The sequence below is a fragment of the Mus caroli genome, unplaced genomic scaffold (assembly GCF_978045245.1).
Source record: "Mus caroli unplaced genomic scaffold, Mus_caroli_1 scaffold_9, whole genome shotgun sequence".
Taxonomy (NCBI): Eukaryota; Metazoa; Chordata; class Mammalia; order Rodentia; family Muridae; genus Mus; species Mus caroli.
This window is the reverse complement of record NW_028227264.1, coordinates 49,722,841-49,794,564: the sequence shown is the minus strand read 5'-3', so window position 1 is coordinate 49,794,564 and position 71,724 is coordinate 49,722,841. Positions and strand designations below refer to the sequence as shown.

General features: G+C 40.7%; 2 protein-coding genes and 3 pseudogenes across 3 annotated transcripts; all 5 read right to left on the bottom strand.

Moving 5' to 3' along the window:
• Positions 1-1,583: 1,583 nt before the first annotated feature.
• On the bottom strand, positions 1,584-6,695 carry LOC110302678 (leukocyte immunoglobulin-like receptor subfamily B member 4A). The gene is made up of 8 exons (XM_085842808.1): positions 6,592-6,695; positions 6,411-6,446; positions 5,928-6,212; positions 5,483-5,785; positions 4,044-4,160; positions 3,352-3,404; positions 2,112-2,177; positions 1,584-2,004 (listed from the first exon to the last, which is right to left on the bottom strand). The coding sequence occupies exons 1-8, from the start codon at positions 6,614-6,616 to the stop codon at positions 1,927-1,929; spliced, it is 963 nt and encodes a 320-aa protein (XP_085698934.1). The 5' UTR covers positions 6,617-6,695; the 3' UTR covers positions 1,584-1,926.
• Positions 6,696-24,035: 17,340 nt separating this feature from the next.
• On the bottom strand, positions 24,036-29,946 carry LOC115032167 (leukocyte immunoglobulin-like receptor subfamily B member 4A). 2 transcript variants are annotated; one of them, XM_029482941.2, is made up of 9 exons: positions 29,888-29,946; positions 29,708-29,743; positions 29,225-29,509; positions 28,780-29,082; positions 27,750-27,785; positions 26,776-26,892; positions 26,086-26,137; positions 24,867-24,933; positions 24,036-24,759 (listed from the first exon to the last, which is right to left on the bottom strand). In XM_029482941.2, exons 1-9 carry the CDS (start codon positions 29,910-29,912, stop codon positions 24,682-24,684), a joined length of 999 nt encoding a protein of 332 aa, XP_029338801.2. In that variant the 5' UTR covers positions 29,913-29,946; the 3' UTR covers positions 24,036-24,681. The 2 variants fall into 2 exon arrangements, 1 of the variants encoding a protein (XP_029338801.2); XR_015048416.1 differs by lacking the exon at positions 26,086-26,137 and having other exon boundaries at positions 24,867-24,932.
• Positions 29,947-45,696: 15,750 nt separating this feature from the next.
• Positions 45,697-46,967, bottom strand: LOC147002639 (leukocyte immunoglobulin-like receptor subfamily A member 4; annotated as a pseudogene).
• A 76-nt stretch (positions 46,968-47,043) lies between these two features.
• LOC147002638 (leukocyte immunoglobulin-like receptor subfamily A member 6) lies at positions 47,044-47,986 on the bottom strand (annotated as a pseudogene).
• A 269-nt stretch (positions 47,987-48,255) lies between these two features.
• LOC147002637 (paired immunoglobulin-like receptor B) lies at positions 48,256-52,052 on the bottom strand (annotated as a pseudogene).
• Between the last annotated feature and the right edge of the window lie 19,672 nt (positions 52,053-71,724).

The window sequence follows — 71,724 nt, the reverse complement described above, 5'->3', positions numbered from 1 at the left end:
TGCAAGTGATAAATAAGAACTTTACCATTAAGCTGTATCTGCATCCTTACTTTATTTATTTATTTCGGTTTTCCCAATAATTTATTACTTTTTTAAAAATATTTTTTATTACATATTTTCCTCAATTACATTTCCAATGCTATCCCAAAAGTCCCCCATAACCCCCCTTCCCTACCCACCCATTCCCATTCTTTTGGCCCTGGCATTCTCCTATATTGGGGCATATAAAGTTTGCAAGTCCAATGGGCCTCTCTTTCCAGTGATGGCCAACTAGGTCATGTTTTGATACATATGCAGCTAGAGACAAGAGCTCCGGGGAATTTATTACTTTTTATTCACCTTACATCCTGATCAGAGTCTTTCTCCCTCCCCTTCTCCCTGTCACACCCTTACAAATCCCTCCCCACCATTATCCCATTCCTTCTCCTCAAAGAATGTGAGGGCCCTTGGATATCACCCTACCCTGGGACATCTAGTCCCAGCAGGACTAGGTACCTCCTTTTCCACTGAGGTCCAATGACAGGGAACAGTGATTGAGCCAGCACCAGCTAAAATTGTTAAAGGACCCACATGAAGACCAAGCTGCACATTGGCTGCCAATATGTAGTGGGTGTAAGTCCAGCTACTGCATGCTCCCTGGTTGGTGTTCAAGGCTCTATGAACCACAATGGTCCCAGGTCACTTGATTCTGTATGTATTGTGGTGTACTTGACCCCTGAGGCTTGCTCACTTATAACCCACACTCTTCCATAAGACTCCTAAAGCTCCACCTTGTGTTTTGCTGTGGGTCTCTACATCTGCCTCCATCTGCTACTGAACGAATCCTCTCAGGAGACAGTTATGCCAGGTTCCTGTCTACAAGCATAGCAGAGTATCATTAATAGTGTTAGGAGTGGCTCTTACCCATGGGATGGAACTCAAATCGGGGCAGTCATTGGTTGGCTGTGCTCCATCTTTATCCCTTACATGTTTGGAGGCAAGACAAATTTTGGGTTGAAGGTCCTGTGGGTGGGTTGATGTCCCCCTGCCTCCTCTGTAAGTCCTGCCTTGCTTTAGGAGGAAGCCACTTAAGTCTCTATATCCTCTTCTGGTAGGAATCTCAGCTAAGGTCTCCTCCATAGATTCCTTATATCCTCCTCTATCCCAAGCCTCCCCTAGTCACTAGAGATGCCCATGTAATGTTTTTCCTTTATTCTTGAGAAGTTCATACATTTATACAATAAATTATGATTATATTTAACCCTTAGCTCCCCTGCAGCACTGCCTAAATATACCTTAACAGCTTCTTCTCCCAACTTCTTGCCTTAAAAAAAAAATAAGTCTAATTAGTCCTGGCCATATGTGGTGGCTGTGGGTCAATTTAATTTGAGACAGGATCTTTCTCATATGTCCGGTAGGGTGTTGATTCCAGGTCTTCTACTTGTCTGGGATGACTTGCCATCATGCAGGGCCAGTGACTTCTCTTATATCACCCTTTCCTCCCCTGTGCCTTCATCTGGGATAGTTTTTTTTTTTTTAAACATTCTATATTCTCATTATAATAGATGAGGCCATTGATTTTGGAGACAATTTCTTTGCTCATACATTTATTCATGGTTCTAAAAATTCGAGTTTCATTGATTAGTGTGCCCTGGTTACATTGTCATTCAATTCACAATATCTCATTTTATTTGTTTCTCATTAGAGGAATTGTTGATTGAGGAGGATTTGGCTTTATTTACAAAATGTAAGGACATTTGTTATCTCTGAACAAAGAATAAAGTATATTCCCAAAATTCTGAGAAGCTTCTGATGACACATGAGGTATTCATGATGGCTCAAATTAATTAAACAGAGTCCACTGGGATCAAATATCAGAAAATCCCTAGTTTTCATTCATGGAATGTGGGGTCTGGGTCTTCTTTCTGTGTTGGCTGCTTCCTGGATTCAGCTGTTGTTCTGTTCCTGTGTCCTGATGCACAACTGGGCATAGGTTACACCCTGGGTCTCTTTGGATGCAGTATCCTGGGGTTGGATAGGGTTGGAAGAAGGTGTTTAGTGTTAGTAACTTATGGGGCTGGAATGAACCTGAGGGGAAAGGTTCCTGACAGTGGGGAAAAATTAATTCCTACCTTCTGAAGCCTGGAGGGTTTTACCTGGGCATACACAATTCCCTGGGGGTCTTCATTTTGTGGGTTCTGCAGCAAGGAGACAATGAGGTGGATAAAGTGACTCCTGGTTCCATCCAGTATCTCCTTCAGCCAGAGAGATCCTTTCGGAAATTTATCACATTACATCATTTCTGCTGGGGCTTGCAGAACTTGGGGAGTCTGGAAGCTTCCTTCTCATAGTTCCAGCCTGTTATTGTCACACTGATTCCCATTTTCATGTCTGAGGACTGTATCTGCTGTATTTTCTGCCTATGTGCACTGGTTCATTAAATGTCTGTGTGGACCTCTCCATTTATGGTTATCCTCAGAATGAACTTACTCAGAGTCTTCTCTTATGATTAATAACAGCCCTGTGTGCCTCAAACACTATGTATTTTCTGTTTCATTTTCCACACCACTTTCTTCAGTTATACACATCTCATTTTCTAGCCTTGAGGTGAGCTTGGAGTGGGTGAGGAGTTCTGTTCTTTGCTTTGTTCACAGTCCTATGAAGAGCCACAAGGAAGAGATGATCTCAGCTGTCACTTGTAGGGCTGCAGCCATACAGCTTTATGAATATGCCTACTATTCTGAGTTATTTTGTAACTTTAGTTATTTTTAGTTAGTTATATCTGTTTAAAACACACTTTTCCTCAATACTTTGTGATTCCTCACTCTTTCTTTAAATATCATCTCCCTGCTTTGTTGGTTCTTCCTATCACATAGTTTCTCTTCATCCTAGCTCTACGCAAACAATGTGATTTCCCCCCAATTTTGTTTCTTCATTTTCTCTTTCTCCACTTGGCAGCTGCTAAGATTAACTGATTGACTGTGCTATATTTTTCTTTAAACCCTAATAAAATCATCCTCAAACTTATACAAAAGGAATTATCTTTGGATAACAGGGAGAATGAGTACAGGTGGATTGGGGAGTGGTGGTGGTGGTGTTGGTGGTGGTGTTGGTGGTGGTGGTGGTGGTGGTGGTGGTGGTGTTAGGGCTCATTGACTCATGTGTCCTTTCTGAGACATTAGGCACCTGATGCTAAGCAACAAACAGATAACAAACATCCAGAAAAGAGGATGGAGAGAAGGTTCACACAGTCATAAGGAAGGCAAGAAGGAGCAATCACAGAGTCAAACTCTTCCAGATGGAGGGGCCATGTGTGGTTCTTACTGGCACAAAGTACTGCTCTTATCAGTGTGAATGGGGCAGGAGTCTCACCCAACTGTTCAGCTCTGCATTGTCCTCAGATTGTGTGTTCTTCACAGAAGCATCTGTCATGTTAGAAGAACAGAGTCAGTTCTTGGCCAGAAGCTCTGGGATCTCTTCGACTCATAACCACTTCCTTGTCCCGTAAGGAGAAAGAGGATCAGAGAATGTGGTCACATCTCCAGATCCATCATAAGGGTTCTTTTCCTCCAAGAGCTGACCCACCACACTCCCCATCAGACCTCTGATACTGAGGTCTAGTGCATATAGTCCCTGGGGCCCTCTTATTCTCACACAGGTGTTTTTCATTGATGGTAGCCTCTGGGCTAGAGCTGTGAGGACAGGGATAATCAGATGGAAGTGAGGTCTATGGCAGCTGAGAGGCTGTGTCTATTGACAAGAATTATCTCTCCTGGTGGTGTCTATCTCTGTGTGTTGGGTCTGGTGCTGCTGAAAGCACTTGTAAGTTGGCCTCTCTTTGAGCTGCATGAATTGAAAAAGCATCAGCAAGGAGGATGGGAAAGCTCCAACAATAGAAACTTTAAGAGGAAGAAAGGGACTGTTAAATTCCTTCTTATGACTGTTACAAATACTCTAGGACATGGAAAATATTGCACTATCTCTGAAATTTATACATGTCTTGAGACTACATGTTTTCTCTGCCCAACACCTCCAGACATGCAAGGCACTCATGCTCTACTTACTAGCCTTCTTTTTGTGATGACACTGGTATCCGATGAGGATGAGAAAAAGCAGGAGGAAGAAAAGCAGAAGGAATGACACCAGGACTCCAATCAAAATCTTTTGGTATGTTTCCAGTCCTTAGGCACAGTTGACATCAGGCATGAGAGAAAGATAATGTTTACCTAGCACCTATTTTATGCTTAGCTCATTCATGGCCTCCAATGTCACAATCATTCAATGTGTAATTGTATGTTTTACCCAGTCAGTTATAGGTGAGAATATTAAGGCTCACAGAGACAAGTTCATTTGGCCCAGGTCATTTAGAATGAATATAAAAAGCCAGATGAGATGCTGAACTTAGTAGCCTCTAAACCAGTTTGAACTTAATATTTGCCTTCCAGACTTGTCCTTACTACATACAGTTCATAAGCTATTTGAGCATGGAAGTAGGTGACTTTCTAGCATTGGCTTTGAGTCTGTGCCAGTCAGTATACTCTGTACCCTGTGTCCCCATCCTTGTGGCAAAGGAGATATGGTTATTTCAGAACTGGAATTCAACGGATGGGCCTCCTTCGTCACCTAGCCAAGAGACTCCGAGTTCTTGGATCTCTGTGAAGATCACAACTCATACCATCAATCCTATACAAAGTTTATCATTGAACATTTGGAAAGGATAGAGACTCTGAGGGACTCAGAACTGCCACACTTAGTCTGGGCAACACATGTACTAAAAGTCTCCAGTGTCCAGTTATTAACATGAGCCTGGGCACATGATTTGAGGAAATAAAAATAAGAGGAAAATAGGCAGTGTCTGCCACTGAAGATGGTTCTCATTAGATTTTTGCTAACTTGATACAAGCTAGAATAACCTGGAAAGAGGCAGCTGCAACAGAGAAAATACATCTATGTCTATGGAAATATTTTCCTGATTGATTGATTTACAAGATCCCAGACCCCTGTGGCTTATTCTAACCCTAAGTGGTTAGATCTTGATGGTGTAATAAAGCAATACTGCAAGGCACTGTCAAGAAAACTTGTGAGCAGTGCTCCTTTAAGATCCCTACTTCAATTCTTGCTTGCATGCCTACATTTAATTACTTTCTTGATGCTCCATGCAAAATTAGATGAAATCAATCCTTTTATCACTGTTACTTTATTTATATCATGGTTTTGTTACAACAAAAATAGGAATATAACTAGTACAGAGAAATTATCTGATCACTTCATCAACTGTGTGTCTCTCTCAACGGCCTTTGCTAAATTACAATGAGTCAAGGAAAAAGGCATTTGGACCAGGGAATCTGACTGCAACTCCTGTATCAAAGGGTGAATGTCTTTTGAATTGAACAGTATTTTTAACCACAGTGCTCCCTCCCTCTTATTCTAAGCCATAGATCATCTTAGGAAAAAGACCCAAGTGACCCAACACACTAAGTGATTATGGGTGGAAGGTGCTTACCTGAGATGATGAGGTCTAGGGAGTTACTTGGTTTTGACCACACCTGTGGTTCATTTCTAAAAAAGCCATAGCATCTGAATGTTCCATTGTGTTTGGGAGTAACAGCATCCAGAACAAAAGTAGCATGGGTTGGCTGATTGGCCTGATGCTGTGAGTCCAGGGTCCACGAGAGGCCATGCTTTCCTTCCTGGATCAGAATGAATCTGCCAAATACTATGGATGAGCTGCACTTAAAGGATATGGAAACTCCAGAGGTCACATTAGGGCTGGGATAGACTGAAAGGCTGGGATTTTCATATACTCCTAGAATACAAGGGGCAGTGTGTGAAATGAACATGAGTTACACACATTGTCCTCCAGGATTGGACTCTGAGAGAAGAGCTCCTGGAAAATAGACCTCCTTCTGAGGAGAGAGCCCGTACATGGTTCCCTGATGTCCTCTCACCTGTCATCACCAGCTCCATTGCATCACTGTGCTCTGAGAAGCCAACAACACTCTGATAGTAACACTTATATATGCCTGCATACCAAGTTGTCATGCTTGGAATGTTGAACTTGGCCTTATTCCTGGTTTCCAGAGGGACTTGAGTGTCCCAAGGAGTTACACTTTGCTCTTTATACAGATGATAATACTGGGCCTCCCAGGAACCCTGACACCAGATAATCACAGATGTATGTGCAGCAATCACAGAGCCTGGCTCAGCCAAGATGATGGGCTTTGGGAGGTGTCCTGTGAAGAAATCAAAGGCCCAGAACATCTTCCTTCAGACACTAGATCTTAGCAAAGAACACACCCATGGAACAAGACATTAGCCCATAAATGTCAATCCCCCATCACCATTTTGAGGAATTGACACACTAGAAAGTAGATTAGAGGTTGTATCATCAGAGTGAAGAATCAAATCCTGGGATGGCTGGAGACACTCACCTGCCTGTACTCTAGTCCTGGGTTCCAGAATAAGACCTGGAAAAAAAACCCCTTTTTATGAGAGCTTTTTCACATTGAGAACCTGAGTTGATCCCCTAGGATGTCCATGTGGAATTAAACCTGGCTGTTGAATAGGTTCCCTTACAAATGCAAGCATCTACTCCCCCTCATTATATCTCACCAAGGAATAGCAGCACTGTGAGCATGGCGATCCGGTGAGTCCTGGCAATGTTCGTAGCTGTTCTCTTGGGCCAGTCTGACAAATGTCCGGTAACATCAGATATGCAGTTGTCATCTTGAGGGCAGGTCCTTCCTGTCATGGGTTTTCTACATCATAGCTATTATGAGAAGGGAAACTTCTGTAATTTCCTAAGAGCAGATGACTGGGTAAACACTCATGTCTCTCAAGTTGCCTCAGAGAAAAGACACATCCTTTAGAACACATATCCTGGAGTTAAAGATCTTTATATTTTAAACATTTATTTTACTTTTTACTCTCCTGTATCATATTCTCTGTCTCTCTGTCTCTGTCTCTGTCTCTGTCTCTGTCTCTGTCTCTGTCTCTGTCTCTGTCTCTGTCTCTCTCTCTCTCTCTCTCTTTCTCTCTCTCTGTGTGTCTGTGTGTGTGTGTGTGTATGTGTGTGTGGGTTATGTGTGCTGCACCATGCTGCACCTCTGACATTCTGATTCTTCACAGAGGAGTTTTACTCTCAGACCCAATTTCTGTTTCATTCCTCAGCATAAAAAGAGAAAGTATGACACATGTGATATGTGGGATTGTAGTGCAGAGTAATGTGAAAACAAAGTAAAAGTGACTATATATTTTAAGTCTTATTGTACATTTTTATGCTGCTGGTTGGATTTTTCTGCACACAGAAGAGGAGAATGTTTCCAAAAGCATAAAAATGGCAAGAAGATATATAATTAAGAGGATAAATATTTTGTCAAAGAAAGTTTTTACATACTCACAAACTAGTAATTGACACATGATGAGTTTTTCTGTTCATGAATATGTATATATATATGTATGAATTTGATATGATGATTATATGAAGCTAATGAAGTAAATAAGAACCCTAACAAACAAAATAATAGTATATGTAAAATAATTAGAATTATGATAGAAGACAGTGAAAACCTAAAACACTCAGTAAAACTGAGTCTGTTGTTTTGACATACAGGTGGTAATGCCTGAAATAAATGAAACAAAAAAATCTCAATAATAAAATATCTTTATTCCTAAAACATGACTTCAGGATAATTATTTGAAGAGTTGAATGGAAAATAGGACTTCTGCAGAGAAAATCTTTTGTGTGGACCCTAAAGATGCCAAACACTTAGAAGCAGGGAAAAGATGACAGATGTGAGGGCTGTGAGCTGAGGAAGGAATTGCACCGAGACGATAAAGTTTCACTCTTCAGGAAGAACTTTCTTCTGAGATGTATTGTTCAATGTGCCACATGTTATGTACAGTAACACCTATTGTATTAGTCAGGGTTCTCTAGAGTCACAGAACTTATGGATAGTCTCTATATAGTAAAAGAATTTATTGATGACTTACAGTCGGCAGCCCAATTCCCAACAATGGTTCAGTCGCAGCTGTGAATGGAAGTCCAAGGATCTAGCAGTTACTCAGTCTCACACAGCAAGCAGGCGAAGGAGCAAGAGCTAGACTCCCTTTTTCCAATGTCCTTATATTGTCTCCAGCAGAAGGTGTAGCCCAGATTAAAGGTGTGTTCCACCACACCTTTAATCCCAGATGAAAGGTGTAGCCCAGATTAAATCTCCTTAAACTCGGAGATTTAATCTTCTGGAATCCATAGCCACTATGTCTCAAGATCTCCATACCAAGATCCAGATAAGGATCTCCAAGCCTCCAGATAAGGGTCACTGGTGAGCCTTCCAATTCTGGATTGTAGTTCATTCCAAATATAGTCAAGTTGACAACCAAGAATAGCCACTACAATCCACCCCTTGTCAACTTGACACAAATAATATCCCATGTTTACATGAAACAATAACAAGGTTGTGAATACGCCTAACATGATATAACTATCCCTCGTACAATCGCAAACGCATTTGTAAATTTACAATGGGGCATTCATATTAATGACATTATGCTGATTGGACCAAGTGAGCAGGAAGTAGCAACCACTTTGGACTCATTGGTAACACATATGCGTATCAGAGGATGGGAAATAAATCCAACCAAAATTCAAGGACCATCTACCTCAGTGAAATTCTTAGGAGTCCAGTGGTGTGGGGCATGCAGAGATATTCCTTCTAAGGTGAAAGATAAGTTATTGCACCTGGCCCCTCCTACAACCAAGAAAGAAGCACAACGTTTAGTGGGGCTATTTGGATTCTGGAGACAACACATCCCTCACTTGGGTGTGTTACTTAGGCCTATTTACCAAGTGACTCGGAAAGCTGCTAGCTTTGTGTGGGGCCTGGAACAGGAGAAGGCCCTTCAACAGGTCCAGGCTGCTGTGCAGGCTGCTCTACCACTTGGACCATATGACTCAGCAGACCCGATGGTACTTGAGGTGTCTGTGGCTGATAGAGATGCTGTTTGGAGCCTCTGGCAGGCCCCTGTAGGTGAATCACAGAAAAGACCTTTGGGATTTTGGAGCAAAGCTCTACCATCATCTGCAGACAACTATTCTCCCTTTGAAAAACAGCTCTTGGCCTGCTATTGGGCCTTAGTGGAAACTGAACGTTTGACAATAGGACACCAAGTTACTATGCGACCTGAATTACCCATTATGAGCTGGGTACTATCAGACCCTGCAAGTCATAAAGTGGGACACGCACAGCAGCAGTCTATTATCAAATGGAAGTGGTATATACGTGATCGGGCCAGAGCAGGTCCTGAAGGCACAAGCAAGTTACATGAAGAAGTTGCTCAAATGCCTATGGTTTCTACTCCTGTTACAATGCCATCTGCTGCCAAGCATGCGCCTATAGCCTCATGGGGTGTTCCCTATGATCAACTGACCGAAGAGGAAAAGACTAGGGCCTGGTTTACTGATGGCTCTGCACGTTATGCAGGCACCACCCAGAAGTGGACAGCTGCAGCATTACAACCCCACTTCTGGTACCAACTTTCTGTATTAGTCAGGGTTCTCTAGAGTCACAGAACTTATGGATAGTCTCTATATAGTAAAAGAATTTATTGATGACTTACAGTCGGCAGCCCAATTCCCAACAATGGTTCAGTCGCAGCTGTGAATGGAAGTCCAAGGATCTAGCAGTTACTCAGTCTCACACAGCAAGCAGGCGAAGGAGCAAGAGCTAGACTCCCTTTTTCCAATGTCCTTATATTGTCTCCAGCAGAAGGTGTAGCCCAGATTAAAGGTGTGTTCCACCACACCTTTAATCCCAGATGAAAGGTGTAGCCCAGATTAAATCTCCTTAAACTCGGAGATTTAATCTTCTGGAATCCATAGCCACTATGTCTCAAGATCTCCATACCAAGATCCAGATAAGGATCTCCAAGCCTCCAGATAAGGGTCACTGGTGAGCCTTCCAATTCTGGATTGTAGTTCATTCCAAATATAGTCAAGTTGACAACCAAGAATAGCCACTACACCTATAAAGCAATTAAGTGTTCAATTCACAAACCTAATGTTTTGTATATGTGTTGGGAGATATATCATCTTGAATTATTCCTTATTCCTTACAATGTATATCTGTAATATACCCACTCTGTATCCCAGAAAATATTCATGTTGTAACTTAAAAAACAAGTGAAATGTATAAATAATGTTAAAATATAAGAATAGTTAATAAAAGTGTAGAGCAACACAAGAACTAGAATAAATGAATCCTTGGAGAGATATTTTGTTGAATCTACTGACTGCATGTCTACCACATGATCAGTTAGTATGGGTGTGCTCCAGGGGGTAAGTGTAGACAATGAACTCTCATTGTCTCTTTCCTCTTAACCATAAAAGGATTAATAAAACATCTAATTCCAAAACTGTAACATGGGTGGGAGGGAAAACTGCAAACTGAGACAGCAGGAAATATAGAATGAATTTCATCTTCAGTCATAGATGTCAATAGAGTAAATGTTTACACAGGAGCTCCAGGGTAACCTCCCAGACAGAAATGAGCATTAGATCTGAGAGAGAAGCACAATATTTTAGTCCTGCACAGAGTACTGCTTTTGGCCCCACGTGCCTTAACGTTGGATCTTATGAATGGCTGTGCTAGCCACACACACCAAAACTTGCCTTCATGATGCCCACAGGCTAGAAATTTACTTATAGTACTTTTAGCTTCAAATTGAGAAGAACCAAATATTCTCTAGTAAAATCTGGAAACCATGAGCATTTTTCCATCTATACCTTCCATCTTCCCTTGGAGGAAACCTACCAGTATGGCCCTTTTTCTTTTTCAGTCATGTGGTATAGCATGACCACATTACCTATAGCAGAGGACTCAGAGAGGTATCTGGGACACACACCTTTCTTTTTCCATTTTGCCTATGACTCTTTAGCTTCTTCTTTCTACCATAAAGACACATTCATTCATGCCTACCAACAAGCTTGTAGAGATGCCCTTCTTAAGGGTCTATTGTAACAAACATTCTTGAAACTATGGTGCACTGTTTTACTAAGGATAGTGTTAAATGTTTGCTGTTTAGGTTGGTTTTGCTAACTTTTCACAACTGTAGGACTGTATATTTTATCTAATATTTCTGCGCCAAAAGTTCAGGCCCTGTTGCTGTGATGCATGGAATCCATTATGCATCTGAAGTATAAAGTGTAGGCACTGGATGGGGTGGCTGCCTTGGGTCCATTTCTCACTGGGTCCATGTTCCCCCACCCTGAAGACATCTGCTCTCCACCTTTCTTTCTGCCACCTGCTCAGCTCTGTCCCTACCAGAAGGTTTGTTTGTTTGTTTGTTTGTTTGTTGTTTGTTTTTCTTTTTCATCAGTAGGACAGATTGGGAAGACCCAGCAAGAACTGGGATATAAGACACATGCCAAAGGTTTGCACAGGAGCACAGGGTTGCCAAACACCTGGGAAAACAACCTGAGATCAGGGACTTTCAGGGGAGTTAAGGTTCTGGTCAGTAATTTCCAACCACCCTGAAAAGGTCTCTTTGGCTGTGACAACCCTATGTATTGAGCATGTGGTTACAAGCATCCCAGAAATCTGAGCATGTGTTATCCCGACTCCCCTGTTACTTTACGGTTTACACAATAGAATTTTTAAACAAATATGCTTTATTTTCTAAAATCTCTTGTATTAAATTTTTCTTTTGGAATTAAATGTGTATTTTGTCAAAATCTGGTTGAGAGAAGCCTTTTTTTTAATTAATTTTTTTATTAGTTATTATCGTCATTTACATTTCCAATGCTATCCAAAAAGTTCCCAACACACCCCCCCCCCACTCCTCTACCCACCCACTCCCACATTTTGGCCCTGGCATTCCCCTGTATTGGGCCATATAAAGTTTGCAAGTCCTATGGGCCTCTCTTTCCAGTGATGACCAACTAGCCCATCTTTTGATACATATGCAGCTAGAGTCAGGAGCTCTGCGGTACTGGTTAGTTCATAATGTTGTTCCACCTATAGGGTTGCAGTTCCCTTTAGCTCCTTGGGTACTTTCTCTAGCTCCTCCATTGAGGGCCCTGTGATCCATTCAATAGCTGGCTGTGAGCCTCCACTTCTGTGTTTGCTAGACCCTGGCATTGTCTCGCAAGAGACAGCTATATCTGGGTCCTTTCAGCAAAATCTTGCTAGTGTATGCAATGGTGTCTGCTTTTGGAAGCTGATTATGGGATGGATCCCTGGATATGGCAGTCTTTAGATGGTCCATCCTTTCATCACAGCTCCAAACTTTATCTCTGTAACTCTTTCCATGGGTGTTTTGTTCCCAATTCTAAGAAGGGGCACAGTGTCCACACTTTGGTCTTCCTTCTTCTTGAGTTTCATGTGGTTAACAAATTGTATCTTATATCTTGGGTATCCTAAGTTTTTGGGCTAATATCCACTTATCAGTGAGTACATATTGTGTGAGTTCCTTTGTGATTGTGTTACCTCACTCAGGATGATGCCCTCCAGGTCCATCCATTTGCCTAGGTATTTCATAAATTCATTCCTTTTAATAGCTGAGCAGTACTCCATTGTGTAAATGTACCACATTTTCTGTATCCATTCCTATCTTGAGGGGCATCTGGGTTCTTCCAGCTTCTGGCTATTATAAATAAGGCTGCTATGAACATAGTGTAGCATGTGTCCTTCTTACCGGTTGGAACATCTTCTGGATATATGCCCAGGAGAGGTATTGCTGGATCCTCTGGTAGTATTATGTCCAATTTTCTGAGGAACTGCCAAACTGATTTCCAGAGTGGTTGTACAAGCTTGCAATCCCACCAACAATGGAGGAGTGTTCCTCTTTCTCCACAACCTCGCCAGCATCTGCTGTCACCTGAATTTTTGATCTTAGCCATTCTGACTGGTGTGAGGTGGAATCTCAGGGTTGTTTTGATTTGCATTTCCCTGATGATTAAGGATGTTGAACACTTTTTCAGGTGCTTCTCTGCCATTCAGTATTCCTCAGGTGAGAATTCTTTGTTCAGTTCTGAGCCCCATTTTTTAATGTGGTTATTTGATTTTCTGGAGTCCACCTTCTTGAGTTCTTTATATATATTGGATATTAGTCCTCTATCTGATTTAGGATAGGTAAAGATCCTTTCCCAATCTGTTGGTGGTCTTTTTGTCTTGTTGACGGTGTCTTTTGCCTTGCAGAAGCTTTACAACTTTATGAGGTCCCATTTATTGATTTTCGATCTTACAGCACAAGCCTTTGCTGTTCTATTCAGGAATTTTTCCCCTGTACCTATATCTTCGAGGCTTTTCCCTACTTTATCCTGTATAAGTTTCAGTGTTTCTGGTTTTATGTGGAGTTCCTTAATCCACTTAGATTTAACCTTAGTACAAGAAGATAGGAATGGATCAATTTGCATTCTTCTACATGATAACTGCCAGTTGTGCCAGCACCATTTGTTGAAAATGCTGTCTTTTTTCCACTGGATGGTTTTAGCTCCCTTGTCGAAGATCAAGTGACCATAAGTGTGTGGGTTCATCTCAGGGTCTTCAATTCTGTTCCATTGTTCTACTTGTCTGTCGTTATACCAGTACCATGCAGTTTTTATCACAGTTGCTCAGTAGTACAGCTTTAGGTCAGGTATCCTTCCACCAGAGGATCTTTTATCCTTGAAAAGAGTTTTTGCTATCCTAGGTTTTTTGTTGTTCCAGATGAATTTGCAGATTGCCCTTTCTAATTCCTTGAAGAATTGAATTGGAATTTTGATGGGGATTGTATTGAATTTGTAGATTGCTTTGGTAAGATAGCCATTTTTACAATGTTGATCCTGCCAATCCATGAGCATGGGAGATCTTTCCATCTTCTGAGATTTTCTTTAATTTTTTTCTTCAGAGACTTGAAGTTCTTGTCATACAGATCTTTCACTTCCTTAGTTAGAGTCACACCAAGTTATTTTATATTGTTTGTTGTGACTATTGAGAAAGGTGTTGTTTCCCTAATTTCCTTCTCAGCCTATTTATTCTTTGTGTACAGAAAGGCCATTGAGTTGCTTGAGTTAATTTAATATATAGCTACTTCATTGAAGCTGTTTATCAGGCTTAGGAGTTCTCTGGTGGAATTTTTAGTGTCACTAATGTATACTATCATATCATCTGCAAAGAGTGATATTTTAACTTCATCTTTTCCAATTTGTATCCCCTTGATCTCCTTTTGTTGTCGAATTGCTTGTTTTGTGACCAATTATATGGTCAATTTTGGAGAAGGTACCGTGAGGTGCTGAGAAGAAGGTATATCCTTTTGTTTTAGGGTAAAATGCTCTGTAGATATCTGTCAGATCCATTTGTTTCATAACCTCTGTTAGTTTCACTGTGTCTCTGTTTAGTTTCTGCTTCCCTGATCTGTACATTGGTGAAAGTGGTATGTTGAAGTCTCCCACTATTATTGTGTGAGGTGCAATGTGTGCTTTGAGCTTTACTAAAGTATCTTTAATGAATGTGGCTGCCCTTGTATTCGGAGCATAGATATTCAGAATTGATAGCTCCTCTTGGAGGATTTTACCTTTGATGAGTATGAAGTGCCCTTCATTGTCTTTTTTGATGACTTTGGGTTGGAAGTTGATTTTATTAGATATTAGGATGGCTACTCCAGCTTGTTTCTTCCTACCATTTGCTTGGAACATTGTTTTCCAGCCTTTCATTCTGAGATAGTGTCTATCTTTTTCTCTGTGATGAGTTTCCTGTAAGCAGCAAAATGTTGGGTCCTGTTTTTGTAGCCAGTCTGTTAGTCTATGTCTTTTTATTGGGGAGTTGAGTCCATTGATATTCAGAGATATTAGGGAGAAGTAATTGTTGCTTCCTTTTATTTTGTTGTTAGATTTGGCATTCTGTTCTTGTGGCAGTCTTCTTTTAGGTTCTTTGAGGGATTACCTTCTTGCTTTTTCTAGGATGTGGTTTCCGTCCTTGTATTGTTTTTTTTCTGTTATTATCCTTTGAAGGGCTGGATTCGTTGAAAGATAATGTGTGAATTTGGTTTTGTCGTGGAATACTTTGGTTTCTCCATCTATGGTAGTTGAGAGTTTGGCTGGGTATAGTAGCCTGGGCTGGAATTTATGTTCTCTTAGTTTCTGTATAACTTCTGTCCAGGCCCTTCTGGTTTTCATAGTCTCTGGTGAACAACCCTGTGTAATTCTGATAGGCTTGCCTTTATATGTTACTTGACCTTTTCCCCTTATTGCTTTTAGTATTCTATCTTTATTTAGTGCATTTGTTGTTTTGATTATTATGTGTCAGAAGGAATTTCTTTTCTGGTCCAGTCTATTTGGAGTTCTGTAGGCTTCTTGTATGTTCATGGGCATCTCTTACTTTAGGTTTGGGAAGTTTTCTTGTATAATTTTGTTGAAGATATTTGCTGGTCGTTTGACTTGGAAATCTTCATTCTCATCTACTCCTATTATCCATAGGTTTGGTCTTCTCATTGTGTCCTGGATTTCCTGGATGTTTTGAGTTAGGATATTTTTGAATTTTGTATTTTCTTTGATTGTTATGCCGATGTTCTCTATGGAGTCTTCTGCACCTGAGATTCTCTCTTCCATCTCTTGTATTCTGTTGCTGATTCTCGAATCTATGGTTCCAGATTTCTTTCCTAGGGTTTCTATCTCCAGTGTTGCCTCACTTTGGGTTTTCTTTATTGTGTCTACTTCCCTTTTTAGGTCTTGGATGATTATATTCAATTCCATCACCTGTTTGGTCTGGTTTTCCTGCAATTCTTTAAGGGATTTTTGTGCTTCCTCTTTAATGTCTTCTACCTGTTTAGTAGTGTTCTCCTGCACTTCTTTAAGGGTTTTTTTGCTTTCTCTTTAATGTCCTCTACCTGTTTAGCAGTGTTCTCCTGTATTTCTTTAAGTGTGTTATTAAAGTTCTTCTTGATGTCCTCTACCATCATCATGTGATATGCTTTTAGATCAGGGTCTAGCTTTTCTGGTGTGTTGGGTTGTCCTGGAATGGGTGAAGTGGGAGTGCTAGGTTCTGGTGATGGTGAGTGGTCTTGTTTTTTGTTAGTAAGATTATTACGTTTACCTTTCACCATCTGGTAATCTCTGGAGTTAGTTGTTATAGTTGTCTCTGTTTAGAGATTGGAGCCGACACTGTGTTTCACTCACCAGAAGTCTTTTTTTTTTTTATTACATATTTTCCTCAATTACATTTCCAATGCTATCCCAAAAGTCTCCCATACTGCCCCCCACTTCCCTACCCTCCCATTCCCATTCTTTTGGCCCTGGCATTCCCCTATATTGGGGCATATAAAGTTTGCAAGTCCAATGGGCCTCTCTTTCCAGTGATGGCCGACTAGGCCATCTTTCAATACATATGCAGCTAGAGACAAGAGCTCCGGGGTACTGGTTAGTTCATCATGTTGTTCCAACTATAGGGTTGCAGATCCCTTTAGCTCCTTGGGTACTTTCTCTAGCTTCTCCATTGGGAGCCCTGTGATCCATCCAATAGCTGACTGTGAGCATCCACTCCTGTGTTTGCTAGGCCCCTGCATAGTCTCACAAGAGACAGCTATCTTTGGGTCCTTTCAGCAAAATCTTGCTAGTGTATGCAATGGTGTCAGCGTTTAGAAGCTGATTATGGGATAGAACCCTGGATACGGCAGTCTCTAGATGGTCCATCCTTTCATCACAGCTCCGAACTTTGTCTCTGTAACTCCTTCCCTGGGTGATTTGTTCCCAATTCTAAGAAAGGGCAGAGTGTCCACATTTTGGTCTTCATTCTTCTTGAGTTTCATGCGTTTAGCAAATTGTATCTTATATCTTGGGTATCCTAAGTTTTGGGCTAATATCCACTTATCAGTGAATACATATTGTGTGAGTTCCTTTGTGATTGTGTTACCTCACTCAAGATGATGCCCTCCAGGTCCATCCATTTGGCTAAGAATTTCATAAATTCATTCCTTTTAATAGCTGAGTAGTACTCCATTGTGTAAATGTACCATAATTTCTGTATCCATTCCTCTGTTGAGGGACATCTGGGTTCTTTCCAGCTTCTGGCTATTATAAATAGGGCTGCTATGAACATAGTGGAGCATGTGTCCTTCTTACCGGTTGGGACATCTTCTGGATATATGCCCAGAAGAGGTATTGCGGGATCCTCCGGTAGTACTATGTCCAATTTTCTGAGGAACCGCCAGACTGATTTCCAGAGTGGTTGTACAAGCTTGCAATCCCACCAACAATGGAGGAGTGTTCCTCTTTCTCCACATCCCCGCCAGCATCTGCTGTCACCTGAATTTTTGATCTTAGCCATTCTGGCTGGTGTGAGGTGGAATCTCAGGGTTGTTTTGATTTGCATTTCCCTGATGATTAAGGATGTTGAACATTTTTTCAGGTGCTTCTCTGCCATTTGGTATTCTTCAGGTGAGAATTCTTTGTTCAATTCTGAGCCCCATTTTTTAATGGGGTTATTTGACTTTCTGGAGTCCACCTTCTTGAGTTCCTTATATATATTGGATATTAGACCCTTATCTGATTTAGTATAGGTAAATATCCTTTCCCAATCTGTTGGTGGTTTTTTTGTCTTATTGATGGTGTCTTTTGCCTTGCAGAAGCTTTGCAGTTTCATGAGGTCCCACTTGTCAATTCTCGATCTTACAGCACAAGCCATTGCTGTTCTATTCAAGAATTTTTCCCCTGTGCCCATATCTTCAAGGCTTTTCCCCACTTTCTCCTCTATAAGTTTCAGTGTCTCTGGTTTTATGTGAAGTTCCTTGATCCACTTAGACTTGACCTTAATACAAGGAGATAGGAATGGATCAATTCGCATTCTTCTACATGATAACAACCAGTTGTGCCAGCACCATTTGTTGAAAATGCTGTCTTTCTTCCACTGGATGTTTTTAGCTCCCTTGTCGAAGATCAAGTGACCGTAGGTGTGTGGGTTCATTTCTGGGTCTTCAATTCTATTCCATTGGTCTATTTGTCTGTCACTATACCAGTACCATGCAGTTTTTATCACAATTGCTCAGTAGTACAGCTTTAGGTCTGGCATGGTGATTCCACCAGAGGTTCTTTCATCCTTGAGAAGAGTTTTTGCTATCCTAGGTTTTTTGTTATTCCAGATGAATTTGCAGATTGCACTTTCTAATTCGTTGAAGAATTGAGTTGGAATTTTGATGGGGATTGCATTGAATCTGTAGATTGCTTTTGGCAAGATAGCCATTTTTAAAATGTTGATCCTGCCAATCCATGAGCATGGAAGATCTTTCCATCTTCTGAGATCTTCTATAATTTCTTTCTTCAGAGACTTGAAGTTCTTATTATACAGATCTTTCACTTCCTTAGTTAAAGTCACGCCAAGATATTTAATATTATTTGTGACTATTGAGAAAGGTGTTGTTTCCCTAATTTCTTTCTCAGCCTGTTTATTCTTTGAGTAGAGAAAGGCCATTGATTTGTTTGAGTTAATTTTATATCCAGCTACTTCACCGAAGCTGTTCATCATGTTTAGGAGTTCTCTGGTGGAATTTTTAGGGTCACTTATATATACTATCATATCATCTGCAAAAAGTGATATTTTGACTTCATCTTTTCCAATTTGTATCCCTTTGATCTCCTTTTGTTGTCGAATTGCTCTGGCTAGGACTTCAAGTACTATGTTGAATAGGTATGGAGAAAGTGGACAGCCTTGTCTAGTCCCTGATTTTAGAGGGATTGCTTCAAGCTTCTCACCATTTACTTTGATGTTGGCTACTGGTTTGCTGTATATTGCTTTTATCATGTTTAGGTATGGGCCTTGAATTCCTGATCTTTCCAAGACTTTTATCATGAATGGGTGTTGGATCTTGTCAAATGCTTTTTCTGCATCTAACGAGATGACCATGTGGTTTTTGTCTTTGAGTTTGTTTATATACTTGATTACGTTGATGGATTTCCGTATATTGAACCATCCCTGCATCCCCGGGATGAAACCTACTTGGTCAGGATGGATGATTGTTTTGATATGTTCTTGGATTCTGTTAGCAAGAACTTTATTGAGTATTTTTGCATCAATATTCATAAGGGATATTGGTCTGAAGTTTTCTATCTTTGTTGGGTCTTTTTGTGTTTTAGGTATCAGAGTAATTGTGGCTTCATAGAATGAGTTGGGTAGAGTACCTTCTGTTTCTATTTTGTGGAATAGTTTGTGAAGAACTGGGATTAGATCTTTGAAGGTCTGATAGAACTCTGCACTAAACCCATCTGGTCCTGGGCTTTTTTTTGGTTGGGAGACTATTAATGACTGCTTCTATTTCTTTGGGGGATATAGGGTTGTTTAGATCATTAACCTGATCTTGGTACAACTTTGGTACCTGGTATCTGTCTAGGAACTTCTCCATTTCATCCAGGTTCTCCAGTTTTGTTGAGTATAGCCTTTGGTAGAAGGATCTGATGGTGTTTTGGATGTCTTCAGGATCTGTTGTTATGTCTCCTTTTTCATTTCTGATTTTGTTAATTAGAATACTTTCCCTGTGCCCTCTAGTTAGTCTGGCTAAGGGTTTATCTATCTTGTTGATTTTCTCAAAGAACCAGGTCCTTGATTGGTTGATTCTTTGAATAGTTCTTCTTGTTTCCACTTGATTGATTTCGCCCCTGAGTTTGATTATTTCCTGCCGTCTACTCCTCTTGGGTGAATTTGCTTCCTTTTGTTCTAGTGCTTTTAGGTGTGTTGTCAAGTTGCTAATGTGTGCTCTTTCTAGTTTCTTTTTGGGGGCACTCAGAGCTATGAGTTTTCCCCTTAGAAATGCTTTCATTGCGTCCCATAAGTTTGGGTATGTTGTGGCTTCATTTTCGTTGAACTCTAAAAAGTCCTTGATTTCTTTCTTTATTCCTTCCTTGACCAAGGTATCATTGAGAAGAGTGTTGTTCAGTTTCCACGTGAATGTTGGCTTTCTATTATTTATTTTGTTATTGATGATCAGCCTTAGTCCATGGTGATCTGATAGGATGCATGGGACAATTTCAATGTTTTTGTATCTCTTGAGTCCTGTTTTGTGCCCAATTACGTGGTCAATTTTGGAGAAGGTACCATGAGGTGCTGAGAAGAAGGTGTATCCTTTTGTTTTAGGGTAAAATGTTCTGTAGATATCTGCCAGATCCATTTGATCCATAACTTCTGTTAGTTTCACTGTGTCCCTGTTTAGTTTCTGTTTCCATGATCTGTCCATTGGTGAAAGTGGTGTGTTGAAGTCTCCCACTATTATTGTATGAGGTGCAATGTGTGCTTTGAGATTTACTAAAGTTTCTTTAATGAATGAGGCTGCCTTTGTATTTGGAGCATAGATATTCAGGATTGATAGTTCCTCTTGGAGGATTTTACCTTTGATGAGTATGAAGTGCCCCTCCCTGTCTTTTTTGATGACTTTGGGTTGGAAGTCAATCTTATCTGATATTAGAATGGCTACTCCAGCTTGTTTCTTCAGACCATTTGCTTGGAAAATTGTTTTCCAGCCTTTCATTCTGAGGTAGTGTCTATCTTTTTCTCTGAGATGAGTTTCTTGTAAGCAGCAAAATGTTGGGTCTTGTTTGTGTAGCCAGTTTGTTAGTCTATGTCTTTTTATCGGGGAGTTGAGTCCATTGATATTAAGAGATATTAAGGAAAAGTAATTGTTGTTTCCTGTTATTTTTGTTGTTAAAGTTGGCATTCTGTTCTTGTGGCTGTCTTCTTTTAGGTTTGTTGAGGGATTACCTTCTTGTTGTTTCTAGGGCGTGGTTCCTGTCCTTGTATTGGTTTTTTTCTGTTATTATCCTTTGAAGGGCTGGATTCCTGGAGAGATAATGTGTGAATTTGGTTTTGTCGTGGAATACTTTGGTTTCTCCATCTATGTTAATTGAGAGTTTGGCTGGGTATAGTAGCCTGGGCTGGAATTTGTGATCTTTTAGTGTCTGTATAACATCTGTCCAGGATCTTCTGGCTTTCATAGTCTCTGGTGAAAAATCTGGTGTAATTCTGATAGGCTTGCCTTTATATGTTACTTGGCCTTTTTCTCTTACTGCTTTTAGTATTCTATCTTTATTTAGTGCATTTGTTGTTCTGATTATTATGTGTCGGGAGGTATTTCTTTTCTGGTCCAGCCTATTTGGAGTTCTGTAGGCTTCTTGTATGTTCATGGGCATCTCTTTCTTTAGATTTGGGAAGTTTTCTTCTATAATTTTGTTGAAGATGTTTGCTGGTCCTTTGAGTTGAAAATCTTCATTCTCATCCACTCCTATTATCCGTAGGTTTGGTCTTCTCATTGTGTCCTGGATTTCCTGGATGTTTTGAGTTAGGATCTTTTTGCATTTTCCATTTTCCTTGATTGTTGTGCTGATGTTCTGTATGGAATCTTCTGCACCTGAGATTCTCTCTTCCATCTCTTGTATTCTGTTGCTGATGCTTGCATCTATGGTTCCAGATTTCTTTCCTAGGGTTTCTATCTCCAGTGTTGCCTCATTTTGGGTTTTCTTTATTGTGTCTACTTCCCTTTTTAGGTCTAGTATGGTTTTGTTCATTTCCATCATCTGATTGGATGTGTTTTCCTGTTTCTCTTTAAGGACTTCTACCAGTTTGGTTGTGTTTTCCTGTTTTTCTTTAAGGACTTGTAACTCTTTAGCCATGTTCTCCTGTAGTTCTTTAAAGTCCTTCTTGATGTCCTCTACCATCATCATGAGATATGCTTTTAAATCCAGGTCTAGTTTTTCAGGTGTGTTGGGGTGCCCTGGACTGGGCGAAGTGGGAGTGCTGGGTCCTGATGATGGTGAGTGGTCTTGGTTTCTGTTAGTAAGATTCTTACCTTTACCTCTCGCCATCTGGTAATCTCTGGAGTTGTTATAGTTGTCTCTGTTCAGAGGTTGTTCTTCTGGTGATTCTGAGTATCCTCTGTCAGCAGACCTGGGAGACAGGCTCTCTCCTCTGAGTTTCAGTGGTTAGAGCACTTCCTGCTGACAAGCTTTCCTCTTAAAGGGAAGGTGTACAGATATCTGGCGTTTGGACCTCCTCCTGGCAGAAGAAGAAGGCGGAAAACAGGACCTTTCCCAGATGCTGTGTTGCTTTGGCAGGTCACAGAAGCTGTAGACTTCTGTGGTGCACACTCTCAGCTGTGCAGACTAAGTTCCTAAGTTCAGTGGAGTCCTGGATCCAAGATGTGCTCCCTGCTCCTGAGGCAGAGGGCTCCTGTGCAGTGCAGACCACTGTCTTCCAGCTAGGAGGGTGCCGGATGTCTGTGGCCCCAAAATGGTGCTGCCTCAGCGGCTCTGTGGCTCCCGCCTGTCCCAGAAGCTGTCTGCCTCTGTGGTCCTCAGTCTTACCTGTACAGACTAAGTTCGGCGGAGTCCCGGCGCCAAGATGGCGCTCCCTGCAGGGCAGGTCACTGTCCTCCGGCTGTGAGGGTTCCGGATGTCTGCGGCCCCAAAAGGGTGCTGCCTCAGCGGCTCTGTGGCTCCCGCCTATCCCAGAAGCTGTCTGCCTCTGTGGTCCTCACTCTGACCTGTACAGACTAAGTTCGGCGGAGTCCCGGAGCCAAGATGGCGCTCCCTGCAGGGCAGGTCACTGTCCTCCAGCTGGGAGGGTGCCGGAAGTCTGCGGCCCCAAAAGGGTGCTGCCTCAGAGGCTCTGTGGCTCCCGCCTGTCCCAGAAGCTGTCTGCCTCTGTGGTCCTCACTCTAACCTGTACAGACTAAGTTCGGCGGAGTCCCGGAGCCAAGATGGCGCTCCCTCACCAGAAGTCTTAAGATCCCTTGGCTGTTGTCCTGGGTAGCTTGCGGGTGTCAGCCGACTCTGCGCCCTAGCTACCCTGGTGCTGGTCGGACCAGAAGGGCGAGAGAACCCTTTTAAATGAGGGGATTAACTGGCATTTTTCTAAATTAAAAATAGGTGAAGCATTTACACAACGCCTGTTGTTGAGAATGACATCATCTCCGTTTTACCTCTCCTTACTCAGTTCCTGTGCTTCATTGGCTTGGTATACTCACTCTTCTCTTCCACATTCATTGACCCTTATCATTTCCATTTAAGAAATAAATGAGTAGTCCATTGTGGCAAAGTCCGAAAAAGTAGAGCAAAGTATAAATATTCTCTACTTTGTAGAAGTATCTGCTGTTAGAGGCAAATGGGAATAGTGAGAAGATAACACACAAATTAGTCTAAGGTTAGCATGAGTCTCAAGAACAAACTGTGAGGGAAGGAAAGCCTGAGAAGAATGATGGGTCATGAGTTGTAATGTGGTTACAAATGTGAACGGAATTCTGGGCTGGATAGGTGTAGTTTATTGACTCTTTTAGGAGGAACAAGTACTTCATGAGGCAGAGATGATCATCCTAGAGTATCATGAACACACAAGGACTTGAAATTCATTTCCTTAAACGTATCATGAATAATGAAGATGGCATGTAAGAAGATATTTTGGAGGTGGTATGGTAAATGTATTTGATAGTAAATATGATTAGTTATGTTATATAAACTTAAACATTACCTCATCTTGATTATAGCCCCTGTGTTTATAGAGATATTTCCATTCCTTTATAGTAAATATAGTGAGGTCTCAATAAGACGCTAAGCACTTTAAAGAACATGGTGTCCATTCAGTCTTCTGGAGTGAGATGATAAGAATTTTAATGTTTATCTTGGCATTTGAAATTAAGTGAAGCCTGGCATGGTAGCACATGCCTTTAATCCCAGCACTTGGGAGGCAGAGGCAGGCGGATTTCTGAGTTCGAGGCCAGCCTGGTCTATAAAGTGAGTTCCAGGACAACCAGGGCTACACAGAGAAACCCTGTCACGAAAAACCAAAAAAAAAAAAAAAAAAAAAGGAAGTAAGTAAATACCCGTTAATTTCAGTTATCTAAATCAAATATGAGGCCATCATGCCTCCTAATATGGTTGATTGAACAAGTGAAAATATTTGTGTCCTGCTTGGTCCCAGACTGTAGCATGAAACAGCAAGAATTGTCATTGTATTTAATTGCTTTCTTACCTGATTTGATAAATGTTTATTAATAACATTTCCAATATTTCCATGTGATACATTTATTCAGACATGAACAGTGTTGATTTATGTATCTATAATAAGTTTTACAAAACTCTTGCATTGCAGGTTACATTTGATCTAGAGTACAGCAACTGGAGTTTCTACTCTCTATATCTCTCTGTATAAGGCACTGTACAGAGACTCTTTTTTATGGTTTTAGATCTTAAAATGTAAAAAAAGAGTAAAAGGCTGCGCTTATATCACCGTTTCCTCCCCTGTGCCTTCATCTGGGATAGTTTGTTTTTTGTTTTTTGTTTTTTTTTTAATTCTATATTATCATTATAATAGATGAGGCCATTGATTTTGAAGACATTTTCTTTGCTTATACATTTATTCATGGTTCTAAAAATTCGAGTTTCATTGATTAGTGTGCCCGGGTTACATTGTCATTCAATTCACAATATCACATTTCATTTTATTCTCATTAGATGAATTGTAGATTGAGGAGGATTTGGCTTTATTTACAAAATGTAAGGACATTTGTTATCTCTGAACAAAGAATAAAGTATAATCCCAAAATTCTGAGAAGCTACTGATAACACATGAGGTATTCATGATGGCTTGAATTAATTAAACAGAGTCCACTGGGATCAATTATCAGAAAATCCCTAGTTTTCATTCATGGAATGTGGGGTCTGGGTCTTCTTTCTGTGTTGGCTGCTTGCTGGTTTCAGCTGTTGTTCTGTTCCTGTGTCCTGATACACAACTGGGCATAGGTTACATCCTGGGTCTCTTTGGAAGCAGTGTCCTGGGGTTGGATAGAGTTGGAAGAAGGTGTTTAGTGTTAGTAACTGATGGGGCTGGAATGAACCTGAGGGGAAAGGTTTCTGACAGTGGGGAAAAATTAATTCCTACCTTCTGAAGCCTGGAGGATTTTACCTGGGCATACACAATTCCCTGGGGGTCTTCATTTTGTGGGTTCTGCAGCAAGGAGACAATGAGGTGGATAAAGTGACCCATGGTTCCATCCAGTATCTCCTTCAGCCAGAGAGATCCTTTTGGAAATTTATCACATTACATCATTTCTGCTGGGGCTTGCAGAACTTGGGGAGTCTGGAAGCTTCCTTCTCATAGTTCCAGCCTGTTATTGTCACACTGATTCCCATTTTCATGTCTGAGGACCATATCTGCTGTATTTTCTGCCTATGTGCACTAGTTCATTAGATGTCTGTGTGGACCTCTCCATTTATGGTTATCCTCAGAATGAACTTACTCAGAGTCTTCTCTTATGATTCACAACAGGCCTGTGTGCCTCAAACACTATGTATTTTCTGTTTCATTTTCCACACCACTTTCTTCAGTTATACACATCTCATTTTCTAGCCTTGAGGTGAGCTTGGAGTGGGTGAGGAGTTTTGTTCTTTGCTTTGTTCACAGTCTATGAACAGCCAGAGGGAAGGGATGATCTCAGCTGTCACTTGTAGGGCTGCAGCCACACAGCTTTGTGAATATGCCTACTATTCTGAGTTATTTCATAACTTCAGTTATTTTTGTATATCTGTTTAAAACACACTTTTCCTCAACACTTTGTGAGTCCTCACTCTTTCTTTAAATCTCATCTCCCGGCTTTGTTGGTTCTTCCTATCACATAGTTTCTCTTCATCCTAGCTCTACTCAAACAATGTGATTTCCCCCTAATTTTGTTTCTTCATTTTCTTTCTCCACCTAGCAGCTGCTAGGATTAACTGATTGCCTGTGCTACATTTTTCTTTAATCCCTAATAAAATCATCCTCAAACTTATACAAAAGGAATTATCTGTGGATAACAGGGTGAATGAGTACAGGTGGATTGGGGAGTTGTGGTGGTGGTGGTGGTGGTAGTGGTGGTGGTGGTGGTGGAGGTGTTAGGGCTCATTGACTCATGTGTCCTTTCTGAGACATTAGGCACCTGATGATAAGCAACAGACAGATAACAAACATACAGAAAAGAGGCTGGAGATAATGTTCACACAGTCATAAGGAAGGCAAGAAGGAGCAATCACAGAGTCAATCTCTTCCAGATGAAGGGGCCATGTGTGGTTCTTACTGGTGCAAAATATTGCTATTATCAGTGTGAATGGGGCAGGAGTATCACCAACTGTTCAGCTCTGCATTGTTCTCAGATTGTGTGTTCTTCAAAGAAGCATGTGTCATGTTAGAAGAACAGAGTCAATTCTTGGCCAGAAGCTCTGGGATCTCTTCGACTCAAATCCATTTCCTTGTCCCGTAAAGAGACAGAGGATCAGAGAACGTGGTCACATCCCCAGATCCATCATAAGGGTTCTTTTCCTCCAAGAGCTGACCCACGACACTCCCCATCAGACCTCTGATACTGAGGTCTAGTGCATATACTCCCCAGGACCCTCTTATTCTCACACAGGTGTTTTTCATTGATGGTAGCCTCTAGGCTAGACTTGTGAAGACAGGGATAATCAGATAGAAGTGAGGTCTATGGCAGCTGAGAGTCTGTGTCTATTGACAAGAATTATCTCTTCTGGTGGTGTCTATCTCTGTGTGTTGGGTCTGGTGCTGCTGAAAGCACTTGTAAGTAGGCCTCTCTTTGAGCTGCATGAATTGAAAAAGCATCAGCTAGGAGGATGAGAAAGCTCCAACAATAGAATCATTAAGAGGAAGAAAGGGACTGTTAATTTCCTTCCTATGACTATGCAAATACTCTAGGAGATCAGAAATATTGCACTATCTCTGAAATTTATACATGTCTTGAGACTACATGTTTTCTCTGCCCAACACCTCCAGACATGCAAGCCACTCATGCTCTACTTACTAGCCTTCTTTTTGTGATGACATTGGTATCCGATGAGGATGAGAAAAAGCAGGAGGATGAAAAGCAGGAGGAATGTCACCAGTACTCCAATCAAAATCTTCTGGTATGTTTCCAGTCCTTAGGCACAGTTGACATCAGGCATGAGAGAAAGATAATGTTTACCTAGCACCTATTTTATGTTTAGCTCATTCATGGCCTCCAATGTCACAATCTTTCAATGTGTAATTATATGGTTTACCCAGTCAGTTATAGGTGAGAATATTAAAGCTCACAGAGACAAGTTCATTTGACCCATGTCATTTAGAATGAATATAAAAAGCCTGATGAGATGCTGAACTTAGTAGCCTCTGAACCAGTTTGAACTTAGTATTTGACTTCCAGACTTGTCCTCACTACATACAGTTCATAAGCTATTTGAGCATGAAAGTAGGTCACTGTCTAGCATTGTCTTTAAGTCTGTGCCAGTATACCCCCTATCCTGTGTCACCATCCTTGTAGCAAAGGAGATATGGCCATTTCAGAACTGGAATTCAACGGATGGGCCTCCTTCCTCACCTAGGATATCACAGCCAAGGAAAGCACTGGAATTAAATTGAAGGTATTGGCAAACCTGTTTCTTTACACTAGCAGACATCAGGAAAAAGACTCAGAATAAGTCAGTTTTCTTCCTGTCTGAATATCAAAAGAACACCTTTATCTACCGTTATTATTCAACAAAATTTGTTCAGGGAGCTGAAGCCTAGGAAGAAAGTTTATCAGAAATTTCAGGAACCCAAGCCATCAGAACGTCTTGAAAAGGAGGACCTGAACTTTAGGTAGAGAGAGATACTGAGCACTAAGCAATGTAAGGAACATAGCATCTAAATCGCAAATAAGTCCAGATAACCTACTATCTAAACTTCAGAGAAGTATTCACCAATTCATAATGATCTCAACTATTGTTATACCCACCTGCTAGAAGAGCTCTCACTTACCATCTTCAGTGGGTGTACAGGGCTGATCCTTGGTTTCTGCCAGAGGTTGATGGAGAGATGAACATTAGAGTTCACAACACTTTATTATGTCCTGTTTTTTCTATCTCAATCTGGACACTAATTTCAAAAGGATATCACCCTGTTGCAGACAAGGTTTTGTTACTCTGAGTTCTTGGATCTCTGTGAAGATCACAGCTTATCTCATCAATCCTATACAAAGTTTATCATTGAACATATGGAAAGGCTAGAGACTCTGAGGGACTCAGAACTGCCACACTAAGTCTGGGCAACACATGTACTAAAAGTCTCCAGTGTCCAGTTATTAACATGAGCCTGGGCACATGATTTGAGGAAATAAAAATAAGAGGAAAATAGGCAGTGTCTGCCACTGAAGATGGTTCTCATTAGATTTTTGCTAACTTGATACAAGCTAGAATAACCTGGAAAGAGGCAGCTGCAACAGAGAAAATACATCTATGTCTATGGAAATATTTTCCTGATTGATTGATTTACAAGATACCAGACCACTTTGGCTTATTCTAACCCTAAGTGGTTAGATCTTGATGGTGTAAGAAAGCAATACTGCAAGGCACTGTCAAGAAAACTTGTGAGCAGTGCTCCTTTAAGATCCCTACTTCAATTCTTGCTTGCATGCCTACATTTCATTACCTTCTTGATGCTCCATGCAAAATTAGTTGAAATCAATCCTTTTTTCACTAAGTTACTTTATTTATAGCATGGTGTTGTTACAACAAAAATAGGAATACAACTAGTAGAGAGACATTTTCTGATCACTTCAACTGTGTGTCTCTCTCAATGGCCTCTGCTAAATTACAATGAGTCAAGGAAAAAGGCATTTGGACCAGGGGATTCTGACTGCAACTCCTATATCAATGGGTGAATGTCGTTTGAACTGAACAGTATTTTTAACCACAGTGCTCCCTCCCTCTAATTCTAAGCCAAAGATCATCTTAGGAAAATGACTAGAGTGAACCAACACACTAAGTGATTATGGGTGGAAGGTGCTTACCTGAGATGATGAGGTCTAGGGAGTTACTTGGTTTTGACCACACCTGTGGTTCATTTCTAAAAAAGCCATAGCATCTGAATGTTCCATTGTGTTTGGGAGTAACAGCATCCAGAACAAAAGTAGCATGGGTTGGCTGATTGGCCTGATGCTGTGAGTCCAGGGTCCACGAGAGGCCATGCTTTCCTTCCTGGATCAGAATGAATCTGCCAAATACTATGGATGAGCTGCACTTAAAGGATATGGAAACTCCAGAGGTCACATTAGAGCTGGGATAGACTGACAGGCTGGGATTTTCATATGCTCCTAGAATACAAGGGGCAGTGTGTGAAATGAATATGAGTTACCCACACTGTTCTCCAAGATTGGACTCTGAGAGAAGAGCTCCTGGAAAATAGACCTCCTTCTTAGGAGAGAGCCCATACATAGTTCCCTGATGTCCTCTCACCTGTCATCACCAGCTCCATGGCATCACTGTGCTCTGAGAAGCCAGCAGCACTCTGATAGTAACACTTATATATGCCTGCATACAAAATTGTCATGCTTTGAATGTTGAACTTGGCCTTATTCCTGGTTTCCAGAGGGACTGCAGTGTCCCAAGGATTTAAACTTTGCTCTCTATACAGATGATAATACTGGGCCTCCCAGGAACCCCAGCACCAGATAATCACAGATGTATGTGCAGCGATCACAGAGCCTGGCTCAGCCAAGATGATGGGCTTTGGGAGGTGTCCTGTGAAGAAATCAAAGGCCCAGAACATCTTTCTTCAGACACTAGATCTTAGCACAGAACACACCCATGGAACAAGACATTAGCCCATAAATGTCAATCCCCCATCACCATTTTGAGGAATTGACACACTAGAAAGTAGATTAGAGGTTGTATCATCAGAGTGAAGAGTCAAATCCTGGGATGGCTGGAAACACTCACCTGCCTGTACTGCAGTCCTGGGTTCCAAAATAAGACCTGGAAAAAAAATTTTTTTTCTCAGAGCTTTTTCACATTGAGAGCCTGAGGTGATCCCCTAGAATGTCCATGTGAAATTAAACCTGGCTGTTGAATAGGTTCCCTTACAAATGCAAGCATCTACTCCCCCTCATTATATCTCACCAAGGTATAGCAGCACTATGAGCATGGCGATTATGGTGAGTCCTGGCAATGTTTGTACCTGTTCTCTTGGGCCAGTCTGACAAATGTCCTGTAACATCAGATATGCAGTTGTCATCTTGAGGGCAGGTCCTTCCTGTCATGGGTTTTCTACATCATAGATATTATGAGAAGGGAAACTTCTGCAATTTCCTAAGAGCAGATGACTGGATAAACACTCATGTCTCTCAAGTTGCCTCAGAGAAAAGACACATCTTTTAGAACACATATCCTGGGGATAAAGATCTTTATGTTTTAAACACGTATTTTACTTTTCACTCTCCCCTATCACATTCTCTGTTCTCTCTCTCTCTCTCTCTCTCTCTCTCTCTCTCTCTCTCTCTCTCTCTCTCTCTCTCTCTCTCTCTCTCTTTCTCTCTCTCTCTCTGTGTGTGTGTGTGTGTGTATGTGTGTGTCATGTGTGCTGCACCACCCTGCACCTCTGACATCCTGATTCTTCACAGAGGAGTTTTACTCTCAGACCCAATTTCTGTTCCATTCCTCAGCAGAAAACGAGAAAGTATGACACATGTGATATCTGGTATTGTAGTGCAGAGTAATGTGAAAACAAAGTAAAAGGGACTATATATTTTAAGTCTTATTTTACATTTTTATGCTGCTGGTTGGATTTTTCTGCACACAGAAGAGGAGAATGTTTCCAAAAGCATAAAAATGGCAAGAAGATATATAATTAAGAGGATAAATATTTTGTCAAAGAAAGTTTTTACATACTCACAAATTAGTAATTGACACATGATGAGTTTTTCTGTTCATGAGTATGTATATATATGTATGAATTTGATATGATGATTATATGAAGCTAATGAAGTAAATAAGAACCCTAACAAACAAAATAATAGTGTATGTAAAATAATTAGAATTATGATAGAAGACAATGAAAACCTAAAACACACATTAAAACTGAGTCTGTTGTTTTGACATACAGATGGTAATGCCTGAAATAAATGAAACAAAAAAATCTCAATAATAAAATATATTTATTCCTAAAACATGACTTCAGGATAATTATTTGAAGAGTTGATGGATAATAGGACTTCTGCAGAGAAAATCTTTTGTGTGGACCCTAAAGTTGTCAAACACTTAGAAGCAGGGAAAAGGTGACAGATGTGAGGGCTGTGAGCTGAGGAAGGAATTGCACCGAGACGATAAAGTTTCACTCCTCAGGAAGAACTCTCTTCAGAGATATATTGTTCAACGTGTCACATGTTATGTACAGTAACACCTATAAAGCAATTAAGTGTTCAATTCACAAACCTAATGTTTTGTATATGTGTTGGGAGATATATCATCTTGAATTATTCCTTATTCCTTACAATGTATATCTGTAATATACCACTCTGTATCCCAGAAAATATTATTCATGTTGTAAATTAAAAAACAAGTGAAATGTATAAATAATTTTAAAATGTAAGAATAGTTAATAAGTGTAGAGCAACACAAGAACTAGAATAAATGAATCCTTGGAGAGATATTTTGTTGAATCTACTGACTGCTTGTCTACCATATGATCACTTAGTATGGGTGTGCTCCAGGGGGGAGGGGGTAAGTGTAGACAATGAATTTTCATTGTCTCTTTCCTCTTAACCATAAAAGGATTAATAAAACATCTAATTCCAAAACTGTAACATGGGTGGGAGGGAAAACTGCAAACTGAGACAGCAGGAAATATAGAATGAATTTTATCTTCAATCACAGATGTCAATAGAGTATATGTTTACACATGAGCTCCAGGGTAACCTCCCAGACAGAAATGAGCATTAGATCTGAGAGAGAAGCACAATATTTTAGTCCTGCACAGAGTACTGCTTTTGGCCCCACGTGCCTTAACGTTGGATCTTATGAATGGCTGTGCTAGCCACACACACCAAAACTTGCCTTCATGATGCCCACAGGCTAGAAATTTACTTATAGTACTTTTACCTTCAAATTGAGAAGAACCAAATATTCTCTAGTAAAATCTAGAAACCATGAGCATTTTTCCATCTATACCTTCCATCTTCCCTTGGAGGAAACCTGCCAATATAGCCCTTTTTCTTTTTCAGTCATGTGGTATAGCATGACCACATTACCTACAGCAGAGGACTCAGAGAGGTATCTGGGACACACACTTTTCTTTTTCCATTTTGCCTATGACTCTTTAGCTTCTTCTTTCTACTATAAAGACACATTCATTCATGCCTACCAACAAGCTTGTAGAGATGCCCTTCTTAAGGGTCTATTGTAACAAACATTCTTGAAACTATGGTGCACTGTTTTACTAAGGATAGTGTTAAATGTTTGCTGTTTAGGTTGGTTTTGCTAACTTTTCACAACTGTAGGACTGTATATTTTATCTAATATTTCTGTGCCAAAAGTTCAGGCCCTGTTGCTGTGATGCATGGTCTCCATTATGCATCTGAAGTATAAAGTGTAGGCACTGGATGGGGTGGCTGCCTTGGGTCCATTTCTCACTGGGTCCATGTTCCCCCACCCTGAAGACATCTGCTCACCACCTTTCTTTCCGACACCTGCAACCTGCTCAGCTCTGTCCCTACCAGAATGTTTTTTGTTTGTTTGTTTGTTTGTTGTTTGTTTTTCTTTTTCATCAGTAGGACAGATTGGGAAGACCCAGCAAGAACTGGGGTATAAGACACATGCCAATGGTTTGCACAGGAGCACAGGGTTGCCAAACACCTGGGAAAACAACCTGAGATCAGGGACTTTCAGGGGAGTTAAGGTTCTGGTCAGTAATTTCCAACCACCCTGAAAATGTCTCTTTGGCTGCTACAACCCTATGTATTGAGCATGTGGGTACAAGCATCCCAGAAATCTGAGCATGTGTTATCCCGACTCCCCTGTTACTTTATGGTTTACACAATAGAATTTTTAAACAAATATGCTTTATTTTCTAAAATCTCTTGTATTAAATTTTTCTTTTGGAATTAGATGTGTATTTTGTCAAAATCTGGTTGAGAGAAGCCTTTAAATGAGGGGATTAACTGGCATTTTTCTAAATTAAAAAATGCGTGAAGCATTTACACAAGGCCTGTTGTTCAGAATGACATCATCTCCTTTTTACCTCTCCTTACTCAGTTCCTGTGCTTCATTGGCTTGGTGTACACACTCTTCTCTTCCACACTCATTGACCCTCATCACTTTCCATTTAAGAAATAAATGAGCAGTTCACTGTGGTAAAGTCGGAAAAAGTGGAGCAAAGTATAAATATTCTCTACTTTGTAGAATTATCTGCTGTTAGACGCAAATGGGAATAGTGAGAAGATATCACACAATTAGTCTAAGGTTAGCATGAGTCTCAAGAACAAACCGTGAGTGAAGGAAAGTCTGAGATGTATGATGGGTCATGAGTTGTAATGTGGTTACAAATGTGAACGGAATTCTGGGCTGGATAGGTGTAGTTTATTGACTCTTTTAGGAGGAACAACTACTTCATGAGGCAGAGATGATCATCCTAGAGTATCATGAACACACAAGGACTTGAAATTTGTTTCCTTAAAAGTATCATGAATAATGAAGATGGTATGGAGGAAGATATTTTGTAGGTGGCATGGTAAATGTATTTGATAGTAAATATGATTAGTTATGTTATATAAACTTAAACATTACCTCATCTTGATTATAGCCCCTGTGTTTATAGAGATATTTCCATTCCTTTATAGTAAATATAGTGAGGTCTCAATAAGACGCTAAGCACTTTAAAGAACATGGTGTCCATTCAGTCTTCTGGAGTGAGATGATAAGAATTTTAATGTTTATCTTGGCATTTGAAATTAAGTGAAGCCTGGCATGGTGGCACATGCCTTTAATCCCAGCACTGGGGAGGCAGAGGCAGGCGGATTTCTGAGTTAGAGGCCAGCCTGCTCTACAAAGTGAGTTCCAGGACAACCAGGGCTATACAGAGGAACCCTGTCTCAAAAAACCAAAAAAAAAAAAAAAAAAAAAAAAGTAAGTAAGTTAATTTCAGTTATCTAAATCAAATGTGAGGTCATTGTGCCTCCTAATATTGTTGATTGAACAAGTGAAAATATTTGTGTCCTGCTTGGGCCCAACCTGTAGCATGAAACAGCAAGAATTGTCATTGTATTTAATTGCTTTCTTACCTGATTTGATAAATGTTTATTAATAACATTTCCAATATTTCCATGTGATACAATTATTCAGACACGAACAGTGTTGATTTCTGTATCTATAATAAGTTTTACAAAACTCTTGCATTGCAGGTTACATTTGATCTAGAGTAGAGCAACTGGAGTTTCTACTCTATGCATCTCTCTGTATAAGGCACTGTACAGAGACTCTTTTTATGGTTTTAGAGCTTAAAAGGTAAAAAAAGTAAAAAGGCAGAGAGAAAGAGAGAAGGTAAAAGAAAGGGAAAGGCTGGCCATGGTCACGTGGAGAGAAGGGGGAAGGGAGGGAGAGAAGGAGGGCTAGAGATGATAATAAGAAAGGTGAGAGCTAAAAGAGCCAGAATATTTGAAAAGAGATACCTTTTTCTTTTTTTTTTTCAATGAGAAAATCAATTAAGTTGTGATCTATACCATACTTGTAAATTCCACCCAATGTAAGAGGGGAAAGTGTAGGCTGCTTGGTACTATTTGTAAGATGAGGGCCCACTGTGCATTTTCCTCAAAGGCTTATTTGGCCAGTTTAGTTTGTAGAGGAGAAAGATCTCAGTCCTCCTGGAAGCCTTCTAGGACTCGGTCTTCTATCTAATTAACAAGAGACTCACAGGATAGATACAGAACCAAGCTAGAAAATGTCTATAACATTGGAAGTATTAATATGACACAGTAATCACTCAAATTTTAGTACAGTTTTGTAAAATCTGACCACTTTATCTTAAACAACATGCAACAATGTTACAAGTTTCCTGAAGGTGGTTTCAGTGGTCATTAAAAGATACTCAGAGTTAAGCACACAATCTTGAAGACATCATGTAGTAGACTCATGAGTACACAAATCCATATGAATTTGGAGTATAGCAGGGGGAAGAAGGATGATTAGTATGGGGGACTACACAGAGTTGGAGTGAACAGAAGCACTATTACTGTAATAGACCCTATTTATTACTGCTTTAATCAATACTACTTGTGCCCATAGACTTTTGTCTATGACACAGTTCCAAGGTGATGAGAGGGGCAGGGATTCAGTTGTGTGCAGGAGTACCTGGCTTTATTAGAAGTTGTTAGAGTTAAAGAAGGACAAGGTCAACTATGGTCAGCATTCCTTTCTGTTCTGAATTGAACATAGCACTCTGTTTTCTCGATTATTATCATCATTTGACTTTTCTTTAATTATAAATAATCTACTTACTTTTATTTTAGGTGCATTTGTACTTTTCTGCATGCATATTTGTCTGATGCTGTCAGATCCTTGGAGGTGAATTACAGATAGTTGTGACCTGCCATGTGGTACTGGGAATTGAACTTAGGTCCTCTGGAAAAGCAGCCATTGCTCTTAACCACTGAGCCAACTCTTCACCCCCTACTTGCCTTTCTTAATAATCTCTCTTCCTTGCTTATATTCCCCAGACCACTAGGTTATAACTTGAAATAAAATTAGGAGCCTTAATAGAGATAGAATTAGATACCTTAATAGAGAAATTAATCCAGGGATAAAAGGAGAGATAGGACAGACTTTGCCATACCCTGAAATAGCACTGAGGGAATGTTTCGTTTTGGAGACAAGCCAGAAAGCAGGCTGTAGCTGTCAGTTATCAGAACCTATGATCTAGATGGCTATTTTCAGTTGTCAATTTAACTACTAGAATTAACAAAACTTCAAAGGTCTTGCCACATTTGTCTTGGTATTTTCTTTTTCAATAAAATAATTTTAATTAATTAATTAATTTTTACTTCTTCAATTTGTATTCTACTCACTGCCCCCTCCCAGTCATCCCCTTCTAAAATTCTTCCTCCTATTCCCACTCTGCTTCTCCTCTGAACATGTGGGGAACCCCCTGGATATTCCCTGACCCTGCCACATTTCTGAGAGGCTAGGCACATCCTATCCCACTAAGTCCAGACAGGGAAGCCCTTGTAGAAGAACATAGCCCAAATACAGACAATAACTGTTGGGATAGCCTCCCTCTTCAGTTGTACAGAACCCACATGAAGTCCAAGCTGTATATCTGTTACATATGTGCAGGAAGGCCTAGATATAGCCCATGTACGTTCTTTGGTTGGTCTATGAGAGCCCCAAGGCCCCAATAGTTGATTCTGTTGGTGTTCCTGTGGAGTCCCTATGCCCTTCAGGGTCTGCAAATCTTCCTCTTGTTCTTCCATAAGAGTCCCCAAGCTCCATCCACTGTTTGGCTGTGTGTTTCTGCATCTGTCCGAGTCAGCCGGTAGGTGGAACCTCTCAGAGAACAACATGCTCCTGTCTGCAAGCATAACAGACTATCACTAATAGTGTCAGGGATTGGTGCTTGTCCATGGGATGGGTCTCAAATTGGCTGGTTATTGGTTGACTGTTCCCTCACTTTCTGTTGCATCCTCCTTCACTGCATTTCTTATAGACAGGATAAATTTGAGGTTAAAAGTTTTGTGGGTGGGTTGGTGTCACTATTGCTCCACTGAGGCTTCTACCTGGCTACAGGAGGTGGCCTACTTAGGTCCTATATGATCATGCTGTGAGTCACATCTAAGGACACCCCCCTCATTGATTCTTAGGTACCTCGCTTATTTCATGTCTCTATCTGGTACTAGAGATGACTCCTACCTTGCCAAGCCTGTCAGTTGCAGTTTTCTATTCATTCTCATCTGGCCACCTTCCTGACCCTCCCCACACATGATCTTGTGGATTAATATTGTTTGAATTTGGATTTGTCTTGAAATATCTTGTTTTCTCCATCTATGGTGATTGAGAGTTTTACTGGTTATAGTATTATAGTAGCCAAGATTGGCAACTGTGAGGTGTTTGTTTGTTTGTTTGTTTGTCTATTTTAGAGTTTACAAGATCTCTGCCCAGGCCCTTCTACCATTTAGAGCCTCTGCTGTGAAGTCAGGTGTAATGCTGATAGGTCTGCCTTTGTCCATTATCTGGCCTTTTCCCATTGCTGCTTTTAATATTCTTTTTTTGTTCTGTAGTTTTGTGCTTGGATTACTATGTGGTAGAGAGATTTTCTTTACTGGTCCAGTCTAGTTGTTGTTCTATAAGCTTCTTGTGTATTTATAGGCATCACTTTCTTTAGGTTGGGAAAGTATTTTTTCTATGATTTTATTGATAATAATTTCTAGACTTTGGGGCTGGGACTCTTCTCTACTTCTACACCTATTATTTTTAGGTTAGATCCTTTTATGGTATCCCAGATTTCCTAGATGTTTTATGTTAGGAAAGTTTTAGATTTAACATTTTCTTTGACTAATTCATCAGTTTCTTCTAGTCTACTTTTTCTCTCTCCCGTATTTTGTATTCTGTTGATAATGCTGGCATCTCTTGCTCCTATTCTTGTCCCTGGGTTTTTCATCCTCAGGATTCCCTCAGTTTGAGGGGTTTTTTGTTTGTTTGTTTGTTTTGTTTTTTGTTTTTATTGCTTTTATTTCTACTTTTGTGTCTTGCACAGTTTTACTTATTTCCTTCACCTCTTTAATTATATTTTCCTGTAAGTCTTTAAGGAATTATTTGTTTCCTCTTTAAAAACTTCCACCTGTTTGGTTTTATTTTCCTGTGTTTCTTTAAAGGATTCATTCATTTCCTCTTTAAAAGCCTCTATAATCTTTATAAGATTGGATTTAGAGCTATTTATTTATTTATTTATTTATTTATTTATTTAGTGCTTCGGTTGTGTTAGGATAGCCTGGCCTTGACGTAGTAAAATGGCCATCAAACAAAGTGTGATAAGGAGGGTGAGGTTATCTCACCACAGTGGATGGCTTCTTGTCAGTTCTATTTAAGGGCAGACCAGGGAGAGTTTGGCCCCCTGCTCCATTGAGTATACAGATGACATAAATTGGACTTGTGGATGGGGAGTTATTTTGTTTTATTTTATTTTATTTTATTTGGGAGGAAAGTTTACTAAAGGGGGGAGGCAGATATGGAAGGACTGGAAAACAAGTATGATTGAGGTTCCTGATGTGAATTCCCAAAGAATAAATAAAACATAATCAACTGACTCAAGTAGGCACACAGAAATCAGGGATCCTTTATGGGTCTGACCTAGGTCCTCTGCATATATGCTATGGTTGTGTAGGTTGGTAATCTTGTGGGATTTCTAACATTGGGGTCAAGGGCTATGTCTGAATATTTTCCCTGCCTTTGGGACACTTTCCTTCATACTTAGACTGGGCTGTCTCATCCAGCCTAGATGTGAGAATATATACATGGTCTTAATCTACCTTGTTTTGCCATATTTGGTTGCTATCCCTGGGAGAGTTGTTCTTTTGTAAGGGGAGACACAGAAGAAGTTGAAATGGGAGAAGGCGAAGTTATCTGGTAAAGAGATTCCAGATAAAGGATGGAGGAGAAAGGGCAGTCAAGATGTGTTAAGGAAAAAAGAGAGAAAAGACTAGGCATAAACCATCACATCAAGGCTTGACAAAGCAACCCAGTAGAAAAAAAAGGGTCCCACAAATCAGCAAAACTCTGAGAGACATCCCCTATGCACACTGTTAGGAGACTAACAAAAACCTTAATTTAACCATAGCCTGGATACAGAAGACCTAATTAAAATCAATGCAGGCTCTGTGGTTTCAGGTTCAAATTATGAACCCCTATGAGATCTGCTTAGTTGATTCCATGGACCACAGTTTTCTGGGGTTCTTGATTTGTCTTGTCCTAATAACCGTTCCTCTTCCTCTTCCTTCTCCTCCTCCCCCTTCTCCTCCTCCTTTACAAAGATCTCTGAGTTCCACCTTATTATTGGCTCTGTGTCTCTATATCTGCTCCCATCAGTTGCTGGCGGAAGCCTCCCTGATGATGATTGGGCTAGGCACTAATCTGAGTATAAGAGAATATTATTAGGTTATCAATCATTTCACTGACACTTTTTGTCAGACATGTTTTATTCTACCTTAGGTCTCTGAGCCATCTGTTCCAGATCATGGATATCCACACAGTGTTTAGCAATTGCTCCCGTCCCAACCTTCACACCTCACCAAGATACAAGCAGGGCTATGAGAATGGGGATCATGGCATCTTCCACTTGCCGCAAATGTGCAGATAATTTGTTTTCTTGCCAAATTGACAGACACAAAGTATATTATCTAAACAGTCTGTGTTCTTCTTTGTGTCATCTGGATGCGGTACTATCAGCCACTGGAGAAGGGGAACTGATCTTGTGGGAACCACGCCCTTGTTCCCCTGTTCTACTCTGATTTTGGCTCCAGAATATGTGGCTTCTGTCTCCTTTTAGTTTCTTAGTTTTGGTTTTTGGTTTCTGAGACAAAGTCTGTTGAATCTCATGCATACCTCAAATTTACCATCCTTCTTATTGCCTTCTGCTGGTATTACAATTCTAAATCTGACTGTGGTCTCTTCATGCAGACAGTTTCCACTGTATGCATCTACATCTGTTTGAATGGGCCCAGTCACTATGGACTTAATGTAAAAAACAAACAAACAAAACAAAACAAAAATCAAAAACAAAAAAACTGGTGAAACTGGTGTCATTCTGAGCCAGCACTTTCATCTGAGGGGGCTCAGAATTGGTTGTTACTCACAGAGCTTCTTCTTGGTTCTCCTTCAATCAGACCACACTAATGACCAGTTGGCATCCTGACCCTTGAGATGCTTAGGGGATGTTTGATGTACAAATCCTTGGTATACATGAACAGTGCCTACTCACCCAAGATGAGACACCAGTGACAGAAACAAAGATAAGACTCCACACAAATCTAGTTAATGAACCAACAAGTTACATTTGTTCTCCTTAGAAGTGTGTGGTCAATGTTTGTTTTTGTTTGTTTGTTTGTTTTGTTTTGTTTTGTTTTTTGTGATTTGAGACAGAGACCTACTCTGTAGCTCTTGTTCTACTGGAAGTCATCATGTAGGTCTGACTGATTTGAACTCATAGTAATCTACCAACCAGCCAAGGGTTGAGGTAACATTATGTTACCTCATATGTTATGAGTGTGTTCCATTATGTAAAATAATATTGGCAATTTTTGAATGGTTCTATCACTGCATAAAAGTGTTGTCATGCATCTTTTAAAAAGCTATAGTTGTGCTGGGAGAACATTTGCCCCAAGAACCTCTAAAGCATTAAGGAATAATGATGGGACCTGTTTTCTGTAGGTAGGTCACATCTCTGTAATCACAGCTACTGAGACTTCAATATGGCAGGAGTAATGCCATACCTGAAGAGCAGTGTTCCACAAAAGGAAGAGCAGGTTGATGCTGGAAGAACTCATAATACAGGAGACGTGCTGATAAACTGATCCTTCAGTTCTCCTGGAGAACATAGAAGAGACATAGAAGGAGATGGGAAAGAAAACATGCCTCTGGATTTGATTTCACTTTGCTGCACAATCTCCTATAGACACACTGGCCTTTTTTTATAACTAATACACACAATTTTCATAGAAACAACCTTAATGCTTTGTACTTCCTATTTTTGTTCAGAATTCTTCTGAGCTTTATGAAGGTTGATTTTGATTTAATGCCTGTTCATCCTCAAATGCCCATTCCAGCTTAAATGTTGTTAGTATCTTAATTATGAGCCTTAGCATCATCCTGATTGCCTAATATTAGCCTCATTTCTCATCATAGATATGGGTTCACAGGTACTTGTGACTTCAAGTTGCACAGGACTGGTTAACTTTCAGACTGTTTATAACATACTTGGGATACAAGAAGTTTGGGTAATATAAATGTTATCACTGAAGGGTCCCTTTCAGCCATCATAATTTGCAAACAGTTCATACATTGAGTCAAAATTGCAAAGGTCAGCAAAATCTGGAGCTGTAAAACAGAACTGCAAATTAAAGTTCTCAAAATTCAGAGGATTCTGAGTTTAAGAAAAGAGGCTAACACTGCAGTACCTAGACATAGTGTCATGAAGGATAACTTCATGGAGATTTCCTCCACCATGGTGGTGGATGTGGTAGTGTCAGGGCTCCAAAAGAGTCTTAGTATATCTGTATGCCCTGTGCTCTATTTGCAGGTGGCTGTGAAGATAGCTCTGCTTACTCTCTGATGTTCACAGTAAAACTAAAATAGATTAACTCCCACTTTTACAAACAGACATACTCTTCGTCTAAGTATCAGTTTCAGCTTGAAACTCACTCTGTATCCATCCCTGGAAGGATATCAGATAGTAGCTCATGCTGAGATGAGAATCCAACATATGATCTCTATCACAACATCAACTAATCAACAACAACAACAACAACTGTGGGGCTGTAATAGGCAGCCTATTTTGGTTGGGTGGGACTTGCTCCAGTGACGCAGTAGAGAACTCTACAAGGGATGGAAAAGCAAGCCACTTTCCCAGAGCCAGATGCCTGACACCACAGAGCCCCCATGATTCTGTGACTATCAGTCACGCAGATAATGTTCTAAGCTTCTAGCATTCTGGCTAGACTCCACCCCCACAGTTACCTGGCAACAGTAGGATAGCCCAACCCACTGTAGGAGGGGCTGCTTGGCCTCTCTTCACTCTCTTTAAGTCTTCACCTTTCTTACTCTATAACCCTCCTTCTCTCTCTCCCATCCCCTGCCCCAACATGGCCATGGCCAGTCTCTTTCTACCTTCTCTCCTTCCCCGTGCCTTTCTACAATAAAGCTCTAAAACCATAGATTGTCTCTGATCAATAAGGCTCGCTGTGCTTGAATGATGGGATAGGCTTTCCCCTAATGAGCCAAGTCTAACCTCTGGATGGAAGGCCTCTAGCCATGGACTGGACCAATGACTCTCACCCCTATGGGTGCCATCCAGCGTCCTAGTCCTATCCCCCTGTCCTCTCCTCCCTTCTGCCCCAGGCTCAGTGCTTCCCTGGGGCCCCCATTCTGTTCTCAGCTCCACCATGGTATCCAGTGTGGGATGCCAGAGGCTGGGAACCTGGTGCCTAGGGCTGCCCCTTATCTATCCCCTGCCAAACTGGGATTCGATGGCTTCCCATAGCCTGACACCCACCAGGGACTGTGAGGAAAGCATGCTGCAGTCCTCTGGAGACTGCCTGCCCAGAGCACCAGAACTCTGGCAATAGGCGGGTTCTCTCTCACTTCCCTCCTTCCCCCACACCGACAGCCCCACAAACAACAACAATATACCAATCTCAAGCTGTATTTTCTCTCAATATCTATCAGTTCACTTTCTGATTTTATAATTTAATACTTGATTCTGTGTCAGTACAAAAAACTGATTAACTTAGTTAATAATTTTGTAAGAGATAAGTCCAGCCACAAGCATCATGCTCATCTACGTGTGAAGATGCTACTTGCTGTGTCACCGAATGCTAGAGGAGCTGAAAGGTGCAGAAAGGGAAAACTACACTGTGGTCAATGAGGTTGGGACCAACATACTTCAGTTAGAATGCATCAGGATATCCGGGAGCTACATTAGTAACATAGGCAGGTGATATTAGTATATATGTGATATCCTTGCTTTAGGGGTGACCTTAAATTCCCCTCCTTTATACACAGCCACTCAGGAAATCCAGATTTCATCACATGAATAGTAAGTCAAACCTTTGTATAGAACTATTTCTGGGTAGTTGTGAACAATCATCTATTCATGCTAGATATGGAGCTGATGACAGAGCAAAGTTAGAATAACACCAACAATCAAATAGGTGAAGCATGTAGTTTTATGGCATTATCTAGACAAATGGGGATTCGCCATAGTTTACAGGAACAAAAATCACCTAATGAGAGCTGACTCACCACTTTCAACCTCAGAATAGGTGACAGCTCATTAAAAACTGGAAACATGGTGTACAGTGAGAAAGCTATATGTAGTTAAAGAGGTCATGTACAGTGAGAAACCTGTATGTAGTTCAAGAGGTCAAAGAGCGTAATTTCCAGGGAACACAGCTGCCAGGGGACAGCAATGGGAACACTTTAGGACAAAAGTTTTAGAATTTAATGTCAGAAGTAAGAGAGGAAATAAGACCTACAAAGAACCACATTTTTCCTGGATTGACTAGAAAGTGAATAGGACCATTACAAGGCAGAAAGTCCCAGGAGAAGGAGGTTGGGTGTAAGGTTCACAAGACCTAGTTGTTCCACTAAAGGAAGCATAGGCCTCCCCCAGCATGGATCCTTCATTGCTTGGTATTTTCATTGTTTTCTGACTTCCTCATTACTAGAAGAGTCAGCCCTTCCCCCTTAACACTCTGCATCTAAGACTCACCACTTCTTCTTTCTCAACATTTCTATTTTGAACAAAGTTCCTCATTTGACACTGCAGATTCTCTCTTAATGTTTCAGGCACTCATGCTCCCTGGAGGGATGCCATTAGTCAAACTATTTGTATCCCTGGGGCTTGTGTTTTGTCAGGTTATATGGTCAATTTTGGAGAAGGCACCATAGGTTCTGAGAAGAAAGTATATTCTTTTGTTTTAGGGTGAAATGTTCTTTAGATATCTGTTAAATCTATTTGATTCAAAACTTTCATTAGTTTCACTGTATCTCTGTTTAGTTTTGGTTTCCATGATCAGTCCTTTGTTGAGAGTGAGGTGTTAAAGTCCCCCACTATTATTGTGTGGGGTAAAATGTGTGCTTTGATCTTTAGCAAGTTTTCCTTTACATATATGGGTGCCCTTGCATTTATGGCATAGATGTTCAGAATTGAGAGTTCATCTTGGTAGATTTTTCCTTTGATAAGTATGAAGAGTCCTTTTCCAATGTTTTTTGTTTTGTTTTGTTTTGGTTTGGTTTGGTTTTTTTTGATAACTTTTGGTTGGAAGTCAATTTTATTTGATATTATAATGGCTACTCCAGCTTTTTTCTTGGGACCATTTGCTTGGAAATTTTTTCTAGCCTTTCACTGTGAGGTAGTGCTTGTCCTTGTTACTGAAATGTGTTTCCTGTATTCAGCAAATTGATGGGGCTTATCTATGTGTCTAGTCTGTTATTCTATGTCTTTTTATTGTGGAATTGTGTCCACTGATGTTAAGAGATACTAAGGAAAAGTAATTGTTGCTTCCTGTTACTTTTTTGGTTAGAGTTGGAATTTTGTTCATTTGGCTATCTTTATGTTTATTGAAAAATTACTTTCTTGCTTTTTCTTGAGTTTAGTTTCCCTCTTTGTTTTTGACTTTTACCTTTATTATCCTTTGAAGGGCTGCATTTGTGGAAACATATTGTCTAAATTTGGCTTTGTCATGAAATACCTTGTTTTCACCATCTATGGTAATTGAGAGTTTTGCTGGGTATAGTAGCCTGGGCTGGCATTTGTGTTCTCTTAGGGTCTGTATGACATCTGCCCAGGATCTTCTGGCTTTCTTAGTCTCCTGGGAGAAGTCAGATATAATTCTGATAGGTCTGCCTTTATGTTACTTGACTTTTTTCCCTTACTGCTTTTAATATTCTTTCTTTGTTTTGTATATTTGGTGTTTTGTTTATTATGTGATGGGAGAATTTTTTTTCTGCTCCAATCTATTTGGTGTTCTGTAGACTTCCTGTATGTTTATGGGCATCTCTTTCTTTAGGTTGGGGAAGTTTTCTTCTATAATTTTGTTGAAGATATTTACTGGTCTTTTAAGTTGGAAATCTTCCTTCTCGTCTATACCTAATATCCTTAGTTTTGGCCTTCTCATTGTGTCCTGGATTTCCTGGATGTTTTGGGTTAGGATCTTTTTGCATTCCACATTTTCTTTGAGTATTGTGTCAATGTTTTCTATGGTATTTTTTGCACCTGAGATTGATTCTTCTCTCTCTCTTGTATCTGTTGGTTAAGCTTGCATCTATGGTTCCTGACTTCTTTTCTAGGTTTTCTATTTCCCGAGTGATCTCCCTGTGTGATTTCTTTATTGTTTCTACTTCCATTTTTATATCCTGGATAGTTTTGTTCAATTCTTTCACCTGTTTGGATGTGTCCTCCTGTATTTCTTTAAGGGAGTTATTCATTTCCTTCTTATAGTTCTCCGTCATCCTCAAGAGAGGTGACTTTAGATCCATATCTTGCTTTTCTGGTGTGATGGTGTATGCAGGACTTGCTAGGGTGGGAGACTTTGGTTCTGATGATGCCAAGTAATCTTGGTTTCTGTTGCTTCTGTTCTTATGAATGCCTCCTGCCATCTGATTATCTCAAGTGCTTGCTGCCCTCAATATATCTGATTAGAGCCTGTCTTTCCTGTAATCCTGGTTGAGTCAGAACTCCTCAGAGTCCAGCTTTCTCTATGATCCTGTGATTCTGGGATCCTGGGATCCTGAGATTCTGGGTATGTCAGAGTTCTTGGCAGTCAAGCTTCCTCTGAGATCCTGGTGTGACCAAGCTCCTGGGTTCCTGGAATTCTGGAATCCTAAGATCCTGGGAGTGTTAGAGTGCCTGGAAGTGGTACCTCCTCTGGGGACTGTGGGACTGTCCACTGTGTTTGAAACCAAGGTAGACCAGCGCTGACCAGAAGGAACCTGAGCTGCTGGTCGGGTGGAGCTCCTGTGTCCCTGCTCCTGCTGATCCCAGGCACTCTCAATTGTGTTGGAATAGATAATGTGTTCCACTCACCAGTGATCCTAAGATCCTGGGTGTGCTAGGGCACCTGGGTGGGAGGTGAAGAATCCTCTGGGGACAACGGGACTGTCCTCAGAGTTCTCTCCCAATGCCAGTTTATTTCATAATCTCTGAATAATGAACTCTCTTCTTATGACCCTCTCTAGGCTAAACTTACTTCTATGACTTTCTTGGTCATGAATCCTGGGTTACCTTCTGAGATCACACAGGCCAGAATCACCTCACCTGACTCCTTGATCTCTACAGGATTACTGGGATGTGACAACAGGTAAGGAGATGAACTTTGAAACCAGAGCACATATAGATACCCTCAAGGGTCACAGCACTTGGAAAATTCTGCCTCAAATTGTGGATCTTGGAACTTTAATCTTTGGTGCATTTAGGGGTAGGCAGCACCTTCCTTGAACAGAAAGATGTCCATTGGGATTGACGATTGACAGATAAGGGTCACATTCTCTCCTGAGGACACATTGGTGCCTAGATGCACTGACAGATTGTGTGTGATATGAGGATGTCCTAGAAAAGAGAAACATGAGTGAGAAACAGTCACAGTTCTGAGATTCTATTTCAGTATTTAGTCTATATATTCACAGACAATCCCTCACCCACTCCATCATTTGTAGATCTCTTAAATGTCTGAGAATATTAACCTCACCCTGAGATGCTCATCATCATCTTAATGATCAATCCAAAGTCTCCTCCCAGCTGAGCCTGTGCAAAGTTGGTTCCCTACTGAATTCATGACTTTTCCTCACCTGTGACCAGGGTGTCTTGAGGAACACTAGGGGCTGACCACTCAGAAGAAAATCAGGATGTACCATAGCATCTATTTTGGCCACCAATAGAGAAATCCACAGAACCTAAGGTGAAGTTGGCATGACATTGTCCAGTCTGTAACTGACTAACAGAGATCTGTGGGAGGTCACTTCTACCCTCTTTGGAGAGAGCAAATCTGTCATAACTGATCTCAGAGGAACACTAAAGTATCGGGTTCTCTCCAAGGGCCGGGAGATGGCCTTGCTGGTTCAGCAGGGAGGCCTTCCTTGACCACCCTGGAACAATGAGAGATAACATGTCATCCAGCTGCATCTTGCAATACATTCTACCTCTCATCCTGCTATGACTATTACATGGCCTATATTTCTTTGGGCCATAGTAATCAAGACCTTTCTTCAGCCACTCATTCCCTAGAAACCTACTGGGAGCAGCAAAGTTAATAACAAAATTTCTTGGGCTATCAAAATACAGCTAAATAAAAGAGAAGTTGTCATCAACTGAAATATGTATCACCAAAAAGTTACTGGCCTCTGACCACACATGTGGAGTACTTTGATAGTATCCATAACATCTAAAAGGCCCCTTCTTACTAGACACCATAGAGATCTCAGAGAACAGCCTGGTACTTCCCAGCATGTTTGAACTGTGCCTTCTGGGACCTGGAGAACTTCAGATCTTGCCCAGTCACAATGAATCAATTGTATATTTTTGATTAGACACAATAGAGGGTCACATTCCCACCTGAGGTTACCACAGGACTGGCAAAGGCTGAAAGAGTAGGTTTGCCATGGTGGACACCTAGGAAAGAAAAAAAGGCAGGCTATTAAATGAGGAAAAGCTCTCATTGCCTCCAGCAGAAGGACTGTGGGTGAACAACTTTGGACAGTATTTCCTGGGGGAAAAGGAAAGGATTATGACCCTTAGTGAATTGTCACCTATCACTGTCAGCTCCAGGTTGTGACTTGACTCTGTCTTCCCAGCAAAGTTGTAAGAATAAGAGTTGTATTACCCTGTCTTCAGGCTTGTCAAAGAAAGGAATGGTATATTTGGTCTATGGTGATATCATTCAAATGGAAAGCTAGGATTTTCTTACCTGAGACGAAGAGTTCTAGCTGATTACTTGGCACTGACCACAGCTGGGAGCAATTCAAGTAACAGCCATAGCATGTGAACCCTTCTTCTCTGGTCAGGAGTCATGGGGCCCAATGAGAACTGGTCCGGGGGACGGCCTTCTGTATGGAATCTGTATACACGCAGCCCTGGAGAGATTCTCTTCTTTCATTCACCTGTACCTGTTATATGCTTGTTGTGAGTCACATGGAAGGGTCACATTGTTCCTGAGGTCACCACAGGGCTGAGAATGGCTGACAGGGTGACTTTGCTGGAGTAAACTTCTAGAAGGGAATAGAAAGCCTGTTAGGTGGAATATATGGTAAACATTGTTCAATTCTCCTGGGATTTGAGGAAGAGACACACACAGTGAACATCCAGCTTTCCTAAAGGAATTTCCCAGAAATTTGGAAGTGTCCTCTCACCTGTCATCACCAGCTCCAGTGCATCACTGTGCTATGACCACCACCAAAATTATAACAGTGACAGTGATGTAACCCCCCTGCATTATGTTTTTCCATGGATGTTATAGAGAACCTGGCCATGTTACTAGGATGCTTTTGGAATTTGTCTGAGCCAGGATGCTGGGCTTCCTTTTTTTTTTTTTTTTCCATTTCTCTCTGTATTTTATTTTTTCTTTTCTTTTTTATTAACATTAATCTTTTTTACAGTCCAGTCATTATCCCCCTCCTGTTCTGCCCTCCAACAGTTCCTTATCCTATTTCTCCTTCCCTGTCTCCAAGAGGATGTGCCAACACCCCCATAGAGCTCCATACCCTGACAGGCCATCCCATTTCCTGGGGTCTCAAGTCTCTCAAGGGTTAGGTGAATCTCTTTCATTAAGTCCAGATCAGGCAGTCCTGTGCTGTGTTTATGTTGGAGCCTCAGATCAGTTAGTGTCTGCTGCCTGGTTGGTGTCTCAGTGTCTGACATATTTTTGGGGTTCAGGTGGCTTCCTTCTTTATATAGGAAATATATTTGTGTTTCCATAGTTCCTTCACACCAAATGGTCATAGAGTTCTTTGATTCGATCACAGAACCTGGCTCAGCCCAAAAGGTGGGTTTCTGGAGGTTTCCTGAAAGGAAGTAGCTGAGTAAGAGGTGAGACTTTGTACGGTCTTAAAGTAAAGATCAACCATATTGTGCTGACTGTTGACTTTACCCCTGAATATCCAAAGGACTGGTACTGTCACGGGAAGACCCATTGCTAACCTGACCATCTCAGGTTCCATTCTCATTATTTCATCCTCCATTTACTGAATGACAACTGCCACAGACTGCATGCTGTGTCCATTGGCTCAGGAGCCTTGGGTCCTCAGACACATTGCATACCAGCGTCTCCACTGGGAACCTGTGTCAGGTGCAGTGTTATTCCACAGACACTCTCTAGCTCCCTCACCTGAGATCAGGAATTCTAAGGTATCAGTGGCTTCTGACCACACCTGAGGATTATTTGTATAATAGTCATAGCATCTGAGTCTCCACCTTTGTCCAGAGGTTACTGGACCCACTTAGAAACTGCCTAGAAGCTCCCCAGAGTATGGATATTGTAAGCCAAAGGATCTGTAGATTTTCTGATCATTGTTCCATAAATGTACCAGTTAAATATCTGATTTGAGGTACATGAAATGATCACAAACACTCCTAAGTTTACAACAGGGTTTTGCAGGGCCAAAATGTTGGGGTTTTCATAGACTCCTAGGAAAGATACATATGAAACATTAAATCAACATAAACAATCAACATTGTTTAGCTGGCCTGTGGTAGGAGGTACTGTTATATCAGTATTTCCTTGAGAGTAACATCTGAATATAAGAATCATGAGAATGTTCTCACCTGTAACCACCAGCTCCAGGGTGTCACTGGGTTCTGACTACCCAACAGAGGTGTGAGAGTAACACAAATATTGCCCTGCATTCAGATGTGGCACAGATGGGATAGTGAATCCTGCTTTATTGTTTTGGTCCTTTTGGATCAGTCTGTCCAAAGATTCTAGGCTTCCCTCTCTATATGGAACATATGTTTGGGTTTTGTGGTCCCCCTCACACCAGATGGTCACAGGGTTCCTGAAGGTTATCATTAAACCTGGATGAGCCCAGAGTGTGGGATTTTGAAGGGTCCCTGTAAAATAGAACATCAAATGTGTCTGTTAGGAAAGTTGCTCAAAGAAGGTTACACTTGCAATGACACTGAAACTGATCTACAATAGCAGAGGGACATATAACACCTCCATATTTCACAAAACTCTTGGGTTCCACTGTCAATATCAATCCTGATTTCTGCACCTTATATCCACTTGCATCACATATTGGGTTCTGTATCCCTGGTTCTCAATCACCCACCACACATCACACCCTTCTCTGTGATCCTGTGTCAGATGTAATGTCACTCAAGGGAAAGCAATGGCTTCCTTACTTGAGACCAACAGATCTAAATGGTTGCAGGGCTCTGACCACATCTAGGAGTTACTCAAGTAATATCCACAGCATGTGAACCTCTACCTTTGGTTGGAGATCACAGGACCCACTGTGAAAAGTGTTCCCCATAGTGTAGGGTATGTTTTTCATGAGGGCATTACAACGGAGAATTTCTCATCTTCCTTTATTAGTCCTTTATATGTCACTTGTGATGCACACTTAAGGGTCATATTTTCCCCTGAAGTCGCAACATAGCTGGGAAGGGCAAACAGCATGACTTTGCCGAGAATAACTCCTAAAAGAGTGAAGAAGCCTGTTAAGTGAATTCATATGGACTCATATGGGAAGCATTGTTACCCTCAGATTTGATAAAGGGAGTCCCCATTGACTATACTCCTTTTCTCAAGAAAAATCCTTCAGTATAGGTAAGGTATCTCTACCTGTCACCACAAGCTCCATGATGTCACTTTATTGAGACATGTTAGTTGGGCTTTTATAGGAACACCAGTATTGACCTGCATTGTTCTATTGAATCGGTGAGATAGAGAACTTGGCCTTGTTCTCAGTTTCTAGAAAGGTTACTGGTATCAGGTAAGCTTGAGGCCCTTCTTTCTGGAGACGGTATTCTTTGGCATGTAAGGACCCTTACAGAAGATGGTCACCTGTTTTCCAATGGTTATCACATTGCTTGGCACTAACTTGATTGTGGGTTTAGAGAAGTCTCCTGCAAGTATCAGCAGCTGTGTTCAAGGATATCTCCTTCAGATACCAGTGGTCAGAGCCAGTATGCTTTAGACATCCCCAGCAATGGCCCACACCTACTGTCACCCATACCCTGTCAAGTATTTCCAATCTGGGACAGCCAAGAAGACAGTAGTGCATTCCCAGAGCCCAGGATCAATTCTGAAAGAGAGATGCCTGTGAGTGTTTGCACTGAAAGCTCAGCGGGCCCTCAACTTTCAGATGACTTCCGAGCTGATGAGACATCCTGATGAGCCAAAGCATGGTTGTGATGTAGATTCTCTCTCAGGCAAGAATTCTCCCTCCCAGACTTTACATCTCACCAAGATAAACCAGGGCTGTGAGTGTGGGACTCATGACATGTTCCAGTCATTGAAAGATTGCAGAGTTTGTCTTCTTGCCAAAGGCAAGAGTGTATGGCCTACATGGGCTGGTTTCTTCTTCATGCCATGAGGCTGTCATATTATCAGGCTCTGAGGAAGAGGAACCGATCTGGGACATCTGGTTCGTTTTTTTCTCCAGATCTGTAGTGGGCTGGGCCCCAGAATATGTGGTTTTTTCCTGTTTGTGGTTCTTTAATTTTGGTTTTGGCTGCTGAGACAGAACTGGTTGAGTCTCATACAGTTCTAAAACTCACCCTATTCCCTCATCTGCCTCTGCTGGCACTACCACCCAAATCTGACTGTGATCTCTTCATGCACAACATCTTCATTGTACCCATCTATATCTGCCTGAATGGTCCCAATCAAAGTGACTAGGACCTAATGCAAAATAAACCTGGTTGTTTCCTGAGTCTGTACCTTCACCTATAAAAGCTCAGAGCTGGAGGGTGTTTTTCTCTCAGAGCATCTTCTTGGTTGTCATTCATTCCTTCAACCAGATCAAATTAATGGCCAGTTGGCTACTCAGCCCTTGAGATGCTTTGGGGATATTACATGAACTTTTCCTGGGGATAGGTAAACAATGTTTACTCACACATGATGGGGCAGCATCGACAGAAAACTTCATTTCTGTCGACTCTACACAAAGGCAGCTGGTGAACCAATTGGGTTATATTAGGGTTCATTAGAAGTGTGTGATAAACTTTTCAGGTTTTCTGATTTTTTTTTTTTGAGACAGAGTCTCACTATATAACTCAAGTTTGAACTCACAGAGATACACCAACCAGTCACTGTCTGTTAATTTTTGAGATAAAAAGATGATCTGCTGTGCAAAGAAACATTGCCAACATTCACTGTTTATATCCCTGCAGTAAAGCTTTACCCTCCACATTTTAACTGACTTCTGTTCCACAGGGACAATGGCCCAGGAGTCTTTACACCATATGGGACCAACCTTGTGTAGGTCATCTGTGTGTAATCACAGACATCAAAGGGCAAAAGTCATGCCATACCTTGTTCTCAGTGTCTAACAGCGAGGGAAGATGCAGGTTGATGCTGCTGGGAGGATGCATCACAGAAGGGACACTCTGAGAGGCTGATTTTTCAGTTGTTATGGTTGAACACAGAGGAAACTTGCAGAACTATATGGAAGGAAATATGGTATTTTCATGATTTGATTCCACTCTTGAAAAATCTGCTATAGATGCATTGTCCTTTTCCTAGCAAAATATGTCATTTCTGTATGAATAATCTTATCAACACCCTTACCTCTTTGGTATTCCTATCTTATTGTTCATAATTCTTCTGAGTTTTGTGAAGGATAATTTTGAGTTAATGTTTGTACATGCCCAAATGCCCATTCTAGCTTAAATGTTGTTAGTATCTTAACTATGAGTCTCGGCATTATCCTGATCATCTACTATTAGTCTTACTTTGGTAAGACTAATTAGTCTCCATGGTTATGGGGTCAGAATCCTCGTGAGTTTCACAGGAATCATTAACTTTCTGACAGTTTAGAACATAGTTGGAGTACAATAGGTTTTTAGTCATGTAAGTGTTCCAATTAAATGGACACTGTCTGCTCTGATCATATATATCATCCATCTGATATATGGATGGTTCATACATTATGCCTAAATTGTAAAGGTCAGCAAAATTGTGAGTTGAAAAACAACTGACAATTAAGGTTTCTAAATGCAGAAGGTGCTGTGTTCAAGGAAAAAGACTAACACTGTGCAATCCCTGGATATAGTATCATGAAGGAACACTTCAGGGAGACTACTTCCACCATGTTTAGTCAGAACTCCTAACTTAGTAAGTGCTAAGTAAGTATATGCCCTGTGCTCTTTTTGCAGATGGGTACTGTGATAGCTCATCTTACTGTCTGCTGTCCACAGTGACACTAAAATCGGGTAGCTCCTACTTTCCTCCATTGGCATTTGTGTCATATGTAGATATAAGTTTCAATTTAGAAGCCACACTGTATCCATCCCATGAAGGATAGCAACCAGTAGCCCATGCAGATAATATTCATCCCCTTTCAAAGTGGACTGATTGACAACAGAAATGTTGATCTCAAGCTATGTTCTTCCCTTCCTTGTATATCAGCTTACTTTCTGTTTCTATAACGTAGTGTTTGACCCCATGTCGTTATAAAAAAATCTGGTTAGATTAGCTGATAATTTTCAAAGATATGTCTAACCTCCAGCAACCCTACCTATGCATCCTCTGGTAAGGATGCTGTTTGATGTGGCACTGAATGATAGAGAAAGGAAATAGCTGACCCAATGAGAGTTGCTCCCTCCCATGCTGGCCAGGATTGTGTTTTCATTGATTGTTATTTAGTTCCCCTAACTTCCTCATTTCTAGACAAGACACCCACTCCTACTCAACACTCTGTATCTAAACCTTATCATTTCTCCTTCCTCAATCTTTCTCTTCTGACCACAACTCCTTATTTGACACTGCAGTTTCAGTCTCAATGTTCCAGGCATGCGTGCTCACTGCAGGAATGTCACTATCTTCCATATAAGACAGAAGAGTAATACTTAGCACTATGCAGTCTCAAGCAAGGCATGATCTCCTTGCTTCCTCTCTTGGGGTAGGATGATGTCTTTGCTTGCAGAGTGAATATGGGAATCCAACAGTCTGGTGACATGGATAAGTTTAAAAACCTGGATTCAACTTCTCATAGTAAATATCAGTCCATGGAGTGGGTGAACAAAAACGAAGGATCAATGCAAAATCTGTATAGGAATCTGCTGTTTTATAATCTAATAAAAACAGAATTTTAAAGGGTTGTAATAGAGTCACCCTGCATAGATGGATTAAACAGCAACAGGTTATTAAATGGAAGTTTCAGAGCCATTAATGGGACAATTCCCTGAGTTGTCATAATTACCCCCCCATATTATTTTTGATCTACCATCAAATACAATCCCTTGCTGAAGCACCACACACCTTGATTGCAAAACACAGAGAAATCAAACTGAAAATGAGCTGACATTCTCCTTTTCAAAGCTTCAGAATCTCAAATATGTTGTGTAGACTGTTAAAGAAAAGACATCTCCTGCCTCTGCCTTCTTCAGCAAATCCTACCGGCGTGCTGTCTCTTGTGAGACTATGCTGGGGTCTAGCAAACACAGAAGTGGATGCTCACAGTCAACTATTGGATGGATCACAGGGCCCCAATGGAGGAGCTAGATAAAGTACCCAAGGAGCTAAAGGGATCTGCAACCTTATAGGTGGAACAATATTATGAACTAATCAGTACCCCGGAGCTCTTGACTCTAGCTGCATATGAATCAAAAGATGGCCTCGTCGGCCATCACTGGAAAGAGAGGCCCACTGGACTTGCAAACTTTATATGCCCCAGTACAGGGAAATGCCAGGGCCAAAAAGTGGGAGTGGGTGGGTAGGAGAGTGGGGGGGCAGGGTATGGGGGACTTTTGGGATAGCATTGGAAATGGAAATGAGGAAAATACCCAATTAAAAAAAAAGAAAAGTCATCTATGTTCTATAATACCTATCTGAAGGCATCTACCTACTTGTACACTAATAGCATATCTTTAAGGGAATAGTTAATTGCTTTCTTATCATATATGATGTCTATTTCACAAGAGAACATACATGAATTATAGTGTACATTGGGTCAAATTTTCACTGCTGGAGATGGGAGCCTACATAACTGTCCTCTGAAAGTCTCTGCCCAGCAGTAAATGGAAGCATTTGCAGAGACCCACAATCAAAAATTAGATGGAGCTTGAGAAATCTTGTGGAAGAGTTGGTGGAAGGACTAAGGGACCCCAAGAGCACAGAAACTCTACAGGAAGACCAACAAAGTCAACTAACCTGGACCCCCGAGGGCTTCCAGAGACTGATCCTCTAACAAAAGAACAAGCATGGGCTAGACCTTGGCTCCCCATCCCGCATATATGTATCAGATGTGCAGCTTGATCTTCATGTGGGTTGCCAAACAGCTAGAGTGGTGCTGTCCCTGAATCTCCTGCCTGCCTATGGATCCCATTCCCCTAACTGGGGCACATTCTCTGGCCTTAGAGGGAGAGGATGTGCCTAGTCCTGCAGTAACTTGATATGCCTGGGGTGATACACAAAGAAGGTGAGGGGAAAATGGGGGGAGGATCTGTATGATGAGGTACTGGGAGGGGAGGGGGGCTGATATTGGAAGGTGAAGTAAATAAATTAAATAAAAGTGAAAAGAGATCACCAGCTTGTCTACTCCTGTGAAGACAGGGCAGTCTGAAGGCTTCCAAGGAGTTTCACCACATGCAGGGCAACTGGGCAACTGACCTACCAGTCTGAAAGCCTACCTGGAGTTCTGCTTCACACAGGGCAACAACATATCCCATAGTCTGAAAGGCCTCCCAGGAGAATAGCTACCTATAGGGCAACAGCCTGATTGCTCATCTGAAGACCCAAGAGTCTGAAGGTCTCCCAGGAGATCTGCTGTAGCCAAAGCAACAGATCAGAAACTTGTCTGCCCCTCTGAAGACCCCACATTGTGAAGGCCTCACAGGAGGTCTACTACACCCAGCGCTACAAGCCTACCAGGAGACCTGCAACAACCCAGAAACACAAGAGGTAGACACCAGACAGAAACAACCAAAAAACCTAACACCAGGGATAACCAGATGGCAAGAGGCAGGTGCAAGAACATAAGCAACAGAAGCCGATATACTTTGGCATCATCAGAACCGAGTTCTCCCATCACAGCAAGCCCTGGATACACCAACAAACCTTAAAATCAGAAATCTTACCTAAAATCCTCTCTCATGAAAATAATAGTCTTTTAAGGATATAAATAACTCATGGAAAGAAATACAGGAAAACAAATGTAAACAGGTAGAAGCCCCTACAGAGGTAACAAGTAAATCCCTTAAAGAAATACAGGAAAACACAATCAAACAGATGAAGGAATTGAACAAAGTGGTCCAAGGTCTAAAGGTAGAATTAGAAAAAATAAGGAAAACACAAATGGAGGCAACCCTTGAAATGGAAAACCTAGGAAATAGGTCAGGAATTACAGATGAAAGCATCACCAACAGAATACAAGAGATAGAAGAGAGAATCTCAGGTGTAGAAGATATCTTAGAAGATATTGATACAAGTGTCAAAGAAAATAAAAACATAAAAAATTCTAACCCAGAACATCCAGGAAATCCTGGACACAATGAAAAGACCAAATCTAAGAATAATAAAAATAGAAGAGAGTAAATATTCCCAGCTCAACAAACTTGAAAACTTCAACAAAATTATCAAAAACTCCTTCCCCAACTGAAAGAAAGTGATGGCCATAAATGTACAAGAAGCCTATAGAACACCAAGTAAGTTGGACAAGAAAATAAAGTTCTTTATTCACATAATAATCAAAACACTAAATGCACAGAACAAAGAAAGAATATTAAAAGCTGCAAGGGGAAAAAGCCAGGTAACGAAAAAAGGCAGATCTATCAGAATTACATCACACTTCTCAACAGAGATACCAAAAGCCAGAAGAGCCTGGTCAGATGTCATGCAGACTAAGAGAACACAAATGCCAGCCCAGGGTACCATATTTACCTGCCTTTTACTCTGAGGTAGTATCTGTCTTTGTCACTGAGGTGTATTTCTTGTATGTAGCAAAATGCTATATCCTATTTGCATATTCAGTCTGTTAGCTTGTGTCTTTTTATAGGGGAATTGAGTCCATTGATATTCAGAGATATTAAAGACAGATGATTGTTACTTCCTGTTATGTTTGTTGTTGTAGGTGGCATTATATGCACGTGATTCTCTCCTTCTGGCTTTACTGTGAGATGATTAATATCTTGCATTTTCTTTGGTGTAGTTACCCTCCTTGGGTTGGAGTTTTCCTTCTAGACTCCTCTATAGGGCTGGATTTATAAATAGATATTGTTTGAATTTGGTTTTTGTCCTGGAGTATTTTGGTTTCTCTATCTATGTTTATTGAGAGTTTTGCAATACTATATTTATATCTGGCCACTTTGCTGAAGTTGTTTGTCAGCAGTAGGAGTTCACTGGTGGAGTTTTAGGGGTCATCTCCAAATAGTGATATTTTGATTTCTTCCTTCCCAATTAGTATCCATTTTACCATTCCTTTTGTTGTCTAATTGCTCTCACTAGAACATCAAGTATTATATTCAATAAATAGGGAGAGAGAGGGCAGCCTTGCCTAGTCACTGATTTTAGTGGGATTGCTTCAAGGTTCTCTCCATTTAGTTTGATGTTGGCTTGTTGTATATTGCTTTTTCTATGTCTAGGTATGGGCCTTGAATTCCGGATCTTTCCAAGACTTTTAACATGAAGGGATGTTGAATTTTGTCAAATGCTTTTTCAGCATCTAATGAAACGATCAAAGTTTTTTTCCTTTGAGTTTGTTTATGTATTGGATTACATTGATGGATTTCTGTATATTGAGTCATCCTTGCATCCCTGGGATGAAGCCTCCTTGATTGTGGTGAATGACCATTTTGATTTGTTCTTATATTCAATTTTCGAGAACTTTATTGAGTATTTTTGTATCAATGTTCATAAGGGAAAATGGTCTGAAGTACTCTTTCATTGTTGTGTCTTTGTGTGGTTTAGGTACAAGTTTAAGTGTGGCTTCATAGAATGAATTGGGTAGTGTTCCTTCTGTTTCTATTTTGTGAAATAGTTTGAAGAGTATTGGTATTAGGTATTCATTGAAGGTCCGACAGAATTCTGCACTAAACCGATCTGGTCCTGTTTTTTTGGTTTTTTGTTTGTTTTGTTTTTGCTTTGTTTTGTTTTGTTTTGTTGTTTTTGTTTTTGTTTTTTGCTTTTTTGCTTGGGAGACTATTAATGACTGCTTCTATTTCTTTTTTTTTTAATGTTCTTTTTTTTATTGGGTATTTATTTCATTTACATTTCCAATGCTATCCCAAAAGTCCCCCACACCCTTCCCCACCTACTCCCCCACCCACCCACTCCCACTTCTTGGCCCTGTCGCTCCCCTGTACTGAGGCATATTTGCACGACCAATGGGCCTCTCTTTCCACTGATGGCCGACTAGGTCATCTTCTGATTCATATGCAGCTAGAGACACAAGCTCCGGGGGGTGAGGGGTGGGTACTGGTTAGTTCATATTGTTGTTCCACCTATAGGATTGCAGATCCCTTTAGCTCCTTGGGTACTTTCTCTAGCTCCTCCATTGGGGGCCCTGTGATCCATCCAATAGCTGACTGTGAGCATCCACTTCTGTGTTTGCTAGGCCTCGGCACATTCTCACAAGAGACAGCTATATCAGGGTCCTTTCAGCCCCTTTAGGGGTTACGGGACTGTTTACATAGTTTATTTGATCCTGTTTTACCTTTGGCACCTGGTATCTATCTAGAAAATTGTCAATTTCATCCAGGTTTTCCAATTTTGTTGAGCATAAGCTTTTGTAGTAGGATCTGATGATTTTTTTTAATTTCCATGTTTTCTGGTGTTTGTTATGTTTCCCTTTTCATTTCTGATTTTATTAATTTGGATACTGTCTCTGTGCCCTCTCGTTAGGCTGGCTAAGGTCTTATCTATCTTGTATAATTCTTTTTGTTTCTACTTGGTTGAATTCAGCCCTGAGTTTAATTCTTTTCTGCCATCCTCTTGGGTGCATTTGCTACTTTTTGTTCTAGAGACTGCAGGTGTTCTGTCAAGCTGGTAGTGTAAGCTCTCTCCAGTTTCATTTTGGAAGCATCCAGAGCTATGAATTTTCCTCTTTTCATTGATTTCATTGTGTCCCATAAGTTTTGGTATGATTTGTCTTCATTTTCATTAAATTCTAGAAAGTCTTTAATTTCTTTCTTTCTTTCTTCATTGACCAAGTTATCATTGAGTAGAGAGTTGTTCAGCTTCCACGTGTATGTGTGTTTTACATTGTTTTTGTTGGTATTGAAGACTAGCCTTAGTCAGTGGTGATATGATAGGATGCATGGGATTATTTCAATCTTCTTGTATCTGTTGAGTCCTGTTTTGTGACCAATTATACGGTCAATTTTGGATAAGGTACCACGAGGTGCTGAACAAAAGGTACATTCTTTTGCTTTAGGATGAAATGTTCTATAGATATCTGTTAAATCTGTTTGTTTCATAACTTCTGTTAATTTCATTGTGTCTCTGTTTAGTTTCTGTTTTCATGGTCTGTCCATTGATGGGAATAGGGTGTTGAAGTCTTCCACTATTATTGTATGGGGTGTGATGTGTGCTTTTAGCTTTATTAAAGTTTCTTTTATGAATATGGGTGCCCTTGAATTTGGAGCATACATGTTAAGAATTGAGAGTTCATCTTAGTAGATATTTCCTTTGACCAGTATGAGGTGTCCTTCCTCATCTTTTTTTAATAACTTTTGGTTGAAAGTTGATTTTATTTCATATGAGAATGGCTACTTCAGCTTGTTCTGTGAGACTATTTGCTTGGAAATTTGTTTTTCAATCTTTTACTCTGAGGTAGTGTATGTCTTTATCACTGAGGTATGTTTTCTGTACACAGCAAAATTCTGGGTCCAATTTATGTATTCAGTTTGTTAGTCTATGTCTTTTTCTTGGGGAATTGAATCCATTGATTTTAAGAGATATTAAGGAAAAGTGACTGTAATTTTCTGTTATTTTTGTTGCTAGAGGTATAATTATGCTTGTGCAGCTTTCTTCTTTTGGGTTTGTTGAAAAATTACTTTCTTGCCCTTTCTAGAGTGTAGTTTCCCTCCTTTTGTTGGTGTTTTCCATCTATTATCCTTATTAGGATTGGATTTCTGGAAAGATAATGTATAAATTTGTTTTTTCATGGAATTGAAATGTCAGCCTGGGCTGACATTTGTGTTCTCATAGGAACTATATGACATCTGCCCAGGATCTTTGGACTTTCATAGCCTCTGGTGAGAAATCTTGTATAATTCTGATAGGTCTGCCTTTATATATTATTTTACCATTTCCCCTTACTGCTTTTAATATTCTTTCTTTGTTTAGTGCATTTGGTGTCTTGATTATTATGGGATGGGAGGAATTTCTTTTCTGATCCAGTCTATTTGGAGTTCTGTAGCCTTCTTGTATGTTTATGGACATCTTTTTCTTTAGGTTAGGGAAGTTTTCTATAATTTTGTTGACAATATTTACTGGCCCATTAAGTTGAGAATCTTCACTCTCTTTTATATCTATTTTCCTTAGGTTTGGTCTTCTCATTGAGTCCTGGATTTCCTAGATGTTTGGGGTTAGGAGCTTTTAGCTTTTTGCATTTTCTTTGACTATTGTGTCAATGTTTTCTATGGTATCTTCTGTATCTGAGATTCTCTCTTCTATCTCTTGTATTCTATTGGTGGTGCTTACATCAATGACTCCTGATGTCTTTCCTAGATTTTCTAACTCCAGGGTTGTCCTCCCTTGTGATTTCTTGTTTTCCTTTCTAGTTTTACATTGTGGATGGTTTTGTTCATTTCCTTCACCTATTTGATTGTGTTTTCCTGCAATTCTTTAAGGGATTTTTGTGTCTCTTTAAGGGCTTCTACCTGTTTACCTGTGTTCTCCTGTATTTCTTTAAGGGAGTTATGCCCTTCTTAAAGTCCTCTATCATCATCTTGAGAAGTGATTTTAGGTCCAAATCTTGCTTTTCTGGTGTGATGGTATATCCAGGGCTTGCTATGGCAGGAGAATTGAGTTTTGATGATGCCAAGTAACCTTGTTTTCTGTTGCTTATCTTCTTTAGCTTGCCTACCACTGTCCAGTTATCTCTAGTGCTACATGCCTCCACTATGTCTGACAAGAGTCTATCCTTTCTGTGATCCTGGTTATGTCAGAGCTCCTCAGAGTCCAGCTATCTCTTTGATACTATGATTCTGGGATCTTGTGATACTGAGATACTGTGTGTGTCAGAGCTCCTGGGAGTCACACTGCCTCTAGGACCCAGAGACCCAGGTGTGACCATGCTCCTGAGATCCTTTGATCCTGTGATCCTGTGACCCTGGGCATGTTAGAGCACTTGGGAGTAGAGCTTGCTCTGAGTGTTGTGGTATTGGCTGTGGAGTTTGCACCCAAGGTCTGCCCAAGGCACAGGCTCAGACTAGAAGGAAACCATGCCACTGGTTGGGTGGAATTTCCATGTCCCTGGATCCTGATGGTCCCCAGGAGTCAGATGTTCTATGGTTCAAAAGTTAAAGATACCTTAAAAGATGTTTAACTTTTCCAATTTTATAGGTAATCTTAGATCTCCACCAGGCACCTGAAATTCTTAAAATGTAACTAGACTAAGTCCAGGGGAGAGGAGCTGGCTGTCTGCCCCATCCTTAGGAATCAAACAATAACTTATACATGAGGATAAAATACCATGAACAAAATATACATAGACAACCAAAGAGCAATGTTCCCAGGAAAACCAAAGCAAAACAGAAAGTTTGCTTCAGATAGTCTCTTCCTCTGTGCACCACAGAAAAGGAGACTGACTGCCATTTAAATAAAAACTAACAAATCAAAAAGCAGTTTTGGGTGTTCTTCCTCCCTGTGAATAGAAGACCTCAGAACCACAGCAGATTTGGAAATCAAATGAGAATGAGTAAGTTCTCCCAGATGGATTTTCAGGAGCATACTCCTTAAACCCAGGCTGGGTGTCAGAGTACATGTCTGCTCTTTCCCATTATTTTTAATTCAAAAATAAAAATAATGTACAATAAAACAGACAAAAATCCCATAAGCAAACAACCAAAGTTCACAGATAAACAATGCCCATTAATATACAATATGAAAAGCAAAATTGAGATGATGACTACTTGCGATGTGGAGAGTGAGACCTGTTGGGTTTCTTCCAAAAAACAAGGGGGATCCAGTCTTCTGTTAATGGCACAATGGTCAGGATCCTGGTCAGGGCTGTCATGGGGATATCAATGGAGCCCTGAGATGTTATGTTCAGATCACAAGGTTCCTATAGACCACCAAAATCCACCAGGAGTCCAATGCACTTGTAAAAGCAAAGAGTCTTTATTTAATCTGGAGCTCAGGCCCTCTCCAGCACAGCAGATTGTGTGCAAGGTACTGTGCTGATAACAGCCTTGCCTTTTATTATGGTATCAGGGTGAGAGACATTTCAACTTGGTAATTACATGGTTAGTTAACAATTTCTTGCTGTACTTCTATTGGCTATTAATAATTTCAGCTTTGTATGAACAATGGCTGCTAGCTAAATCAATCTACTTTAGACATTAGGTACTTTTCCCTTAAGAACTAATTGGTTGTTGCTAGGAGTGGAGTGGCTACTTGACCAGGAGAATTGTGATTGTTACCTGGAACAAGTTGGAGTTTTTCCAGTAGCTGAGTTCACTCTGAGGGCAAGTTATTCATAATAGGAATCTAAAAGCAAAATGGAGTTTGTAATGTTAAGCTGGAACCTTCAGAAGTTGGCATGGTGATGCATGCCTTTAATCTCAGTACCGGGGATGTAGTAGGAGAGGAAAGAGTGAGAGGCCAGCATGATCTGCCTTGTATGTTTTGCCACCATGTAGAGAGACTTTGCCTCTACTAAATAAATGAATACAGAAAAAGGTATCCATCCATATATACATGTATGCATGCATGCATGGGAAATGAAAAACAACTAGAGGAATCATCAAAGGATGAGCAAAAAAAGCAATAGTGTAGTAGCAATTCAATATAAAATTTCCATTGCAGTGAGGTGGTTCAGAGGGCAAAGCTGCTGGCTGTTAATGTCTAGGTGAAACACTAAGGCTTAGATGGAATGTTAAGGCCTAGGTAAAATGTTAAGATCTAGGTAGGTAACTGTTACCTGACTAGCCTGCTATTTTGAGCTGGTACTATTATTATAAGGAAACACTATCATGTGTTGTTTCTGCTGTTTCTAGGAAACTGTCCCATGCCCAAGTTGATTACGTGCTTTGTTAGGTTCTGTGCCCTGGGAAATCAGTCATGATAAAAATCAGTAGAACTGCTTTGTACAGTTACCCACAATAAGCTTGGACCTGAACTAAATATCCAGCAGCATTTCCTGCACCTATGTATGAATTTTTATGTTTTTTTTTAATTTGATCTTGGGCTGGACCCCAACATAAGAGACACACTTGAAACAATATAAGGAACTATTTGGAATAAGATTTTAATTTTGAGTAGGGGTTGAGTAAAATTTAAGTTCCCAAGACCTCCCTGGAAACTGGCCTCCTACTTGGCAGAAAGAGTCATGTACCTGGGTAAATGACATTCTGGTTGGTGAATTAAGGCATGAATTTTAGACAAGGCAAGTTCCCTGCCACAGTTGAACACACAAAGCAATGGGAGCAGGATATATATCTGTAAGGAATTCCCCTACCCCTAAATCCAGATTGATGGAATAACTTGGCACAGATGGTTGTAGATTTAAGGCATAAAAACTCTATAGGGTCTTAATTCAATGTCACAGTTCACCTCTGGAACCTGAATTGTGACCCTAATCTACCAGTTCCATGGTATATGCAGTCCTGGAGTCCAACACTGGCCAACCTGCCCGATGACCTGACTTTATTATTTATTTTGTATGAGGAGGGAGGAGGTTGCCTGCCTATCTATCGATCTATCCTATGCATTTCTGATGTATTCAGAAGACAGATGAAGGTGGCAGATCTGTTGAAATTAGAGTTGTGGATGTTTGTGAGCTGCTTGTTGCCTGCCCTGTAGGTGGTGGGACATGAACCCATGAAAGACAGAGACATGATAGGTAGGAGCAGAAACAGGCTATTGATTAAGCTTCTGTCATCCATTTTAGTGTTACAGAATTATATCTGAGGAGCCTCCTAGGCACATGAAACAAAAACAATAGTGGGGAAAAACTACATGTGCATGCTGTTTTCCCCATTTTTACGTAAAAATACTTGATAAGACTTGATTATTTCTAATGTACACAGATCAATGAATGCATACTTCCTGGAAATACATGACAATAAACAAACAACCACCAACAATAACAAAAACAAAAAATTCTGAAGAACAACAGTAAAACATACTAGAATTGTAAATTTCTTGTGCCTCTGATCCATGGCCACTGCCGTTACTTTTAGCAGGCTAGGATGGGTAGAGTCCTTAGCATCTGTATCTATATCTTCAGTGAAATAGTGCCACATTCACTCCAGTGGAGTCTGAGTGACAAGTCCAAAAGCTTGGCTGGAGTCCTGAGGCAAAAAATTTCATGGAAACTGGTCTCCTGGAGATCCTTGTCATCCCATAACACAGATGTGGTCCAGATTTGTCATTGCAAGTGTAGGTAAAGGGTTTTGCACACTTTCTTTCAGTATTGTTTTATTATAAGTGCCCCCAAGGGGTGATTTGGCAAATAGCCAAATTAGATTGGACTTTGTTTCCTGGCCACCCCTGGCACCCCAACATCCTACTCAATTGTTGAACTGACCTTGGGCTTGGAATTTTGTGAGAATGTCACTTATTCAGACAAAATGCCTCCAGTGTTGAAGGAGAGAGTGAAAGAAATCAGGCATTGCAGTTTACTGGATAAGAGTTAGAAATCTCAGGGCAAGTTCAACAAAGTAAACTTAGAATTCTCATTACAGTCATGTATGGCAGACTACATTACAAAATAGAAGAAAGTTGGTGGACTCCTCTGATAAATGAAGGTTCCCCAGAAGCACTTAGAATAACAGCTGAGTCACCCCATATGCAGGAATTTACAATGGTCTAGGAAGAAGTTGGGTTGTGGTTTAAAAAGGAACTAGAGTATCATGTTATTCACAGAAATGTTAGCAAGAATGGAACCTCACAAAGCCCAGAAGAATAGCACAATTAGGTGTTGACTAAGGGACCCCTGGTGGTGGGTTATACAATAGACTAGAATTGTGGCTAGGGTATGAAGCTGTTTTACCTGGAGCATGAAGCCCTTGCACCTGGCTCCTAAGAATAAGCTGACTTAAGATAGGGCTGATTTTATCTCAGTTGTAACAACTGACTGGTTCTTGCAGCTTTTGTGTATGCATTTTTCAGTTCTGTGTAAAGAGTCATTATGACCTCAATGTATCTTGGCTGATGTATCACCTAACTTCCCTGTTTTCTTCTATAATGACTATATAAGTTTGGTGCTTGCTTTGAGAAATTACACTCAGATTCAGCACTCTCTTGTGTTCGTGTCTGTTTGTCATTCACCAACTCCTTGTCCACCTGAGTACAAGAACCCTGATTCTCCCTGGGTTGACAGACCCTGACTGGATCTACCCTCAGCAAAATAGCTATTGGTGTAGTAGGTCATTCTGGTCTCTGACTCTCCAGGCTTCTGCAGTATCCACTGCTTGAGCTTTCCTCAATCTCTCCTCCATAGTCAGAGAAGGGAGAAATGCATGGAGATTGAAATTGTTTCATTCACCTCTCTTTCCTCTATCCCCTTCTCCCCCACTCCTCCACCTCTCTGTCTCTGTCTGTCTCTGCCTCTGTCTCTGTCTCTGTCTGTCTCTCTGTCTCTCTGTCTCTCTGTCTCTCTCTGTCTCTGTCTCTCTCTCTCTCTCTCTCTCTATATATATATATATATATATCTATCTCTGTGTGTGTGTGTGTGTTCATGGCCTATTGAGTGCCCACCCAATACTTGTTTTTCAGAGATTTTTACTTATTTATTTCTTGTGGCTGGGCTTGTGTAGGCTTTAGACCATACTTGCTAAAATAAACGAATGCAACAAACAAACAAGTATGTGTTTATGTGAGAGAGAATGTAACATTAGAAGCATTGGATTCAGTACAGTAGAGCACATATTCAATGGGGGAATCTCTGATGTCAAAGCTGCCTTTGAAGTGGCTAAGGTCAGGCTAAGCTGACTCCATGACAGGCTGCAACTTAGTAATTGTAAAGTAGTTATAAGTTGCTGTTTTCCAAAAATGAGAACATGGGTCCAAGAATCTGTGGTCTGCCAAACACAGCCACAGTCAGCCAATTCAAGGACACCTTGTCATCTGGCCTGAAGGAAAAATAGGCAAATAGAATGAGTAATCAACCACCCTGAAAGGTCCCCAGAGCACTAACCATGTATAGAATTAGCCAGACTCCTAGAGATAGTGCTAACCTATCAAGGTAAAAGGACACATACCCCTCCCTGGAATGTTCCCAACTGACAATATAGCTGGACTTGACAGTCCACTGGGTGACTCTGTTCCTGATTGGGGAAACCTCTGCATGCAGAAAATTGTGCTGTGTAAATAATTGCGCTTTGGTTTTGCATACGATTTGAGTCTGGGGTATCATTCTTGTCTTTTTTTTTTTCCAGAGCTGAGGACAGAACCCAGGGCCTTGTGCTTGCTAGGCAAGCGCTCTACCACTGAGCTAAATCCCCAACCCCTGGGGTATCATTCTTACACCTGATCTACATAATGAGTTCCAAGATAATTAATTACATTTAGGTTTATATTTATTTTATCTATTTATTTAATCTCACTTTTATTGTCTGTCTGTCTGTCTATCTGTCTAACTATGAACTCTACACTGAGAAAGCCTATCTCCAATAAATCAAAACTAATTAGGTCTTCCTAGCATGCAGAAGGAGATAAATTGACTAATTTTATTTATCCTTTATTATACATTTTAATTAAAAATAATAATAGAAATTAAAATTAAAATGATCAACTCACCTGGCATTTAAAAAACATAAAAGCAAAAAAACAAAAAAGCAAAAAACCATAGCTGTGGATGTTATGAGACTTTTGAGTATTTTTGAGTTTCTCCTTACAATTGTGCCCATGCAAACTGGGTTTAAGTTCTGGTCTTCTAGAGGCTAATCAACAGAGAACAAAAAATGACCTTGAAAAGTAGGTCACATGGTTGCTTCCATCTTGGTGAGGTCAGCAGCCTAGATGGCTGCCATCTACATGGTGGCTTCCATCTTGGTGAGGTTAATGTACAATAAAATAAAGTAACAGAACAAGTTATTTAGAACTAACAAACATACAAACACAAAGCCTTCAAGGAGTTAAAGAAATAAAAGGAAGTTGGGCATGGAAGTCTAGTCCCTGGGAGACAGTGAAGGATAAACTAAGTTCCAGAACAGTGTCTTCTATGCAGAGAAAAACTCTTTATGACCTGCCCTGTCCCTCCCCAGGCTTATGTCTGATGAGCCTCCTAGTTATGTGAAACAAAACTAACAGACCAAATTAGAACAGCAGTGGAATAGCTAAAATTTCTGTTTGTACTTTTTGTTTGTTTGTTTTTAGGTTTTGTTTTGTTTTGTTTTTCAAGACAGGGTTTCTCAGTGTAGACCTGGTTGGCCTCAAATTGACAAGAGATTGACTTGTCTCTGTCTCTTGAGTGCTGGGATTAGAGGCATGTGCCACCACTTCTGGTTTCCTATTTGTATTTTTATTTCCAAGAATACTTTTTTGTAATGGTTTGCTGTAAACATTTGCATGTTGATTTAAATTTTTTTATTTTATTTTTTTATGTTTATTTTTAGTGGGTCCCTATTTTCCCAGGTTGGTTACTATTTGATATGTTGCTGGAGATGTCCTGATTCTTGTCTTTCTATCTCCTGAGTGCCAGGATTACAGGCACAGGCCAGCACACCCATTTTATACAGTGCTTTATGCTGCCTAGGCTAGAGCTCCTATCTTTCCTCATAGGTTTGATACCCAGCAGTACTATTCCTTGCTTGTTTGTTTTATTCCATGAAAGTTATATTTGTGTTTATTTTTATGTTTATTATTTATTTATACTTTTATTATTTATCTGTAATGACTGCCCACTCCAGGGAAGCCTCTGGCCTCCCTGAGCACCTGCATTCCAGCAAATGTATTGATACAAATACAGATACACAAGCAAAATTAATAAAAAAATTTCCCCAGTTAGTGGGAAATAATAATTATATAATAATAGTAATAATAGTAATCCTGACATTTAAAAGTAAATTCAAAAAGTAAGAAAAGCAAAGAAAACACAGAGGTGAGGCTTTCAGTGTTGGATCAGAACCCTGAATTATTATTATTATTATTATGCTTTTTCAAGACAGGGTTTCTCTGTATAGCCCTGGCTGTCCTGGAAATCACTCTGTAGACCAGGCTGGCCTTGAACTCAGAAATCTGCCTGCCTCTGCCTCTGCTGGGATTAAAGGCATGCACCACCACTGCCTGGCAGATAGAAATCTTTATAATTGAAACAAAGTTGAAGTTATAATCTCCTACACTGGCACAGAATTTATGTGATACAAATTTAAAGATCTCATTGGTATGAATTTCTTATTGATATAAAATTATGATTAATATTGTTACTCTCATATAGGTATTGTGCCTATATAACACATTTAAGAATACAAGGCTTATACCCAGTCCTTCTATAACTGATATTATAAACTCATTTTAGATGGTTAAGCAATACAAGTTAAGGGTCAGATAGTATACTTGTAGTGTTGAATTCATTAAAAGGATGTTTCTGAGATAGTTCAATGAGAATTGGCAGTGAGCAATCAAGACTTAACAGTACAGAGATTCTTTGGGTAGATAAATAGTCTTCAAAGGTGTCAGAAGTACACAGAATATGATGTTTATGGATTTTTCTTTATTAAAGATTATTTGACTAGAGACCTGTCTGCTCCTGATAGCACCTCTTTCTTGTATTCAAAGAAGAAATTGAGCATCAATGGAGTTGGTCCAGTTATCCTAACCTGGAGCCCCAAGATCTCTCAGACACTGAGTCACTGACCAGGAAGCATAATTCAGCTGATATGAGGCACATATACGGCAGAGGGCTGACTGTTCTGGCCTCAGTGAGAGAAGATGCACCTAACCCTTGAGAGACTTGAGGCCCCAGGGAGTGGAGAGGTCTGGTGGGGTGGGGCCAGGTGGGTGGGGACATTCTCTTGGAGATAGTATGGAGAGGAGGTATGGGATGAGGGCCAGTCAGAGGCGGGTAGACCGGACTATAAAGAAAAGATTAAAGAATAAAAAAAAATGAAGAAAAGAAAAGAATCGCAGGAGGCAGAGGGAGGGAGGGCCATGGTTGTGAGAGGGAAGTGGGGGTGGGGGAGAGGAACAAGCATGGGAAGAGACAGGAAAGAAGCACAGAGGGTCATGAGAATGAATGGAAATATGCTGCTGCAGGGATTGTGGATTGGGGAGGGGGAACTCTAGAATGTTCCAGAAACTTGTGATGTGAGAAGTTCACAGGACTCACTTGAGATGACCTTAGCTGAAATACCCAATAGTAGGGAGATAGAACCTGAAGAGACTACCTCTAGTAGATAGACAAGGCCCCCAGTGGAGGGATGGTGTCACCAAACTATCTTCAAAATTTTTGACCCAGAAGTTGGGGACTCTTATGGAAGAGCCTGGAGAAGGATTGAAGGACCTGAAGGGAATAGGAATGCCACAGAATGACCAGCGGAGTCAACTAACCTGGACCCTGAGGAGTTCCAACAGACTGAGTCACCAACCAAAGAGCATACAGAGGTGGACAGAGGCTCCACACACATGTACCATATATTCAGGTCTCCATGTAGTTCCCCTAACAACTTGGAGTGGGAGCTGTTCCTAAAGCTTTTGCCTGTCTGTAGAATCCAGTCCCCAGTAGTAGGGCCACAGGCCTCATCCGGCCTGATCAGCACCAGGGTAGCTAGAGCCCAGGGTCGGTCGGCTGACCGACGACCAGCTACCCACGACCCCCGCCACAGGATTTTGAGACTGCTGGTGAGTGGAACACAGCTTCTGCTCCAGTCCAATCACGCGGGACCTGAGACTGCTCTGGTTGGGGAGAGAGAAATCCGGCCTACATAGGGCCACAAGCCTCTTCCGGTCAGAAAAGCACCAGGGTAGCTAGGGCGCAGGGTCGGCTGACACTCGCCAGCTACCCACAACACCCGCCACAGGATCTTAAGACTTCTGGAGAGTGGAACACAGCTTCTGCTCCAATCCAATTGAGCGCAGGACCTGAGACTGCATTAGTTAGGGAAGCAGAAAACCGGCCTGAGTAGGACCACAGGCCTCTTCCAGCTGGACCAGCACCAGGGTACTGCCAGCTACCCACGACCCCCGCCACAGGATTTTGAGACTGCTGGTGAGTGGAACACAGCTTCTGCTCCAATCTTTAAACAGTGACAACGACAACAACTAACCCCAGAGATTACCAGATGGCGAAAGGTAAACGGAATAATCTTACTAACAGAAAACTAGACCACTCACCATCATCAGAACCCAGCACTCCCACTTCGCCCAGTCCAGGGCACCCCAACACACCGGAAAAGCTAGACATGGATCTAAAAGCATATCTCCTGATGATGGTAGAGGACTTCAAGAAGGACTTTAATAACACACTTAAAGAAATACAAAGGAACACTGGTAAACAGGTAGAAGACATTAAAGAGGAAGCACAAAAATCCCTTAAAGAATTGCAGGAGAACACAGTTAAAGAGTTTCAAATCCTTAAAGAAAAACAGGATAACCTAATCAAACAGGAAGAAGTCCTTAATGAAAAACAGGAAAACACATCCAAACAGATAATGGAAATGAACAAAACCATACTAGACCTAAAAAGGGAAGTAGACACAATAAAGAAAACCCAAAATGAGGCAACACTGGAGATAGAAACCCTAGGAAAGAAATCTGGAACCATAGATACCAGCATCAGCAACAGAATACAAGAGATGGAAGAGAGAATCTCAGGTGCAGAAGATTCCATACAGAACATCCGCACAACAATCAAGGAAAATGTAAAATGCAAAAAGATCCTAACTCAAAACATCCAAGAAATACAGGACACAATGAGAAGACCAAACCTACGGATAATAAGAGTGGATGAGAATGAAGATTTTCAACTCAAAGGACCAGCAAACATCTTCAACAAAATTATAGAAGAAAACTTCCCAAATCTAAAGAAAGAGATGCCCATGAACATACAAGAAGCCTACAGAACTCCAAATAGACTGGACCAGAAAAGAAATACCTCCCGACACATAATAATCAGAACAACAAATGCTCTAAATAAAGATAGAATACTAAAAGCAGTAAGAGAAAAAGGCCAAGTAACATATAAAGGCAAGCCTATGAGAATTACACCAGATTTTTCACCAGAGACTATGAAAGCCAGAAGATCCTGGACGGATGTTATACAGACACTAAAAGAACACAAATTCCAGCCCAGGCTACTATACCCAGCCAAACTCTCAATTAACATAGATGGAGAAACCAAAGTATTCCACAACAAAACCAAATTCACACATTATCTCTCCACGAATCCAGCCCTTCAAAGGATAATAACAGAAAAAAACCAATACAAGGACAGGAACCACGCCCTAGAAACAACAAGAAGGTAATCCCTCAACAAACCTAAAAGAAGACAGCCACAAGAACAAAATGCCAACTTTAACAACAAAAATAACAGGAAACAACAATTACTTTTCCCTAATATCTCTTAATATCAATGGACTCAACTCCCCGATAAAAAGACATAGACTAACAAACTGGCTACACAAACAAGACCCAACATTTTGCTGCTTACAGGAAACCCATCTCAGAGAAAAAGATAGACACTACCTCAGAATGAAAGGCTGGAAAACAATTTTCCAAGCAAATGGTATGAAGAAACAAGGTGGAGTAGCCATTCTAATATCTGATAAGATTGACTTCCAACCCAAAGTCATTAAAAAAGACAGGGAGGGACACTTCATACTTATCAAAGGTAAAATCCTCCAAGAGGAACTATCAATCCTGAATATCTATGCTCCAAATACAAAGGCAGCCACATTCATTAAAGAAACTTTAGTAAATCTCAAAGCACACATTGCACCT

Bases quoted from the DNA above. Each gene is read 5' to 3' on its own strand.
- LOC110302678 (XM_085842808.1), bottom strand. From the start codon at position 6,616: ATGCTCACAGTGCTGCTATTCCTTG. The intron at 6,447-6,591 runs GTGAGATATAAT...TTTTTTTTCCAG, and splicing joins CACAGTGCTGCTATTCCTTG to GTCTTATTCTGGAACCCAGG. The intron at 4,161-5,482 runs GTAAGCACCTTC...ACTGTGCCTAAG, and splicing joins CCTAGACCTCATCATCTCAG to GACTGGAAACATACCAAAAG.
- LOC115032167 (XM_029482941.2), bottom strand. From the start codon at position 29,912: ATGCTCATAGTGCTGCTATACCTTG. The intron at 27,786-28,779 runs GTAAGCACCTTC...AACCTCTGGCAG, and splicing joins CCTAGACCTCATCATCTCAG to AAACCAAGGATCAGCCCTGT. The intron at 24,934-26,085 runs GTGATACTCCTG...CTCCTTGCTGCA, and splicing joins AATGCAGAGCTGAACAGTTG to GAACCCACAAAATGAAGACC.